A 60,948-nucleotide genomic window follows, 5' to 3' on the forward strand; every position below is an offset into this window, starting at 1 on the left:
TAAGAAACAAAGTGTAAGAATGTAAGTTAGAAATAAAAATAATAGAAAAAAAGAAAAATACCTCGAGACCGAAAGAACCAAGGAAACGAACCTCGAGCCTATAATTAAAGTAATCATGTGGCCAATCTGGGCAATCAAAAATATTAAATCTGCCGCGTGATCGACCCAGGCGATGTTTTAAAATTCCCAATATAATTTATATCATTCTAATATTGTAATTATAATTTAATACATATTATTTTATTAATTTTTGTTAACTAATTATTACCTATATAAATTCCTAATTATAAACAAAAAAAACTCATTGGTTCCGGCTAGTATGATAAAGCTGCACAATTTATATTATATTAACCATAATAAAAAAAATTAGGGTAACATGCGTGGTAATTGGTATCGTATTCTTACTATAATATCGTTATTCGTTTTCTCTAACTAATGACTTAAAATTTGAACGAACATTTTTTAACCATAAATGTCTTTTTGGCTTATTACATGACTCTTCTTTTAAATATGAGTTTATAAAAAAGTTATAGTGAAGAGTTGATTATTTATCTAATTGATTAAACTTACATGCTTGTCCAAATTTAGTCTATAAATATATATTTATTATTAGTCAGTCCAATGATTTTATTTGAATCATATCATTGCTGACTACTAGAATATGTTAAATATTCATGTAAACAACTAAATATACGTGATTTAAAAAAGTTGCCGATAAAAACGTTAATGTGAAAAATAATTCATGCACATCATATGATTATTATCCTTCTACTACATTTTTATTTTTATTATAAAGACAAGCACAGAGGTGTAATTCTTGATGAATGGTGATTTTTCATGTTTTTACTCCAGAAAAATTCAGTTGCCATCCAGTTGTAGTAGGAATTTTTGTAACGCTAACGGTAAAGTTATCATTTTGGGACGCTGCTATAAAAAGATTTTTTTAACCAAAATTAAATTTTTTTTTTGTTCTCTTCAGTTTTGTTTTAACCCGTATTTTTTAAAAAAAATTTTCTCTTCCTTTTATTTTTTAAGACCGGAGGATCTTTTTAATAATATTTTAGTTTGACGCTGCAATGTATGGTGAGTGCCTTATTTTTTCATTTTATTCTCTTTTATTTTTCTTTCTTTTTTTTTTGCTTTACCTTTTAGGTTTGAATCAGTGAATCGAAATAAATTCATTTTGGAATAAATAATAAAACTAAAAATTAATTAATATTTTTTAAATAATTTAATTAATTATTTTTTATTTATTTTTGGTTTTTTTAGCTCAATACCTATTTTTATAATCATTTTTTTTTTTTATTTTTTTTTCGGCTCAAACCCAAAAACAAAATTAGTTTTTTTTTTATCATATTATATATTTGTTGAATAGCGCTAATAATAAAAATGACTTTTTTTGCTACTATTTTTTTTTTTTTACAGACTCGTATTACTTTTAAATATTTTATTTTATATAATTAAAATTTACTACAGCTTATACAGCTTATGTTAGAGGATGGAGATAACAAAAAAAATTAAAAAAATGATCAATAACAAAAAAAAGGAAAAGCTCATTTTATAGAGCAACATATTAATATAAATTAATCTGTTGCAACGCAACAAGTTACAGCTAGTAGACTATCTAAATTAAAAAAAAATAAGAGTAAATTCTAAAGTAAAATAAATGTTATTAAATTGTTCTATAGTTAATATGATAACGAACCACATGAGATCCATCCAAATAATTGACGTTGCGAAGATAGCCCATACGGGCACGTGTTAAGGATCACGTGTAGCCATTACACTTAACGCTAAGCTTTGCTACAAATACTTTTGGTGTGGTTATTACCAATAGTTAAATCGTAAACTATGATAAGCTATAAGAAATAAAATTAACATAGCTAAATAAAAGAATTAAGCATATTTGGTTAGAAATAATTTAATATTGCTAGAGTTGCCATTCGAACAGGTACACAATGAGTGTGTCAGAAGATTAGGTGAACCGAGCTCACCATCAACATCACAAGAGACGTCTTCAACTTCTTCTTCAAAGCAACCTGAGCATCCCTCTGGAGAATTATTTTCAAAAGTCGCCATAAAATCCAAGTAAATGCCGAGACCGGCAACGCCATCAACTGTCGAATCTCCTACTATCTCTAGGAAAGTCACACTTACCCTCCCCTATTTTTTCGAAAAGTGTTAATATCATTAATATGACTATCAATAATATTTACGGCGGAGGATCAGATGAGTAAGATGATTAGGATTTTTTTGTTTCATTAATATATTATGAAATCGATGATGCTAATACAAACCTAACTATTATTTTTTTTCATCTCTGTAAAATGCTAAAATATATCTCGCGTATTATTCATTAATATAACTTATAAATACACACGTTTAAAAAATTCAAAATAAAATTCTTTATCAATATGGTATATTTTACAATTACTCTTTTATCAATTCACCGACTTTAATTACATAATATTAGATATTTTTATTTCACTTTCTCCCCTTTTATAACCTTGGTGATCCGGTGATGTTCCCAGAGCATCCCCATTTCTTAGTTACTCTTTCCACAAAGGTGTCACCGCCCCTGTAGTGGTTTGTTTTCAGTTTTAGAATTATTTTCGGTTTTAATGTTAGAATCTACGTAATTTGTACTGTAACCTAGTTCGCTTTGTGAAATAAAAATAAAATTGAATGTCACCGGTAGGGAGATGGTGACAAAACGATTTGTTCTTAAAGCCGCATAATTTGTCGTGTTTTTCGTTTCATACAGAGTCGGTATGGTTGAATTTTAGCCATTCTTCGGTGGAGATTTTTGCGGTGGATCTTATGTCGACCGAGAATTTCTTAAACTTAGTGAATCGACTATAAATCTACTTAGAGAAAATAATTATGGTCTAATGCAAATACATGATACAACAATTCTGTAATTTCATTTTACAGGAGATCAAAATGATTTTGATTCTTTTGAATTTAATATTGAAGAAATTTTTCCCGTTTTAAATCAATATTGCAAAGATGAAATTAAAGAAAAAATGGAAAAATGGATTATTGACATAAATTTTGAAGATTTAAAATCTATGTTTGACCTAAATATTCTTGTTGGAGGACTTAGTGAATCAAAATATTTTTTCTCACGATCAACCCGTTTTACGCCAAAAAATTTATCAATTACTGCGCTTTATATAGACTAAATCATTCATATGCTCCAGATCTACAAGTCTTTGATCATCCCCGACTCTAAATATTTTTGGCTATCTTAGAAGGAAAATTGTAAAAATATCATAAAAAAATATAATAATAAAATGACGTAGTCAAATCACATGTCCAGACCATAAATCAATTACGTGCCTATATACTGCGGTATAATTTTCTGAAAAAAGACACGCGCTTCGCACGTCTATTCTTTCAGCTGAATATCAACTGCACCAGGTGATCTATCTCACATGACGAAATTTTCCTCTATGCTTTACCGATACCATCCTGAATAGCATTTCGATCTCGTAATAGTCACCGTGACCCATTCACCTTTTATAGTGTTCCTTATAGTTTTTTTCTTTATGTTCATGATTGCACATAGGATAGAGTACGGAATTATTAAAATTAAATCCGTCACCACGTTCATAACTATTCCTTAAAGATAGATAAGTCCAATGATATATTTTCATTTTTCTTCAGTAAGTTAGAAATCGAAAGTCTGGATTTGCAATCACCTCTGGTATCTGTACTCATCTTTACATCAGTTAATAAAAAATGACAGAATATTTGAAAACTTTTTAACATTTTCTATAAATGAACATCTGTACCACTAAAAATGGACGTTAAAACTAACGGTTTATTAACATAAAATGACGTTCAAACTGCGGAGGGTATGCTAATAAATGATTATTGAAAGGACGAAAATAAAGAAAAAAAATCTTCGAGCGTAAAAGAGTTTGATAGATATAAACAAAAAAATTTTTAAATATTATTTTGATTTTCATACACAGTATATAAGTAAGATAAAAAAATTGAAATTTAATACTAAATACAGTATATCATTAATAAGTAATGTAATTAACGAAAAGATTTAATACTAAAATATGTATCATTAGAAATAATGCTGTAGTTTTTATAATATTTGTGTAATTTCAATAACCTGTATAACAGTTGTATAGTGCTAATAATCGTCGGCGAAACGTTTATTGCGAAATAATCCTGTAAGTGAAACGTTTATCGATGAGATAATTGTCGGAGAAATGAACCATTATAATTATTATTTATTCTATTTTGAAAGAATTAAATTTTTTACTCGCAATCGAAATCACTTTACTCGATCGGCAGGTTTAACTTTTCTACAAATTTCGCGTATATTTATTATTCCGGATGATCCCACCAAAATTAATATGGTACGATGATCCAACTGATCCGTGAAAAATTGACAATTCAGCCGATTTTATGCAAATGAACTGTGACACAAATTCATTAAAATTAATTAGAATGAATAAAATGAATAAAAAAAATATAAAAATATCAGATATGACTTTGAAATTATATTAATAATTAAAATGACAATTACAAGAATAATTAGGATAATTTACTTTTCAATATTAATCATAATTGAATCAATTATTTATTTTATACCTATAATTACAATATGTCTAATATCAAATTTTTTTATCACGTTAATTTGGTACTTGCCGTCAATATATCAATTATATTCATTTATTTTTACTAAAAAGAAGGTTGATTTAAGAATAAAAATTTATTTATTTTTATTATCACCTTTAATTATAATATTATATATTCCATTTTGTACCATAATTTTTATTGGATATATTGTTAATATTACATTAACACGTCGATTAATAACAATTTTTTTGAGACCAGAATATACAATTTATTCATTTTCTTTAACAGCATCATTAATTCACTTGTTTTATCAATACTTACATGAAAATGATTCTTCTAATAATTTAAAAGATTCTTTAATAATTGAAATATTCTTAGAAATTATACAATTTATAAAAGATTATTGGAATTTTAATTCAATTAAAATTTCAAAAAAAATTCAAAAATGTGAAATAAATATTTTTAAAATTATCTTTTATAAAATAATCAATTTTTTCGATTTTATCATAATTTTTTTATTTCTTATTATAATAATTATATTTTGGATAATAATTTCATTAATAATAATAATTATATATTGTTGTATCTCTTTAACATCTCAAACTTTTCATAAACAACATGATGAATTTTTAAAGAATCGTGAATGTAATTCACTTAAAATTTTTATAAAAGTTTTAATAATTTTAATATTTTTACCAATATTTTATTTAATTGGTGTTATTTATGCTTCATTTATTATTATCATTACTTATATATTATTATGGGTTATTACTATTATTGAAGTATTTATTACTGTAATTAAAATGTATAATGAAAATGGTTTTCATAATGTTATGAATTATTTTAGAATAATTATTATTAAATTAATCTTATATTTAGAGAATGTAATTGGAGTAGAATTTGAATCATTAATTTATTCTTGGTTTGAAATTTATATTGATGATTTTGATGAATATTTATTACAAAAAGCAAATGCTATTATGAAGGTTTTTGAATTTGGTCTAATACTTAATATTTGTTTTATGAAATATCCTTAAATGTTATTTAGGCATTTACAATTATTTTAATTATTTCAATTAAAGTAGTTAAAGTTGAATAATAAAAATTATTATTACTATCTCTTATGATACAATTGAGAGGTCACGTAAATAGTTTAAATTGCCATCAAGTTTACAATTGGTCAGCGATTGCAGCTCTACACCTGCATATTCTAAAGCTAATGAATATTTTGTTACTAAATACAAAAAAAATAAAAAAAATAAAAAAAATAAGAAAAATAAAATGAAAATAAAATGAAAGTGTTTAAGAAATAGAAGTTTGTTTGATAATATAAAGCATGCCAATACATATTACAAGTAACCAACATAATCATTAGTCCCTTGAAAGTGATCTGCAAATATAGTTTTCATAGAAGTATGTATATACTTGTTGAGCAAATGTGGTTTTTCCTTTTCTACAGCAGTGGATCTCCATTTTGAGTTCCAATTTCCAAATATTGTTTTAAAATTTTTGACAAGATAATGCAAATCTTCAATATTCTTCATCAACTGCTTCATTTAACTTATAGAGTTTTTGATGATTCAATTGTAATGAGAAAATGGGTTGTCCATATATAGTCTATACGTGAAGCTATGTTGACATTATTTTGTTTTGCACTGAAGGTAGATTGAGGATTCGTGTCAGTAATATCATACAATAAATTAGTAGTATCAAACATCATTGCATTTTCCAAGTATTCAAAGAGACGATGTTTAGGCTTTGCCTTGTAATCTCTTCTTCACAGTTCACAAACTTTAATAGAATTCTGAATGACCTTGGTTCACCAATACTTTGCAGAAACTTTTAAAATCGAAACCACATCGTAACTATATCAAAACTTTATCATAGAACTTATCGTAAAGATTTAATACCATATTGTGACCAAATCTTGATTATAAGTTTATGCGGATCGTACAGTATGTATAAAGTTGATGCAAATTAAGGAAATCGTCACCTGATTTAACCGGCTCGTGCAAAAATAGTATTGAAATCGAAAACATATAGTAAATGTATATTTAAATTATATTAAATGCATGTTTAAGTTATAGTAAACAAATATTAAAGTTGCAGTAAAGTTATAGTTTATTTATTTTAAAATTGATGTACTATAATAAACTTTATTTTAGAAATATTAAATTGTTCTATCCTAAATCTAATCATACGAATTATTCTAATCTATAAATAAAACTAAATTGTTCAATAAACATAGATATAAATTTCATATATATAACGTTAAATGTCCTCTTAACTCTATTAAAAACATTTTTTTCAAAATTTTTTTTTTTAAAAAAAATAAAGGTTATTACTTATTAAAATGCTTTTTAAAAAGAAAGTCTTTGAAAGTATTCTGAAACACACCTCTGGGGTTCCGGTAATAAAGGCGGGCTGGTGTCTTATGAAAAGATGAACAAAAATGTTATTAAAACATCTTTTTAAATTTAGTTTCGAAATTATTTTGAAACTCACATTTATCCTTTATAATTCTATCGTGAAGTTTTAAGATTTTCGCTTCTCATTCTATTAATTTTTTGCGAAACAAAGTGATTTCTGACATTGTATTACAAGGCCCTAGTCGTTGGTGAAATGATTATCAAGGAAGTAGCCGTTCTCCTTTTTTAATAAAGATAAGTGGTGGACATTTCCTATAATAACAATTAATTATTGGATCCCCATATTCCCATAAAGGAGGTGTTAGTTTTATTTGATTTCTTTTAACTTCGGAAGGTATTTTAACGAATCCTTAACGAATCCTTACTAAGTTTCGTAATGAACTCAATCTTCCAGTAGTCAGGACTTGAATCCTACAAAAAGAAAATAGAGGAACGTCAACAATACGTTTTCTTTTTTTAAGAAATCAAAAAAAGTAAAGTTTATGTTGAAACTTACTCTGTCTTTTCCGATGACCTAGTTTGCCTGAGTATATAAAAAAGAAAGTTTAAAAATTTTGAAACACTAAACATATGAGCCAGAACCTATATAATAGGAAAAAAACGTTAATAAAATGTTTTTAAGGTCTGCATCTGGAAATAATTTTGAAAACTTCCCGATTCTTCTGTGTCCAATCTTACGAAAAAAGAAAAAAAAAGACAAAATCCATTTTTTTAAAGGTTCAAATTTTTTTTTTCGAAACTTATCTGTCCTACACGTCTAAAGAAAAAAGTTGCAATGCTAATGAATGTTTCGTTAAAATAGTTAGCTCAAAGAAAACCTACTCACCAAATTCTCACATGTTTAAAGTAATCCGAAGAAATGGCTACTATCTAAAAAAAGGAAACAACCCATTAGAAAACATTTCGTTAAGAGGAACAAATTAACTGATTTTTCACCAAGAATTTACGCGTCCAATGTCTAACTATCACCCAAGTCATACTTGAAATATCGAAAGATAGATTATTGAATTCAGTCTTCAATAGTACAAAAGTATCGTATGGAGGGTACTCATCTTTAATCTAATCAACAGGGACTTTGGTTTAATTCAACTCTCACGATACCCTACGAATCCCTAAGCTTAGAAAAGGTATCTCATCGATATCTAAAAAAAAAAAGAAAAACAAAATCATTTAAAAAAAAACCTCCCATTGAAATCTCATCCCCCATCTAGAAAAGTCACCTAAAACAAAAGAATTAAATTCAAAATCATATACCCTGATTTTCTTTCCCATGTGTCCAGCCCATCTAAAAAAAAAGATAAAATTGAAGTTAATGTACAGTACATTTCGTTAGAATAAATAAACTAAAACAGAGAAAAAACTTATTAAAAACGCGTCCAAAGAAACCCGAAAAACTACCTGAAAAGAAATGAACTGTTAGTGACCGTTTGTTAAAATAAATTAAAGAAAAAAAATTTTTTTCTAAAACTTACGAAATGTCACATAGGAGACCGAGGAGCCGCCTAAAGAAAAAGAAAAAATTGAAATGTTATAACATTTCATTATCATTATAGAATTTGATTTTTTTTTTCTGGATTCTCTTCAACTTTTTTTTAAATAAAATACGGGAGAAGAAGGAAAGGATGAGGGATGAAAACGAAATTTTTATAAAAAAAAATTTAAAAATATGGTGGTTAAACAACCGTAAAAAATATATTTTTTTTTTTAAGCAAATTATAAAACAGTTTTTTTAGTAAAAAAAATTTTTTTTTTAAAAAAAAAGATATAAACAATGAAGGGAAGAAGGAATGAAGAGAAAAATGAAGGAAAGAAATGTGGGGAAATGAAAGGTAAAGGGCGAAAGGAAAGATTTTCGTTGGAAAAAAAATTTAAAAGTTAAAAATAGTTTATTTTTATATTAATGATCGCTAAGTTAAAAAAAGTTTAGATCAAACTATTAATTATTTTATAATGTCCCGTGTATCACATGATACATAAGGCTTTTCCCGATGTTAAAAATTATCATACAGAATAAAATTTATATAAAAAATATGAATAAAATAAATTGGCAGATTCATCGCTATTGATGTTATTTACCACCTATTCACCACCTATTCACCACCTATTTAATAGCATTTTACAACTTCATAAAAATATGTTATTGACAATTTCACGAGATAATTTGATACCATGTCGCCACATGTTGGATAATAGATCGTTATGATTTGATGGCGATTTCTTAACTGCATGGTAACAAATCACAGGTTTCTGCAAAGTATATGTTTAACAGTTAGGTATCTTGAGGCACAAATGTGAATGAGAACACAGTTATGAAAATAATAAAACAGTGTTAATTTCCAATAATCTTCTAACTCTTGCCACTTTGTTTAATATTGTGGAAATGGTAGTGTTCTTTATCCATAGACTATAGTGGATCTCGTCTTGACAGTTTTGATAACCTTACAATCATCATCATTGCTTGAGACTTGATTGTCTGTCCATTTTTCATCCCTTATTGAGATCATGAGATCACAATATATCTCAAGCTTTTCATGATATTCTAAAAATAATACAAAGTGACAAAATTGCTATCACCTTAAGATTTCATCAATTACTTGGTTTTTTAATGAAATATCTTACATATTTAGTAAAATGTTTGTTAATACTGTACAAGCCATTTTCTTTTTGTCTTCAAACTCATTTACAGGCAATTTATTAAGCAATAAGCTGGGATTATTACTTAGTTATGATCCTACAAGAATATGATATTTTCTTATAATTTGATATAGTATTATTCAAAATGTAAAAACTTATATCTGGGTAAAATAAAAATAAATTCTTTGTAAATATCTAATTAATAATAACATTCCATCTAATTTTTTACATTAAGAGTTGTGAACAAAGTATACAAGAACATTCTAAATCCATTCCTGCATTTTGAGCTAGCTGATAAAATTATTATAAATTATTTGTAAAATCTTATGATAATAAGAATATTTATACTGGTTATATATCAATCTCTTTAAGAATTCTAATAAAATCTGTAATTATTATTATTTATTTGAAAGTTTAAAAAATTTATATAGATTTTACTTTTATGACTTATATATAAATTTTTTAAAATTAATAATTTTTTGCAATTTTAAACATAAATAAATAAATTAATTAAGGCCCCCTATTATTATTAATTTATATCAAATATTGTATTACTTTATATTATTATCAAAACAATAATATGTTTTGAAAAATTGTAGTTTAAGATATATCTGCTCATGTAGAAGAGGTTTGTTGATTGTAAATTTTGGTTGCCAAATCCCTTTTGATCAGTCAGTTGCTTTTCTAATTGAATTAAATTTTTTATCAGGACTAGTCTGATTATCATATGGTGGAGGATACTGAATGGCATCTTTGGATTGGTCTCATAGAGGAAAATTAATGAATAATGATCTTTACTAATAACACATAAAAACCATTTCATCATTTACTTAGTTCCAAATATATCAACTATCTTTATAAGATATTATAAGTGTTACTGTCTCCATCTTTTTGGACCTTAGATGATATTATCTTCATTCCATTTTTTGTAATTAGTATTGGGTTGATGTCTTCATTGTTCATTATTATTGCCTCCTTTAGCTGCATCTGTGTAAGAGGAAGGCTTATTTTTCTTGAACTGATTTAAGGCTTGAGTTCTATTCAAATATTTAGGTTTGACTTGTCATTCTTTATCGCAGTCTTTAGTGATGTGAGCAGGTGAACCATATGCATGGCAGGCATTTTCATCTAAGCTTAACCAAAAAAGTTCATTGCCTTAATATTCATTTCTAAATTTGCTAATGTATACGCTCTGACCTTTTATTTGATTTACAAATTAAAGATTGATGACTATCTGACACCCAACAGTCTACACACAACTCCCTATATTCCTTAGGAATATTTGGACAATAAATTATCCAATGACTATCTGAGCAATAAATACAACGTATTTTGCTATGCAAGTCAAATAAGATATTTAGAAATTATTTGTCTATTTGGTATAATATAGGACTCTAAATAATACATACACATGACACTTGATTATCTACTATATGAACCTCAAACTCTTTTTTTTTTAAAAAAATTAAACTTATTTAGCCATATATTTGAGGCATTCTTGAGTTCAAGCTTGACTTTCTTATCCAAAAACTTATCCAGCTCAAATGATCCCATTCCATAATCTACATCTGTATATTCTTTTTTTTTTTTACTTCACTGCAACTCTTCCTTCTCCTTTAGTAAATTATTCTTTGCAATGACAATTTAACTGTAACCTTTCTCAGCTCTTTATTCCACTTATTAAATTGGTAAAGATCCAAATATAAAAATTTTTATGCTCATAAATATATTATATTATCATTCTCCATAATAATTATCAGCTTTCCTGAAAATTTCCCTACAACAATTTCCTAATTTTTTTTCATAATAATTTGCCAAATTATATTTAAATCAACTTTATGTCCCATTTTTTTTCTTTATTCTATAATTAAAGAAATTAAAATCTCATGATTTTATTGAAAAATCTGTATATTAAGTCACATAATTTAAATATATGGATAGATATTTAGCTTGAATTTGTTACTATCTAAGGTTGCTTCTTGGTTGGATAGTATATTAAGAGATTTGACTCCAAGACTTTTCATATTTCTATTAATATCCAAAACAAATTTGATAAGGTTTGATTCTTTAACAGAAAGAATTGAAACAGATATAAACATCAATATTATTTACAAAATTTTTTTGAAAAAAATTTAGTAAAGGATAACTATGTATATTAAAAATGACTTTGAAGTAATAGGAGTATTAGTAATATTAGCTACTAATTTTTATATACTTTCTACATAATTATCTATATTACAGTATCCAATTTTAAAGATTGTCTCATAATTGTTCTTGTCATGAAACTATATATACTTTATTTACTAATTCTATGTTATTCTTTAATATTCACTGTTAACAATGCTCTTGATTTTTGTTTTCTTGCTGTAGCACCTGAAGTTGTTGTGGATTGTGATTGAGAAGATTTTCTGTCCATTGTTAAACCTTCTTATTGCTTGTTGTTTATTTTTTAGTCTCTTTTTCTGTTAGCTAATATTTAAATTTCATGTTCAGTAAGAAATTGTTAATTTTAAATTGATATATTAGAAAAAACTTTCTTTTGTTATTCTGTTGAAGGATATGAGTTTGAAAGATATGTGATTAAATAACAATTTCCTTTTGATAAAGAGTAGTAATTAATAACAGGAGTATAAGAATTCTGATATCCATCTATAAGATTAAGTTCATATTATTGGAGATAAAATTATAATTTATTCTATATAGTTCAATAATCAATTGTAAAGGAAATTTTGCCAGAAATATTTGTATTTTTTTCTTTATCAGTTATAATAACCTTTACATATTAGCATTGGATCTAAAGTTGAGGACTCAGATCTGTTAATCAAATGCAAGGGATGCTCATCTTCAAAGTGTGCCATTTTCTAGAGCTGAATTTATACAATACTAGACTTGCCAAACTTATTTAGAACTAAAGTTAAAAGAAAGTCTATTAGTATGCTAGCCTCCAGAACTTGCTTCCAGTTATCTTGTATAAAGTTCCATATATTTTTCCAGATGGCAAAGTGTCATGATCTTTTAGTTTTTTGAGATACAAGTAAACTTCTTTTGCACCAGTTCTATAATTTCAGTAGGATGTAATGAATAAGTGTGTAATTAATAAAATAAGGTTCTTCAACAATTGTAAATGGATATTTTAAATAAAGTGAGTCCAGATATAAAAACTATTGCATTAATTTTTTGAAAGGCACTTAATGACAATTTAATTCTACAATAAGTTTCTAATTTAAACTCTGCAAAAAATTATATGCTCTTTTCAATTCAAACTAACTTTTTTCTAAAGCTATCTTCATTTGCATTAATGATTTTTGTGATTCTAATGTAATCCATAATTTGTGTTATTCTGAATCATATGCATCATTAAATTCATAATATGGTCCCACCTTTTACTTAGTATAAAATGAAATTATATTTAAATATAAGTTTATAAACTATTTTTAGAGATTTCAAATGGTTAATGTCAACTGTTTCATTAATCCAATTTTTGGAATCTTAACCAAATTTCTTATTTTGCAATTATAATAGAAAAAAATATCCCTTGTTTTTTAAATTGTAAAAATGGTAATGTATAAAATATATTATAGAATGCTTGAAAAGGTTGTTGATGAAGGTGTATCAATAATAATGATAATGAATAGCTTTTATCTATACAATTAATAAATTACTTTAATAAATTATTGGGTTATTATAATAATAGAAGCCTAATAATCTATATACCTTTTAACATGAAGTTAATAAAGGTTAAAGCAGTGTTAAAGCAGTGGATATTTATAATAAATGGGATATTTTTCAGAAATGTTTTTCTGTGCATTTGTGATTGCTATCACATTATCAGTGATGAAAGGTTTTTGCTAATGCTAGTATAACATAAAAATGACACCAAACTATTTTTGAAAAATTTTGTACATGAGTGGTTATTGTTTGTTATAAATCTTTTTTCAATTTTTAATATTGCCAATTGATACATAAATAGAATGTAACTGACTTTTTCCTAATGTGTCAACATTTGTAGCATCTGAGTATAATATTATAGATAAAAGCTTGCAGCCATTTGGAATGAATTTTTCTGCATTTTCCCACCAAATTCCAGTATTTTTCTCACTAAAAAAATATTCTAATGTTAGTACATGAAAGATTTCCATGTACTAATAAATTTGTTTTCCTTTAGCCAAGCAATCAGATCTTAATTGCCTCCATAAAAATTTGGAAATTCAGCAACCCATCCTTAATATCAAAAAGGATTGTTAATCACTTGCATATTTCCAGCTAGATTATTATTGGTATTTGGTAATGTTTGTGTTAATGTATCAATAGCTGCTCTTAATTGTTAAAAGTCATTGTTAATTGGGTTGCACCATATTATTATTTGTGATAAGAAGTGCTGGAGTAGGATTATTTAATGTATTATATATAGGGATAATGGTATATAATATTGCTGTAAATCCTCTTCAGAAGTTTCTGATGAAATAGGTTTTCAGATTCTGAAAGTGGTGGTTTTGCTAACAAAATTATTTAAAATTAATGAAAATTCAAGCTTCTTATTGTTTACATTGTACAAAATAATGAACTATAGACATTTTTTAAATTAAGAGGCTTATAGTCTCTCCTTGGTATGCCATTTTAGAATTATTAAGTTTGTAAATTATTTCATCTAATACAATTTTAAAACATATTCACATCATTTTTCCAATGAATCACTTATAACTTTAATAATTTACCTCTGTTGGGTAATACTTTAACTTTTGTTGTAAAATATGCTTGTACTTAAATGTTATATAATGTGTAAAAAAATAAAACAAAATAATAAGTCTTCTAATAATTTGAATGTCAAGCTCATTATCTGTTCTGGAAAGAATTCAAAAATGTTATAAGCTTTCTCTGCTATGATTGCATAATGAGATGTCAATCTTTATAAGAAAGTCATGTACCAATTTTTTATTTGTTTAATATTTTGATAATAAAGCAATTGAGAACTCTATGCCTATATTTGATCCATGGAAATGTGTTTATAAAATCTTTTTTAAAACTCATAGCTAAAAAAAATATGCCTATGCCAATTAAAGTTGGTGTACCAACTATAATAATTCCTATATATTGTGGGGAGTAAATAGTTCTTTGACATTCATTCTGACTATAAGATTTAATAATAGTGCCAAATAACTGATAATATCGATTCCCATCAATATGCCATAGGGCATTAGGACCTGCTACTTTATATTTTTGCTTTGGAATTGTCTAGTGATAATTCATAATGCATCAATGCATTGTATTTATTCATGTAAACCATTATGTAAAATTAATAGAGCATCATCAGATACATAGATGATTTCATCTGTGAATATTATGATAATCATCAATATTAAGTATAAACATATTCTCAATATTTTGTTACAGTATCTTGATGATTTTCTGAAATCAAGTTTTTTTTGATGATTTACTGTCTTTCTTATATTTGCTAATGTATCAATAGAAGACGATGATGCTCCAGAAGTTTGTAAATATGATTGTCCATGGCAATTAGGAAGATCATGGCTACAAAGAAGTGTATGTCGCTTCCCTAGATAGTTTTTATAGTCATTCAGTTTGATGACAAATCTGTCAAGATTTTTAATGTCTTGAAGAATAAATTTTATAAGCAAAAGTTTTAAATATTAATTATTGAAATAAATCTTTAATATTGTGGTAGGCTTGTGAATTTCAATTAGGATTGCCAATAATAGCTTCTACCTTCTTAAATATTCATAAACTTTTTTTTTCTTCAGGAATCTTAAAGCTTAAATAGTTATAATACTACTTTTGTTATACAAATTAGACATTCATTTTTCACCTCAATAGGTACAACTATAATAAAAGCTAATTAAGTCTGGTTCAAGTCAATTGGTGCACTATTATTTCTCCTAAAAATTTAACTTTTTGCACCTGAAAATCATTTGTAATAAAAGTACCAGTAGATAGGTTGCTTACTTTCTTTACTAAAGTCACTCATATTGTGATTATAGTTTTATAATGGTTAGGGTTTTTGTTAGATTATTAGTATATTTGTATACCTTTTTCAATAAAAAGTAAATATAAAACAGATTATTTTTTTTTTCAATAATGTTGATAATAATCTTCATCTATTTCATTTTTTAAACTGTTTATATCTATTAAACTTGTGAATTATTTCTTCTTCCTGATAGTTTTTTTAAAAATTTAATTTACTAATTATATATTATACAGTACAAGACATTTTTAAATATATATTTAATTTTGAAAAAAAAAATTCGTAAAATATCAAATTTTAAAAAGATAGTTGTATTTAAACTTATAATATGAATATGTAAGAAAGAGTTTAAAATAATTCAGAAGGTATAAATACTGTATGCCAATGGTTTTGATATTTGTATATAATTTTGGTGATTCATAATGTAGTTTTTGGAATATTTTGGTGTTGATATGTTATTATTACAGTCATGTACTATACTATATATATTATACAATATTTAAATAATATCTAGTTCTTGTTCTAAAATATATTCCCATCTTGTCACTGCTATTGACAAAAGATGAATATAGGTTTATGCATTAGTAGTACTTCTATCAAGAGTAAAATCGTCCACTTCTTAGTAGACTCTATTGGCCTATCAAGAGTAGCTTTCGCCACTTCTTATTAGTCTCAATTGGCCTATCGAGAATAGCTTTCACCACTTCTTAGTAGTACTCTATTAGCAGGCCATGCTTTTATATCTGTTGATTTTTTTGGTCATGAGGAACTTTCTTATGGACGACAATAACATCCTGCAATTCATCTAATCCATCATTAGATTTTTTTGATTTTTTTGTAGATTTTTTATATTTTGAAATTCTTTTTGATGACAATGTGAATGGAAATACAGCACTCTTGATTGAATTTTAACTTCTTGCATTTGGACTTCTCATAAATTTCTTTTGTTTGTAGTCTACTATAATTTTGAAGGAAAGTATGAAAATTTCAACTTCTAAGCTTTTCATTTGGTCATTGCACCAATTTGATAATTTGTGATATTATTAAAATAGATCAGGTAAAATGTCTTGTAAACAAGTAAATAATTTAACAAGATATTTAAAAATTCCATCATTGCTAAAACTTGGCTTGGTGAAGCAATTAAAGAATAATAACCCACATTGATCTCATATCCACTAAACCAATATAGACTTCCAAACCCATGGTTTATAGAGTAATATTTTGTAGTATGAACAATCAGGTCAGTTTCTACATCTTTTAGGTAGTTTTAGCTTTTTGTTAGTGTTAGGGTCAGAACATTTATTTCCTGTACCTTTGTATTTTTTTCGTGTATTAAAAAGCAAGTCTTATAGTTGATCATATCTGAAAAGACTTAAACCCTTCACAGGATGGGCTATTGCATCCAATAGTGCATTGTGTTCTAATATGCCGAATGCTTCTGACTAAGAAAAGGCGTGAAACAATCCATTTTTTTGTTTGTTCAGATAAATTAGGAAGGCGCTGGATAAATAACCTAAGAAGGATATTACGATGACGAGCCAATACTAGAACCTTCAGCAGCAGAAAGATGTTAAACAGTAGCCAGAGCAGTTCTTTTTCTACTAATATGTAAAAGGATGAAGACTATTATCAATTTAATATTATACTGTAGTTTTTACCCATATCTTTTTTAATGTAATGTGCAGGAACTTTTGCCAGTTTTTCTTGTGCAAAATATAGACTTGATTCTCCTTCACCATATATTTTCAATATATTATTGAAAGCATGATCATCTTAAATTATGCTTATGTTTAATATATACTGCAAAGTGTTTACAGCACTTAATTGTTGGCTAAGGACTTTCATCATTGTTGCTTCTTGATGAAAAATTCCATAAAAAATTAAAAATTCAAATAACATTATATTATATTCAATGAATTCAATAAAAAATATGAAGAATAATTAAAATCTTGATAAATGATTTTAAAATTTAAACAAAATTTTTTAGTATTGACATATTAGGAAAATGTAGGATTTGGAAAAAATTAATAAGAGATATCCTGAATAGAGATTCTCATTGGTACTTAAAAGATGCAGGATTAAATAGATATGAAATTATATGTTAATCATATATTTTAAGTAAAAAATATACATTGAAGGATTTCAAAGACATTATTGTTGATTTTTAAAAATTAAGATAATTTACAGATAATTTTAATAGATAATTTTAGTAGATATAATAATTTAATGTAGGATAATTAGTATATTAATATTAATTAATTTTTATATATAATTTAAATAAAAAAAAAAATATTTTAATAAAGTGAGAAAAGGGGAAAGGGATAAGTGAACAATTGTGAGAAAAGCTCTATAAATAAGTGTAAACGAGAAAAGCAAAGCCACGTAAAAAAAAATTGTCTTGCAACAATTGGTTAAATTTTTTCGTCTCAGCCCCGAAAAGCCCAAAATCTCGTGTACATTTGAAAAAAAGATTATCAGAAATTATTTTATTTCTCGTAACACGACGTGTGTAAAATAACGAATTTATTTAATTTCGTTTGTGATTAGCATTTTTTTTAACAATTTGAAATAATGTCTTTCACATAAAATTAGCACATTTCAATTTATATTTCTACAGTGGGTTTATCCTACTATCTTTTTTATATAAAATGTTTACAACTTAATTTTAATAAAAGCGTTCCATATAGGAAAAATTATATTACTAATTAGATTAAAGAAATTAATAAAAGGCGACTCTACAATTTTCATTCGCCTAAGTAGATGTTTCATCTCTAAGAGTAGCAGTTGCATAATGATCATCATCGAATATAATTACAACATTAGTTAGAGGATTATCATCACGTAAGCCATTCTATAAGAAGTGAAAAAAAAAATTAATCTTTTTTAGGGAAGGAATTATCAATAATAAATTTCTTAAAAACTTACATCAACTTTTTTCAATCTGGGAGGCGTAGGATAAGTATTAAATATATCATTGATGCATTTGTGAACAGCATATACATCACTTTCCATAATTCCCCACAAAGTTGGACCTAATAACGGGTTTTCATTTACAGGCAATCCAATATATTTATGAGATATATAAAGAACAGAACTTGCAATCTCTTTTGAAGTATAATAAAGACAAAACGGATGATTATAAGTTTGACTAATTATTAGGCTTGCCATTCTTATTAAAATAATTTTTTTCTTTTCAGTGATAATAATATCGGATGAATTCTCAAGAAAGTCCACCACATGAATATGTGGTAAATCAACATCGAAATCGAAACATATTTTTTCCGCTAGAACTTTTTCTTTATTAATGATAATTTTAATCCACTTTGTAAATTCATCAGCATCATAAAAATTATTATCACGTCGTATTACACGGGCGCAAGCAACGGCAACATAATCAATTATACGAGGATGTTCTGTAGTTTTTGTCGCCAAAAAAGTAGCAGCGGCCCCAATGTCATGTTGTGTATAATCTTTAAAACTACAACGCATAAAAAATCTATGAAAATAAGTCGTCGCAGTTGCAATCGTTTGATGTTTCAAGCGAAGCCAAACGCTAATATTTTTAATAAATTGAATACCATCACTCCTCAATTTATTTTCTTCTTCCATAGAAATTCCATCGCAACGAGATGGTGTGAATTTGCCATATTGATTTTTGTCAAATTTCCATTGAGATTTAGAAATGTCGTTCATACTTTTTTTTTGGAATAAAGAGTTCATGAAAAAAATTTTTTTTTTTTTGTTTATATTCGAATTAATAAAAGATTAGTTTTAAGTTGTTTAAATATTAAAAAGAGATTTTATTAAGTAATTTTTATTTTTAGAAATTATGTTTCGATTATTATTTTTTTTTTCATATAAAATGGTTTTTTTTTATATTATAGGTGCTGATCAAGAAAAATAAAAAAGAAAGAATTTTAGTAAAAACTTACGTTTAACTTTTATATTGGATGTTTGATACTATTCCTTTGATCTTTATTAAGGACATAAATTTCCCGATAAGTAAATCATACAGTGTCAAACTCCGCGAATTATATATAACATGAGGCAGAAATATGTACGAACCGCAGGAAATTATGAGTCAGTTAACCAATCATTTGAAATATAATGATAAACTTTTACCGTTTTCAAACATTTTACCGTTTTTAAACATTTTTCTTTTGTTTAAAGTCAAATTCAAAGTAATACACATGATGTAATTATAAGATTTTCTTTGCATTTGTTGCTTTTGTTGCAAAATGTATTCGGTATTGCCGAACAAACAATTTATTAATTTCCATTTGTGTAACAACATGACTTGTTCCGAAATATAAAATTTATTAGCTTTTCACCAATAAAAAAATATTATAAATATTGTCATATAAAGTTCATATATAATAAAACAATGGGATTTTGTATTACAATATTTTAACGGAGTTTGAAACATAATAATTTGAGCTTGTATAAATATTAATATAACTCATGTACCGTAGATATTATAATAACGTCATCAAGCCTAAAAATGTACGATATTGATCCCGACAATGTGAGTAAAGATGTGTACATCATATGACAATTAGGAGAAAGTATAACAATAATTTATATTGGATAGTACAGAAAAAAAATAAAAGGAAAAGCCGACGCATATCACTCACGTGATAATACTTCTTCGTTATGAAATTGGTTCTTCTTTAAGGAAATATATTTTTGCCAACTCATTTATTTATTTTTTTTTCTCTTTCTTTATTAAACATTTTTGTAATATCGTTAATACATATTATTTTTCTTTCTATATAATATATAATGAATTAATTAATTGGTAGAAGAATAAAGAATTTTTCAGCCCCTTTCAGTGCGGTAATAATTACGGGACTAACTGCATGTTGTTCCAAATCTGGTTAAATTACTTACTCAATGAAGTAAATCATAAATAATATATAATAAAAAAAAATGTCGATCAAATTTTATATTTTTAGTATTTATAGCGTATATAAATAGTACGTGTATAACCCACCCTTTTTTAAAAATAAATTTAAATAAATCAGTTTTCCTTCTCCCTTTCCTTGTAAAATTTAAAAATTATGTCACCAAAGTATCGTAAATTATTTGAACAGAATTATAAAAAAATATTTTTAGAGTATGCAAGAACTGGAAGAAATTTTCAAGATGAACATTTTCCAACTAATGATGTTTCGTTATATAAAACTCCAAATAAAAAACATGATCATCATATTGAATGGAAAAGATGTAAAGATTTAACAAATAATCCTCATTTATTTGTATTTGATAATGAAGGTAAAGGTAAAATTAATACTGATGTAGTTCAAGGTGCTGTTGGAAATTGTTGGTTGGTTAGTGCTATAGGTGTACTAGCTGCGCATCCAAAATTATTACATAAAGTTATACCAAAAGCTTCGGATCAAGATTGGAATCATAGTGACGAACCTGGTAAAAAGACGGGAGTTTATCATTTTCGTGATACTGGTCGTCATCCTGGTGTATTTAGGTTTAGATTTTATAGGTTTGGTGAATGGGTTGAAGTCGTGGTTGATGATTATTTACCTACTAGGGATGGTAAATTAATTTACGCTCATTCAAGAAATCCTGATGAAATGTGGGTCTCATTACTTGAAAAAGCTTATGCTAAATTATGTAGATGTTATGAAGCATTAGAAGCTGGTACTGCTTCTGACGCTTTGGTCGATTTAACTGGAACAATTCCTGATACAATCGAATTACCTAATACTACCCATTTTGATGATATACCAAATACTCCTTCTAGTCATTGTAGTTCCATGACCGTAACCGCTAATAAGAATGTAGTAGAACAAATGGGTTTAAAGAATTTTATAATGATGATTATAATAGCAAATAAAAAGGGTGCATTAATGAGTTGTAATATTAATCCTTTAGAAGGTGAAGCTCAACAAGAACGTTTACCAAATGGTTTGGTAATAGGTCATGCTTATGGTATAACTGATATACAACAAATCCAAGAACCATTTTGGAAAAAAAATCGTAAAAATACTATTTTAATACGTTTACATAATCCTTGGGGTGAGATTGAATGGAATGGGGCTTGGAGTGATAAATCCGAGGAATGGCAAAATATTAGTAAATCTAAACGTAAAAAAATGGGTTTTAAGATTGCTGATGATGGAGATTTTTGGATGTCTTTTGATGATTGGATGTTAAATTTTTCAATTTTAATCATTTGTAGACATTTAAATACTTCAATATTTTCATTTGAAAAAAGATGGCATGGTATAACATTTAGGGGGGAATGGTCAATAGAAAAATCATTAGCGGGCGGTTGTGTTAATAATAAAAAAACTTTTTATCAAAATCCACAATATCGTATAGTAACTCATAAACCAACTACTTTAATTATTGGATTAATGCAAGAAGATAAACGTGCTAATATCACGCGTGAAAATCTTACTATAGGTTTCGTTGTATTAAAAGTTGAAGAGAATAGAAAATATCGTATTCATAAATCAACTTTTGACGTGGCTGGTCGTGTTACTTATATTAATACCAGAGAAGTTACTGCGAGAATTGCATTAAAAAGTGGTAATTACATTCTCATACCAAGCACTTTTAATTATGGTGATGAAGGACATTATTTTATGAGAATGTTTTCTGGCAATAGGATTAGCATTAAGAGATTAGAAAAAGATAAGCCCAAGAAAAAATGGTGGTATCCATTGATTTATTGGGGAAAGAGTTACTTTGTTGGTACGATAAGAATAAAATTATTAAGTGTTAATCTAAAAAGATATATAGGAAAAGCGTACATAAAAATCACTTTTGCTGATTTAAATGGTAGAATTAAACAGAGAATAGTTTCTCCTAAATTTATTACTAATGATGATGATGATGATGGTGGCGTAACTGATATTCTGACGGAATATACATTTTTTACGAGAGATCCTTCTACTGCTGGTTTGTTATTTCAATTATATCAAAAGAATACTTTTTCTAAAGACAAATTATTGGGCGAAATGCGTTTATTAACTGATTCTTATTCAAAAGAAGAAAAAGTAAGTAAAATGTGGGAAATAACTAAAACTTTTACAAAGACTGTCAAAATACCTAAAAGTTATTTAACGAGTAATACAACTACGACGGAAACTGAAGGTGAAGTCTCACTGGACGAATGTGATGACGTTGATAAAAAATCGGAAAAAACTGTTACAAGAATTAGCGCCAAAATGAATGGTGATCGTAGCGTTAAAAAAAGTTCACGAAATGATAATAAACGACGAAAGAGAAATGGAAATGGACATAAGAAAGGTTTAAAAAGTAAAGATTTCGTACCTCAACTTATTGATGCAAATATTGGTGAATTAAAAGTAAGAATAATTTATTATCCAGATCTTAATTCTTGAAATTTTTAATAGGACAATAATTTTCAATAGGACAATAAGACACTATTTATTTATAACTTTACTGTTTTATATTTTGTATATTATAATTTTTTTTTTATTTAATTTGTGTATACTGTATATATAAGTTAAATTATGATATATAATAATTTAATATTTATTTAAATTTGGGAGAAATATTTTTTTAAAAAAAATCTAAAATTTCACGTAATATTTTATTTTGTCGAATGTAATTTAAGTTATTACTAATATTATTATATTGCTCATTAGTCCCAGAGTCCCGGAGCGTGAACGTACCAGCATAGTTATTTCACGGGGAACTGTGGATATCAATGATTTTCACGGCGCAGTCGTGAAAATCATGATATTCCAGTGACTCCGTGAAATAACTGATTTATCCCACGGTTCCTAGTTAAAATTTGTTTTTTTTTCTTGATATTCTCACGGGTGATGTTTATTTAAAGATAGGTAAAAAGTCTATCATTATTAGTCAAAATAATTATATTAAAGGGCTTTATGGTATGGATCCCATGTGATAAATAAATTTAACTAAATTTATATTTTCTTTTCACCAATTAATCGTCATATTCGAATATCCGATGTACAACATAAGAATTATAATATTGAATAAATTCAGTAATGTCTTCCTTACTCGCAATTAATTAGTTTCATATTGTATACTTTCATGTTGTATGCAGCATTGTAAGGTTTAAGAATTTGATCGCCATGTGTTTGAAAATCCTTTTTGCCAATAACGGTACAACGTTTATTCCATTCTACCACAGTCGAAAAATTCTTATCCGAATCTTTTACTAATCTGTTAAATAACCGTGGAAATTAGAATTTTTTCTCGAAAAAATCCTGTGAAGCACGTATTATTTCTCTTATACTAAATATATAAACGTCATTATTAGCATCTTTATTTTAATTCCGATAAACTAAATTTAAGGTTGTACGTTGCACATGTTATGTAGGATCTTAAGGATCAATTCAATTTTTTTTAAAATAAAAGATTGTCACTCCGAAAATATCATTTATATTATATAAGACTTATGTAAATAATTTATTTTTTTAAAAAAAAAGAGGAAGAAAATATATTTATACATTTAACAAATTGAAAAATTAAGAAGCACAATCTTTACATTCTTCAGTTGTCTTATTATCACTGTTATTATCGTTATTATTCGCGGTATTAGTAGTAGTTGCTTTAGCACCATCCTTTTTATTTGCATCACTATGACCAAGTTCCATATCAGGAGCAATTTTATTTCTAATAAGTGTTTTCTATAAAAAAAAAAAAATAATTAATTAATTAATTAAATTAATTAAAAATTATTAAAACTTTCCGACGTAAAGACGATAAATCCATATCTTAATATCTTACCAATTCTTTCATTTCAGGAAATCTTCCTGCTTGTTTACGATCCCAAATAAGTTCTAATTGTAAAAAATAATTTTAGGTTGAATTAAATTATTTAGACATACATAATTAAATTATTATTTCATTACCTCCATCGACATGAACTTTGAAAACAGCGCTAGAACCAGGAATTAAAGCTACTTCACCAAGAAGTGTACTAAAAGTAATTAATAATTCTTGTGCCATCCATCCTGCACGTAATACCCTAACAATAGAAAATCTTTGATTTATACACAAATATGATATTTATACGAAAAACTTTTTTAGACATACCAACGGCACTGAACACAATATTCGATTGAAACACGCGGTAAACGAGGTTTAGCTGCATCTTGTTCAACGGTTTGAGTAGATTGTGTTGATGACATTCTTAAAATTTTTAAGATAAAATTATTATTCTTTATTTTAAAAGGAAAGGGAGTTACAAAAAGGAGCCTTCAAATTTATATTTAATTAAGTGATACATGTACAACAAAACTAGTATAAAAGATAAGAGATAATCTCCGGTTTTTCCGCTAGTATAATTTATCTATTTATAGATCAAGGTCCTGCAATTTTGACTCCTCGTAATATCTCATCAGTTTTTGTTTTGATAGATACATTCAACATTACACATTCGTTATCATAATCGAAATACCTCTTCCATCTAAACCCATAATTGTTAAATCTTTCGATAAAATGTGATTCACATCTTTCGTTGATTTTCCTATTTTGAAGCAAATTATACCCAACTTCATTAAAATTATCAAACATTCTATGATCCAATTCACAAGGGATCTCGTGGATAATATATCCTTTTCGGACAGGGGAAGAATGTTTATAAAAAGTAATGGAAATTTTTGGTGACCGTTCTAGTGTTTGAATGGATTTAATAAGAATATAATGAATCGTCATGATAAAAGCATCAATTGCTTGAATTGCCTCAGATTGTGCCATTGTTGGCGAGACTGAAGAAAAAAAAAAGAAAAGAAAAAAAAATTATTTCAGAATCATTAATAAATGTCATAAATAAAATTCTAGTTTTGTTTTTATACCTCGCCAATAATCTTCAAGCTATTTTTTTAAAAAAAAATAAAAAAAATGAGAAAATAAAAAAGTTAGAAATAACACGAAGGATAAATCGTTTTTTTAAACAAACGATAACTTACGTTAGTTTGAATATTATCAAACATAGAGAATTTGGGAGTCAAACTAATAAATCCAGGTTCTTCTTGAGCGATTGAATTTAGGTCATACGACCAATCTTCACTATTAGAATAGTATATATCTGACATTAATTTTTTTTTTCGTGAAAAAAAAAAATTTTTACAATAAAAAAAAAAGGATAAAGGTTACATATATAGACATGAAAAATATTTTAATTGTTTAATTAATCTTTTATATGCAGAGTTTATTTTAACTGATAAAATCCTTAAATTTCATTACACAATTACTTAAATATTTTATTTGCATTGTTTGATTACTGATTAAATTATGATATTTGTGTGTAAAAAAAAAATTGTCATATTTTATTTATCTGTTCAAGGATAATTCAATTGAGTTAGTCCAGTGAATACTCCACTCAGACATTAATGATTGATTATTTTTTTCATTACAAATACAATGAACTAATTCATCCGGTATTTTTAGAATATTCTTTTGTATAATTATTCTTATATTACGTACTCTTTCGTCGAAATTTATTTCTCCGACTTTATTATTATTCTCTTGTTGTTCTAGTTGTTCTATAAAATTATCAGAATATGGACATTGTTGCCAATTCTCCATTATAAATTTCCATACTTCGAATAAAATTTTGTATATATCTTTTGTATTCAAATACGGTAAAACTTTTCCAACTTCTGTCATAGGATGTCGAATATCCCCGGCCTATCATTAAAAAGACGTATTAATAACAAGAAAATAAAATACGTAAGAAATTAAGTTTAAACTTACTTTACGCATTGAATCTATTAATCTTATGGAAGCATCTAATTCTAAACTACATTTTCGTGGATCTGATTTTTGAGTTAAATACCAAAACTGTATATTTTCTGCAAAAAGTGGCCGAATCAAAACGTCATGAAATTCTCTATATTTTTCGTGTTTCACTGCAATACAATAAATGAAAATTATTATTTTTCTTTTCTAATAATAAAGAAAAAGTTATAATAAAAGAAAATGACGTACCATTAGACAAATAATCAAGTAAAATCCAATACTGAGGATGAGATTTGAAGACTTCATTTAATATCCAATCACTTTAATTTTCAAAAAAAAAAAAAAAAAAAAAAAAAAAAATTGATAATTATGATTTTACAATGGCAGAACAGGAAATGAAGCAGACGTAATATTATTTACCGAGATTTTACTAATCTAGTTCCCTTTGGTATAATTGCATGTGTTTCCACCGAAGTTGGTGGTTCTATAGTTGTAAGTTTGTCTGTGAGTAGCTGGATCAACTCGTTGGCTCTCTCATTATCGAATGCCAATAAATCTAAAATAAATTTTTAGTTTATGTGAATATTTTTTAATCCAAATCTATAAAATTTATAAACAACCTATCACCTGATCTCATACAACACATCTTAATTAATGTTCCCGTATTTATTGCATTTGATATATAACGTTTTTCTAAAGGACTTAAAAACAAATTGACAAGAGTTTCTTTTTATTTTTTTTAAAATAAAAATAAATAAACAAACAATTACCTTGTTTCACTGTTTGCAAAGTTAAATTGCCATGAATTCTTATTTCTCAGTTCATTTGTTACTTGTTTCTTGAATGTCCAATTTTTACGATAAAGTTTAAGTCTTGGTCGATAAACTACTTTACGATCTACGAACGATTTGTTTTTATCAACAATCAATTCAGTTGTCTTCAGCACTGACAATTCCCTTTGTATATTCATTTTCAATTCTGAAATAATTTTCGGGGATGATTTTGCCGGATCCCAGAAACGTTCTCTTTCAGGATTGGTCCAAATCTCATTCATAATTAAATTTGATATAGATAAAAACGCATCTGAATCTTTTGATAAAGTAGCGAATATAACTTGCAAATAAGATATAATCTTGTCCCATTGAATATTTTGTCGATTATTATTGACTTGTTTCTCCATCACAAGGAACCAAATGTTGACCAATTCATCAAGACACTTCGCTAAATTGCCCGCTTTCGTTTTTCGTGCAAACTGTGAACTGTATAATAAAAGTGATAGAACCCACTGTATATCCGTTTCTAAATTATCACCATTATATGAATTTAAGATATAATGCAAATTTTCTAGCATGATATGAAATGATTGTCCAAGAGTATCCAATATGGTCTTAGAAAGATCGCTTGTTACAAGTGAAGATTGAATAAATTCTGTTAATTGAAGATTTGAAGTTTCCGAATCCAAAATAATAATATAAACTATAGATTGACACATTTTCGTGAATCTTGTATCATTCTCATTAGTAATTTTGGTCTTTTTCATTGCATTTTCCAAAGATGTTCTAAATGGTAATGAATAAATAAATAATTCGATGGATTGTAAGAATTTTTTTTTATTAACTCCACACTTACTTTATTATGTCATTCCATTTATTATGGAAAGACGTTAAAATTTCGCGTATCTGATCAATTCGTTTAATCACAGAATCATCAAACATAGGAATTTTTGAAAAATCCATTCTAATAAATAATTGCTCTATCTTTTCGATTGCATTTTGCTTTCCCTGAAGTTCCATCATTATTTCTAAAGATAGAAAGAAAGTAACAAAGAAATTTATAATAATGTCGATGTGAATTAAACGGTGGAAGCAAGAAGTACAAATCCCATGTAAATCACAAATATTTATAGAAAATTAAGATAATCACGTGAAAATGTCAAATGCATATTAAACTAGGATAATTTGTCACATATGCGCATAACATAAATAGCCTTTTAAGAGTAAATCAAAGTGACAAATTATGCGGTGATATTCATAAAAATTTTTTGGCTGTTAAAAATATATAAACTGAGAATCCCATTTTTGCCGTGGAGAAAAAATTTTTCTGCTCCTCCGTTGTTAATGAATTAGCTTGAAGTTGAAGGGCTACAAATTTTGGCTACAGCTTTTTTATGTTCAGTTTGATCGTATTTGATTGATTTTGATCTTGTATAAGTCAAGAAACGTAGTAACTTAGAAGTTGACCGAAAATCTAGTTTTTTAGTAAGTTGTTAATAAAGCTTTGCATTTGGTTTGTTAGTAGTATATTATACAAACCTTTCACTTGATAATTCTTTTGTAGTTCTTTTAGTAGGGTATTAAACTTAAATTTAAACCAAAATTAAAGTGAGAACTTCTGAAATAATAGGTTTCGAAAGGCGCAGTTTTTTTAATTTTTTTTAAAAAAAGATTTTATCAAAATTAATTTGATGACATGATTTTATATTTTCAGATCAGAAACTTTTTGAGTGGGATACTGTAAATTCACAGGTGATTATAGATTTAAGGACGTTATTTTTTTGGAAAGAATATTTATTATTTCATTTATTAAATAACTGCGGTAGTTACGTTGATTTAATTTCATATTGTTATTTTTGATCTTTAAAAACTATATTTTATTAATATTATCCGATATCTTTGGGTTCGATCAAATTTTTTTTCAATGTATTTAATAGTGTTAATTTACGCGGGTTTCAAGTGTATTTATGATCTTCGATATTTGATTAAAGATCAGGTACGGTATCGACTTAAAAAGAAATGGATAGGAGATCTTGGCGAAGAAGCAGCACTCATTCATCATCATCGTCATCAAGATCATCAGAGTACGATATCTTTTTACTACATTATTATGTCTCTAAGATAAGTGTCTTATAAGCGAATATTTTTCATTTTTATACATATATACAACTTTAGCGTACAACGACGTATTACTAGGTCTCTCGCTAATTCAAGTCAACAAGCAAACCAAGAAATAGGTGAAAACGTGCCCGATCATTTAAGATACTTTTACCGAAGTAGACATATAAGTATGAGTAATGCCATCGAAAATGCCATCGAAAATGCCATCGATAATTACGAGGCTATGGATATTGATGAACCAGAACAAATGGAAATATCTTCAGAAGTTATGAGTAGAGATAATGCGGATACTGGTGAGTTAATTATTTTATTATTTAATATTGAAGGATGATTAGATTCGACGAAAATCATATCGAATTTTTTCAATGAATAATTTGTGTGAATGGAATAGATTAAAATATTTGAATAATAATTTCCTATAATTGTATGTAAAATCATTACATTTTGTAACATATAATTTTAACATAATTTATATTTCATAGAATCCAATATAATGAGTATAGATCAACCTCTTGATGTGGAATTTAATTCAGATGGAAATGAAATTGAGCAAGATATCCATTATGATGGAGAAGAGAATGATAGTGATACTGGAGATGAAAATATTCATGACCATAGCGAAGCAACACACGAAAATGAGCCACAAATTATAAATCCAAATGTTTTCTTACCTCCTGACATCAAAGAACTTTTAAAATCAATATCTCGAACAGAATGTAACAGTGAGCAATTGGGCAGGCTCGCAGGTTTTTTCCTAATACTTGATAGATCCGTACTTAATAATTGGAATCTTGATTTACTGGTTCAAAAATTGTTAGCTATAGTTCAAAAAACTGCAAATAGTGATTCTATGCCTTCAATTGAAGCCTTAATGTTGCAGCAATTTGAGCCAGAAGTTTTACGCCAATTTTTGGAGCGTGATATGTATCAAGGTGGTACAGGAAGTGATCCGAATGTTATAACGATGGCAAGTCGATGTTTAGGAAATTTGGTGTTAACCTTGGGTGATAGCTCTGAGCGTATGGTTGGGCGTGCTATCAGAGAGGAAGCTATTCCTGTGTTATGTAATATTTTAACAGAAGGGCCGCGTACTTATGATTCAGAATATTTAAAAGATATAATAATGGTATGTTAATTAAAGTAATAATAAACGATCAAAAATGAGCATTTTCAATTTAATTATATTCGAATCATCATTTATTTATTTATTGGAATTAGGCATTGTATAATTTTTCCAAACCTACTTTTATCGATTGTACAGAAAGTATTGTCAAGAAAGATGTTTTCAAAAATATAATGGAAAGTATCCTTCCTTTCTTAATCGATGAGGATCGTGTTTTACCATTGAAACTACTAGCAAATTGTACTAGTAAAGCTCCTCGACGTTATATTAAAAAGTTATTATCCGAAGTTTTCAACACAATGGACTTTCAGGCATTATTTGCCGATCATGAAATGCCTGAAGTTACTAAATGGTGCTGTGTTAGTTTAAGTTCTTTAATAAGTCGACACAATGAAGATGTTGAATCTTTATTGGTGTTATCAAGTCCAGAAGTAATTAAGAATATTACTTATCGTATGAAACAATTTGAGTAAGTAACGATTTATTCTTTTAAAAATTTTCCTTAATTTTTAATTTTATAATGTACAATTTTTATAAACAATTTTTCTTTTCAATACCATTAAGTGAATATAATCAGTTGAGAATGTGGAAAATGTTCAGTATTTTAATAAATAAATCACGTAGAATAACAAATACACTTATTGAAAATGGAATAGTTAAGGCCTTATTCGATGTGTTATCGAGGAAAAGTATAAATAATCCCGAGAAGGATCAAAATGAAAATGAATTTGTTAATAATGTTAATCCTAATCCCAATGCCAACAATGTTAATACCAATGGTAACCCAAATGGAAATGATAATGGTAATGGCAATGGTACAGAACGACGTAGAAACGTAGAAGATCTTTATTCTGAATTGCCGATTGATAGTAAAACTAAGGAAATAGTGACTGAAGTTAATGCAAAACTACGCTATAGATATGTAAATATGGAACCAATCAAGCTTTATATGCAAGTTTGCCAATTTATTTTGTCATTATTTCCTGATGTACCGGATCCAGGAAAGTTATATCTCATGTTTCCGGATGGTAAAATTAGCCATCAATGGTCATCCGAAGGTTAATATTATTTATTATTTTAAGTAGCTAATTTAACAATGTTTTTGTCGAATTATTTTTAAATTTTATTAAATTTTTATTAGATTGGTTAGACTTAGCGATGACGGTTGATCCTGGCAATACGACTACGACTTCACAGCCAATATTGAACAAACAAGCAAGACTTTTTGCAATTGTGATAATACCAACATTATTTAAAGCGTATCGTGCTTCAGAAAGTTGGGAATTACGTAAATTAATTATGATGTGTATATTAGCATTTTTGATTTATTATCCCGAAGATCTATTATGCAATATTTTTGAGGTTTGTACTCGTACTCATTATTTAATTCAAAAATTATTGAAAATTTTATTTATTAATATATGTATTTATATATTTATTTAGTATTCACATATCGAGAAGTTCCTTTCAAATATTTTCTTTACTAGTTCTAGCGTAAAACAAGAACATGAAGAAAGTGAAGAGGACAAAGATAGTACTTACATTCATGATGTACGTACGTATGCCGAAGACTTACTCATACAAATTATCCTTAGGTGGAATGATACTTTCACAGCAGCTTTTGAGAAGGAATGTATTTATGAGGTGTATGAAGCAATTCTTGAGAAATATCAACAAGAATTGAATATTAAAGAACAAAATGATGATGCAGCTAATTTAACGAATGGTATTGTCGAATAATTTGTTAAGTGTAAGTAAATATTATGGGACTCTTTAATTAAGATAAGTAAAAAAAAAGATTCTATTTTTGAACATTAAAGAAAAGAGTATAAAAAAAAGAAAAAGGCCATATTTGTTAGGATTTTTTTGTTCTTTGTAAATAATTTTTTTTTTTTACTTTTTCACAAGAAAGGTTGAGAAGAGAAGAAAAGAGTATTTTATTAATTTACTAACTTCAAATTATTTATTAAATTTGATGAAAATGTATTCATGAAACACGGAAAGATAACGTACATAATGTATAATTCTATGTTATTAAAAATAAATAAAAAATCATATTGATAAATTTCACGTGAAACTAGTAATCACATGTTATATATTAATCTTGTGACTTGTGAGTCATGTGATTGATTCAAGTGTGGGATGAGCGGTTACACCATTTTATAAATTGAATAGTCTTCTTCGTCAAAGTCGATGTAATTCATAACTTTGAACAACTTCCTATTATTTACATTTCAAATTCCGATAAAAATATTCCAAATAAATCTCACTTTCTTGTAACTCCTTTTTTTTAATAAAAAAAAAAGCGAATTGCCAACTCAATTTCTAATATTGAATATTTGAATCAAAGTCATTGAGTTTTAAAGATTCGGATTTTAATAGGATAATACGTGTAATGAATTTATTCACTGTTGGTCGAAATTTATTATGTTTAATTTGTCCAAACATTTTAATTTCTTACAAGTTATGGTCATCTATAAAACAAATGCATTCCAACAAAGGAAAGATATGCATTGTCCTAGACGAAGATAGATAATCCGATAATTACAAAAGGAAGGCATAATTGAAAGAAACTTTATATAATCTATGATGATAACATAGATGCAGCCATTCAACATAATTATGTTAAAGAGGCATAACGGCTCACGATTGAGGTAATACGGATGCGCCTCATCACTGATTGGTGAAAGGTAGATATATACTCATAAAGGAAATGTTGAAATATAATATATGTGTGTTGAAAAGAGTAAGAAACAAAGACGTGGTCGATAATAGAAAATAATATAAAGTTAAAAATAATAATGAGAGACGGTAGTTGTGACAAATACTATATTACATTAAGATCGTCAACGCACGCAAATTTACCATAAATAAAAAAACCCCAAAACTGTTATAATAACGGTTGACAAATAATGTTATTATAATATATAAATGAAAAACCTTAAATGGAAAAATTATGTGTTTTAGAGTATAAATAACATTTTTTAAATAAATGAATTTTATGAATTTTAAAATTAAAGTTTATTATTACATCATATTGATTATCCTAAATTACTTTTTGTGTCGATCGTAATGAGAAAAAAACGCCATCATGCATATTGGAAGACCACGTTAATTATTAATGTCTAATAACGCCTTTTTCATGCAATAAGGAATTTCTGATTTAGGCATCATTTCAATGTTAATTTTAACTCAATGTCCTTATTTATGGTTATTATATGTTACGCTGTCGTTAATCGTTGCATTGTTAACGTTTCCTATTAAAATTGGATGTTATACAGATAACCTAATTTTGTAGATAATTACCTGGCTGAATCATTCTGCATCGAAAAAAAAACAAAAAATCGAATTTAATTAATTTTGAATTACTAGTGAATTAAATTACTAATCACAAAAAAGGACTCCTTCAATTCCTTTTGTAACAATCGGATTACTTTCATTTACTATTCTTTAACGGAATATACGGAATGAATCATAAAAAAAAAAGAGATACCAGATATGATGCTTTTATTACCTACTTTCAATTAATTACTTAAATAGTTTTAGAGTAACTTTATTTGTGATGACTAATATTCATATATTCTCTTTAATTCTTTTCTTTAATTGTAGTTTTTATAATACGACATTCATCGAAATTTTACGATAAGATTCTTTAAGTATTTTCCATTTCTTATGTGCAACGCGTTCAATATAGGAATAATTAGAATGAATGTCGGTCATTGATATTTTGTGTATGAAAGGAAAACATTCATTGCAAAGTAAATATTTGTGCCATAATCGTTTATAATGGATTGAAATAATTTATAAATTGGATTGTGATTCATGAACCTTTTTTTTCTGTCCAAAACATCGATAAAAAAAAAAAAATTTAGAATATATTTTCAAGATGCGTCCATCAACATTCCAACATGATGAAAAAAAGAAGTTCCAAATTAAAATTAGTCAAGATGGTGAATTCGCTATGACTTTTGATGCAGGTAAAGACATTGCAGCCTCTAATTTTTGTTAACATTCCTTTAAATATTGTACTTAATAAATCAATTATTATTTTTCAGAAAATCTTCGTATCAAAATTTATAGGAATACCGATTTTCGTCAGTTCACATATTCAAAGTACTCCAATAAAAACCCCAACAATATTCCTGATAGTGATATAATTGATGAAGTAATAGTTAATTTCGTAATAAGTAATGATTTAAATATTATTAAGATTTACAACGACCCGCGTTATGAAGAACCACAAGATAATCACGAAAACAATCGAAACGGATCAAATGAATCCAATCAATATAGGTGGTCATTCGATATATCAAGTTTACAAATTTGTGATGGTAACAAATATATCTTTGTAGCAATATCCTACATAGATCTTGAAAATGATATGAAAGGTAAAGAAAGAATAAATATTAATGAAACAATTAGAGATACTAAAAATGAATATAAGAACAATAATGTGATAAATAAGGAATTAATTAAAAAAGCTAAAGCCTCATCTTATATTGAATATAATGTAAATAACAATGTTGTTATTAATGCTGATGGCATGGATGATTCAAATTCTTCTCGGAGAAAAACCATCATTTATTGTTTTAAGTTGAACAAAAATTATAGTTTAGATAATGATTATATCCCGACTTGTTGCTCTTGTAATTATGTTTCAGGTATTCCAAAATTCATCAATAATGAAAAGATTGATCATTCAGAAATTTCAAATGATCAAGACCGTATCTTAAAAAGATTTATATTATTAAATTTTAATGGAATATATAATTTTGAGTATAATCATCAAGATAGAAGTTTTGATTTAAATGAGAGATTTGATTATCCGAAAAGTTTCGAGGATGAATTGAATAATTGGCATACAAATAAGTTAACGGATTGTATGAATCGACTTTTATCATGTCTTACCAATAAGAATTTTTTGGTCGAAAAATATAAAGATAAAGTACAAGTAATTGAAGGTAAATATTGATTATAAACTTTTTTTGTTAAAAAATCTTTTGTACAATAATATTAATTATTATGTATTACTTCAAAACTTACAGTTTATGATTTGGCAGAAATGAAATTAGAAACTGCTGCAAAAATAGTTAAAAATAAGGATAGGCGTATGAAAAAATACGATAATAAAAATGATTTTACAATAAGTAAAAACAAATTACAATTATGTTACACTCGAGGTTTTCATTCTATTAAGTAAGTAATAATATAAGGAATCTTTTGTAAGTTATATATATATATATACTTACTATATTTATAACTTATACTCGCTAACTTTTTGAAATTTCATTTCACAGATTATATTTAGTTGAAAACGGTTTGCAAATTGCGGCAAAAAATTTTGAAGATAAAATAGAAAAAATAAACTTATTAGAATTCATTAATAATGATGAAACATTACTTATAATTGGAAATGATAAAGAAAAAAACCCGAAAGCTATAACTTGGGATTTATTTAATACTGGTAAAGTTGATTCAATATCGTTAAAAGATCTTGGCATCTGTTGTCTAGCTAGAACTTCGGGAAATGTTTTACATGTTGATAATAAAGGAAAAGTAAGATCGATTCTTAATATTATTGAAAAAAGGAAACCGCGTAAAGATATCGGAACAGAGGGAAAAATAAGGACAATAACTGAGGATAAATTAGAAGAATATGATGAACATTTTGAACAGTCAATAGTCGATGGCAAAGTACCTTGGGTAAAGAATAGTTGTAAACCTTATCCTTTTTGCCTTTATGATAATGAAGAAGGAACACATTTCAAAGAGCCAATAGTCTGTGGTAAAGAACCTTGGGTAATGGATAGTTATAAAACTTATTCTTTTTGCCTTTATGATAATGAAGGAGAAACTATAGAACTAATAGTTGGCAGATCTACTGTTCAAATTTGGCATCAAATTCGTCCTAATTCGGGCTTTAATGAGGATGATTGTCCTAACAAAGGGAACCCATTTCTTGAATATATTTGGACAAATGGTGTTCCATTAGATCAAGAATATGATACTCAGTTTGACACGAGATTACATATTAAAAAGATTGATTATGGTTGCAAATATTTTAACCTGGAAGTTTACTGGGAAGAGAAAGGACTAACGAAACCTAAGAGCAGAACGATCCAATGGAACGATATTGTTGAAAAAGTAAATGCAGTAAGATCTGCGTGTAAAGCATTGGAGCACCTGAATAAACGTAAAAGATATCTTTCAAATTTTCCTCAAAAGCATTGTGTAAGTTGACTTAAATTATATATGTATTCATTTCTACTTTAAAATTAAACATTTATTTTTAATATTTTTTAAAGTATGAAGAGATGGTTAATTACATTAATCATATAATATGGAGATTTATTGATCATGACCCTGATCAATATAGATTGTTGGACGTCAGGCATAATGTTATGAAAAATCTAATTCTTGGCGATTGTGATCATTTGATTAAGTACATTTTATTTGGAAACGATGAGGATAATTGCCCCGTTTGTGATCAATGTTGTAACAGAGGGAAAATGAAACAAAAAGAGAAGTTTGTAATCAAACATGTACCAAGAAGTATAATATGGAAAAAGGATCAATGCTTTGTAAACGATGATGATCTTGATCCTTTTGATAGAGATAATAACTCCAAATCTAGGAAAACGGTACCTACTAATGATCTGGAATTAGCAATTTATCATTGTAAAGGTACGCACACTTTATTAATATAACATCAAGTTAATGTATAATTCTAATTCATAATTACCTCATACTGTAGGGCGTGAACTCAAAGATACGATGATTGTAGCGTATCTTTTAGAATATTATACGAGCCATGCAATAGAATATGCAGGTTGGATGACTACTGTTTCTAAGGCTCTTCCCTTTTTATATAAGTATAATTACGGTTAGTTTTATTTTATTTGATAACAAACTTTATAAAAGAATGATTTCCAAATATAATGAATCTTTTCTCTATAACAGATGATTATGTTAGAAAATTATTTCGTAAAGAATGTTTTGCAGACCAAGATCATTTTTCGGCACAAGATCCTTATGAAATTATTCCAAGAGGATTTACATCGGGACATTTTCGTGAAAAGAATTTTATGGCATTTAGACCTAAGGACAGATTGCAGTCAGATAAAGATAATGCTTTTACTCTAAAAACGAACAAATTTATTAGAACGATGAAAAAGTTACTCAAGTTCTTCGAGAATGATCGTGTGAGAAAGATACTTGAATTCTTTAGTAATGATCACGAGAAACCACCAATAGCCTTGCGTGTAGTACCCCTTCCCGGATTCACTGTACATGAAATCAACAAAAGATTTAAAAACAAAAGCAAAATAGAAATTAAAATAGAAAGTAAAAAAACTGCTGCAGATTATGATATCTGGAAAACTTTGTTGTATATTCTCTGGTTTACATTCGTTCCCCGGTGGTACAAAATTGGTAAATCTGAACACCACTTATTAAGTCCCTTTTCACGGGTTACTAAGTATGAGGATAATGATGACATGTATGATAATCCAGCTACAGAAGCTGTTATCGATTTTCGTTGGCGAAATACAAGAACCTTTTTTATACTTCTCTTTCTTCGATTTATTATTTTTGCTGTTTGTTTTATATTTGTTAGTTGGGCATATATAACTCATCAAGCTACGGAACCAAAATTTCAAACTTTTTTGCTGGTCCTAATTATTTTATTCTATTATTTAGCACTTTATTTATTAGTAACCGAAATTATTCAATTTTTTCATCATGGTTATAAAGAATATCTTGGTACAATTTTTAATTATTTCGATTTGTTTTCAATTATTCTTCCAGCAATTGTAATGTATTATATGCTTGCCCATTTTAAATTTTCTGATGGATTTGGAAGTATTGGTGAAGTTGATCGTGGATTAATTGTTGGGATATCTATGTCAATTTTTATAATGTGGATCGAATTTGTGAGTACTAAAAATTTTATACATAATTCGCTTATTAATTTACTTATTAACATTTATTCTATATAATTTTAGATTTTATACCTTCGCTTAATTTCATGTAAGAATATCTTTAAAGATTTTCACTCATTTACAGTATAATAACTAATATTAATTTATATTATAATTAATTAGATATTGCCATCTACATTTACTATGTTATGATTATCGTCAAAACTGTATTTCCATTTATTTTGTTTTTCATGATTGTTATAGTTGCGTTTGCACACACCATGTATGTAAAAAATATTTTTCTTTTCTATTTTAACCATATAAAATAATAATATTAATATGATTATTTATTATAATTAAAAAATTATTACAGGTTCATTTTGCTTAAAAATCGAGAAATTATTGAGTTTAAAGCAAGCACATTTAGCGGAAATGTTACAAATAATGTAACACATGAAAATATCAATATCAAAATTAAATCTGAATTCGATGATAAGGATAATCCATTTTCTGAATTTTTAACTTCTATAGAAGCCGCATACTTTTGGACCGCTGGTAATTGGGTTCAAAGAGATATGTTTGACTTTTGGGCGGTAGATTTATTTAGTATAATCGCTAGCATTCTATTTGTGACCATTTTACAAAATATGTTTATTGCTTTAATGAGGTAAGTAAAAAAAAATTTCAAAAACTTATTGTAAAATTAAAATTTTAACCCATTTTCTTTTCCTCTTTTTTTAGTGGTGTATATGAAAGAGCAGCAAACAAAGGTAGACAAGCTTTATTAAGATTTAGAGCGAGACAAATAGCGGATTATGAAGCATTACATCATATTCATATTTGGCCTCGCGAACCGGATCCAAAATATATTTATTATATTGGTAAATCAAAAAATTTTGAAGAATGGAGTAATAAAAGAGAACAATGTGTTATTTATAAAGATTTTGAAGAAAAATCTACGTATATAAAACATAATTTTCAAGAAACTGATTATGATGGTAATTCTATATGGAAGTACAATAAGTCCAATACTAAAAAAATGTTATAACAGATAATATATAGTTTTTAATTTAGTATATAAATTTATTAATCTATTTGTAATTTTATTATTATTTTTCAAAATTTTAATTTTAAAATACATTTATAACTATTTTACGTCGATTATAGGTTTAATTATAAATAAATATTAAAATCATTTTTTATATATGTATTTTCATAATCCTTTCATATCGAATTGATTTACTGCCGACTTTTACTGCACGTAGTAAAAATTCTAGATAATTTTTTTTGAGATTCGTGTAAGTTATTTTGCTATTATCTCGTGATCTCGTGATCTCGTGATTCAATTTCGAACTAACTTTTTATTGTTTTATAGCTCTACAAAATAAAAAGATCACCGAAATTAGACCAATAGATCGTGAATGATGACTGATATTTCGAATCTGATATGTTCCGAAAAAAATCGTTTTTACGATTATCTCACGGTCTATTGGTCCAATTTTGGCGATCTTTTTTTTATTTATTTATTTATTTTATTACTTCTTTTTTTTTATTTTGTAGAGCTTATACGACAAAAAAAGTTAATCGAAATTGAATCACGGGATCACGAGATAATCGCAAAGCTGATTTTTTATTTGCCCTAGTGATTATAGTGATTTGTCGAATCACGAATTAATTGTAATAATATTTATTTTCAAAAAAAAAAATCTAATATAATCATGTTTTAAACAGCATTCAAGTAACTTATCTCATTAGCCATTCTAATCTTTTTCTTGCTATCATTGACTGTATTTGTGAAAAATGCTTTGCAATATAGAATAAGTTACATGATTAAGAGTAAGTGTGAGGTGCAAACAACTCTCCTAAATTATATTCATTAATAATTTTGAATTATTTCTTACTTTAGATTTGGGAATAGGGATGGAAAAGGACCCCGAGCTATACATAAAAAGGTAGGGTAAGGTTTGCGTAGAATTGACCAAAATAATCATGTAGATCTTTCCTTTTATAGATGATTCCGGCCGGAATTTATTTCCTTTTTTAGACGCTGACTGGTATTATCATAATCCGGCCCTGAAAAATGTGTAGAGCTAATAGTAATTTTTTTTTGGCTGCACCTTACCTCTGTATATATAGCTCGGGGTCCTGATGGAAATGACTCGCTCGGTCTGCCGGTTCCGAACCGATACTATTACAGCAAATTTCAAAATATACGGGACACTTGAGAAATTTGATTGTCGGGTTGTCGGGTAGCCGGGTTACTCAGCAGTAAGTTGTTTATTAGAAAAGTATAAATAACACGTGACGAGTATAATGAATAGTAGTATATCAGATTATATAATAACCTACTGCCGGCTACCCGACAACCCGACAATCAAATTTCTCAAGTGTCCCGTATATTTTAAAATTTGCTGTAAAAAACCGAGTCGAGCCGACTTGGTCACTTGGACGGTTAGACCCTGAAAAACTCATAATCGGTTTTTGTCAGTTCAGTCTGGATCTGAGTCAGTACATATGAAATTCATCAAACCGATTTGGGACCGAAGTACCAAACGGACCGACTCAAGCCGCTCAACCGGAACTTTTCCCCATCCCTATTTGGGAAACCTCAAAAATGTTTGCGATGAGTTTCATCAGCTTTTCGTGTTGAACGTGCGACAACGTGACTTTTTATAAAATAAATTATAATTTTAGATCTCACCATTAATCCACCCTATAAAAAAAGAATATCCGAAAATACCCGGAAAATGTCCAAGAGGGCTCTCCAGAAAGTGTCCGGATATTACAATTTTCCAGACATTTTCCGGACACCTGGACATTTCCGGACATCCTTTTTTTTATAAGGGGATTATAGGACGGAGTTAAGTTACTTGTTACAGCTGTTTTCATAAGACCTGGGACAAACTAAATTTTTGAACCCGATCCGCCGATCCGGTATTTTTAGCTGGGCACGTGATCCTGATTTGATAGTTTGATTTGTAAAATAAATAACAACTGAACCGGATCAGTGGGTTCGGCGGTCGGGTTCAAAAATTTATTTTGTCCCAGGTCTTATGAAAATAGCTGTAATAACACCAATAACACCGCCGTCAGAATTACTCCTCGCTATCCAAGGACTGGTAAGGCATTCAATCAATCAACTCTTAAATTAAGGATGAAATATTTTTATACATACCGATATATTATTTATTTATTTTGTATAATAATAGCAGCAATAATGTATTGCACGAATAAAAAATCAATCTTTTTTGCATGCATTTCGTTTCGCCAAGTTTATAACAATACTAATAATTTTGATTCAAGATTTGTGTAACAAATATTTCAGATCAGATGGATTTTCCCTTTTGGTATTTTAGATACGTACTTTACTTTTATAATCCATTATTACACACGCGGTAGTAACTTTGCGTATAACGCTAAATTTATTTTTATTTCCCTTTAAAACGATTATATTAAATTAAACGTAGAAATAAATAACGAGACAATTAGCAAAACCAAGTGAATGTTAAATAAAGACGCATTAAATAATGTATTATTAGCAATGAAAAATACGCTATTAAAATTTTTTTTTTCTTTTATTTTTTTTTTATATAAAAAAAAATCATTTAAAATTCTAATCAATTTAAAATTTTTTGACCGGTACAAATGATGTTTATAAAATTGTGGAAGATACATTTTTTAATTTAAAATATAATGTTTTTGAATTTTATCGGTTTTTTAGGCTTTGTAGTAGTAAGAGGAAGTAACCCTGACCTGTCCGGAAACTGAAATGAATATTCAGGCATATTTTATTTTCAAACTTAATTACTTTAAACATAATAATCTACAATTGTACTTTATTTAAGCTTGAAAAGTTTAACTCATTATTTCTCACGTAATTTCGTAATTTTGTTAAAAATAAATCTGTCATAAAATCCAATATAATAAATTACTGATATAATGGTGTAGTTAGCCGAAAAATAATTATTATCGTTATAGAAAATACAAGATATAATAGTGAGTAATATTTGGAGTAAAAAGAAAAGAAAAAGTATTAGAGCTCGAGTGCTATCTTTCTATTGATTATGTAATATATTATGAAGTTTCCATTTTAAATTTTTCCGGCCATCGGAATTAATTTTACAAAATTTAGAATTAGGGATGGTAAATTACTGTAATTTATGAAATTTATTGTTACGTTACGGTGATTTTCTATAAGTTACGTTACGTTACACTATTTTATTGTAACATTCAATTTGATATAAATTAAAGATGATCAAAGATAATCAATTTTTAAAAAAATGCTGAAACAAAGATATTCTTTCTGGTCAGAGTTTGAAGAAACAATAGATTCCAATGAAAAAAATGATATAAATGCATATATTGTAATTCTAAATGGGCAAAAAACGCGACAAGATTACAAGAACATCTTAATACTTGTCTTGCAAGGAAAATTACAATGGAATCCATCGTATCTGAACCTGAACCTACTGTAAACCAAACTAATAAACGTAAACAAGCTACTTTAAATCACTATATACCTTCTTTTACAAAACAAGATCAGGAAGAATTAGAATCATTATTAGTTCGTGCATTTTGCAGTACTGGAATTCCTTTTAATGTAATAGAAAATGTTGATTTTCAAGCATTTTTACAAAAGCATGTTTTTCATTTCACATTCCATCACATCACACATTATCTGGTAATTTACTAAATAAAGAATATAAAGATTTGAAAAAATTAGTCCGAAATTTTTTTAATGAAACACCATATTTTTGTATAACTAGTGATGGATGGTCAAATGTAAATAAAGCTCCAATAGTTAATTTCATGATAACCACTCAAAAACCTATTTTTTATAAATCAGTATATACAAAAGAAGAGCATCATACTGGGGAAAATATAGCCAAAGGTATAGAAGAATGTGTGATATCAATTGGAATTGACAAATTTACGGCTGTAATAACTGATAATGCTAATAATATGAAATCAGCATGGAGAATACTTAAAGAAAAGTATGCTGATAAGATTTTTCTTGGATGTTGGGCACATGGAATTAATTTGTGGGTAAAAGATATAATGAAACACAAATGGGCTAATGATATCTTAGAAAAAGCGAAACGATTGGCTTTATATTTTCGTAATCACCAAATTCCATTAGCTACACTTCGGAGAATACAAAAAGAAAAGTATGGATATTAAGTTGCTTTAACATTAACTGTTGAAACAAGATGGATGTCAGTGTTTGAGTGTTTAGATCATATTTTGAAAACAAAAATTGCAATGAGAGCATTGTTGGCGGAAGAAAATATTATTTTAAATCAAGAAATTAAAAATTACATTATTGATGATTGTTTTTGGGAAGAACATAAAAATCTTCGTGATTTTTTGGAACTGTTTATAAATTTTATACGAAAATTAGAAGGAAACGAACCTTATCTTTCATCAGCTTTTGTTACATTACGAGATATTGAAATTATATATATATATTATAATCCTTTTATAATGTATTACATTAAACATATGATTACATTTAACATCTATACGATAACATTTTATTAAATAATAAAATTCCAAATGATTTAGTTGAATATTCAATAGATAGAGCTAAATATCGGTGGGACAACTTTTTATATAATCCTGCGGTTATTATTGCATATAGATTAGATCCTAGATTTAATGGAGAACTAGTAAATAGTGGTAATTGGCATGATATTATAGAAGAAGAAATTATACGTATTGCCGGAAAAGAGAATGAAGTTGGGTATTAATTGAATTAAGTGAATATATAGGAAGACACGGAGGATTTGCTAAAAAAATTTGTGGAGTGGTTTAAATCAAATGCCAATTAATTGGTGGAATTTATTAAAGTCAAGATACCCACTACTTAGTTCGGTTGCAATTAAAGTTTTATCAATTCCGGCTTCTTCAGCAGCAAGTGAAAGAAATTGGTCTACATATAATTTTAAATAGAATGGTTATTGATCGAGCAGAAAAATTAGTATATATATATTGGAATATTAGAATTCTTCGAGAATTGGAAGTGCCACTTACGGTCAAAGAATTAATTAAAAGTGGCGTGAAAATGAGTGATTTAGAATCAGATGACGAAAAGTTAGGTGAAGAATCAGATAAAGAACTGGAAGGTGACATTGATAGCAATTTCGAAACTTTAACAGAATATGAAGAAAATGAGTTTGATTTAGATTTAGATGATTGATATGTATTTCTTACGATTTAAAAATAAATGATTATGCAATCAGCGGTTCGTTGCCATTTCTATAAATTTAAAGAAAAACGTTAGTACTGTTTTATAGTACTGTTTTATTAAGTAAATGCTGACGTTCCCTCATACTCACTCATTTTGCCTTTTAAACAGTTTCCCAAAGCTCTGTTTTCCTACGAATAGAAGAAGAATATTACTAATGGTTCATTAAGTAAATGCTGACGTTCTTCCTCATACTACTAACCCATTTCGTCTTTTAATTAGTTTTCTAAAACTCCGTTTCCAACAAAATTTAAAAAATATTAGAACTGTTTCAGCTCTTTAAGTAAATTCTAGTGTTCCTTCTTGGTCTTACAAATAGTTTCTCTATTCCGATCCCATTAAAAAAAAAAAAATTTTTATTAATCGGTCACACCAAAAAAATAATTATGTAATTAAACTGCGCCCAATTTTTTTTTTATGCAAATCTTTCATATAAATTATATAACTCGGCCAAAATTAGTTTTTAACTGAGTAATGCTGGCCGAATCAGCTTAATTCTGGTAAACATATAGATGTAATGTTACATCAAGTCTATGTAACTTACAACGTAAGTTAAATAATGTAATGTAACGTAACGTAACATTTAGCATCCCTATTTAGAATACGGAAATGATGATCAAACGAATGTGTATCATTCTTCGCTATTGTAACTCCGAAAATGGCGTAAATGCATATCATTTACATTTTAGTATAAATTTATTTCCAGTAATTAGTTTATCTAATAAATTTAGATACTGAATATATATTCAGTATAGTTAGAAAATTATTTTGTAGGTAATTAAATTCTACTTATATATTAAATATGACTAAAAATTTAAAAATGACGGAAAATACCAATTTACGTACTTTAAATGAATGTGAACAAGAAGTAGTACCTGAACGACATTATGGTTTTTGCACTGATTGTAAACAACCAAAAACCTATTATGATTGGTGCAAAAATTGCAGTAGGAGAGGATTTGAACATGATTTTAATAAATGGACTAGTGGAAATAAATATATTGACAAGTTTATTCAAGAGACTCAGCAAAAAGCAAGATGTGAACCTGAAGTTATAGAATGGATTCCTTATAATAAATTAAGAAATATTAAATATCTTACTAAAGGTGGTTTTAGTACTATTTATAGAGCTATTTGGTTGGATGCAATAGACAAACCAGGGTGGGGTAATGAATTCCAAATATGTAATCAAGATTCCGGTCATCTTCATCGTCTTAATGAAAATGATTATGAAATTGCAAAAGAAAAAGACGTCAAGTCACCTCTTAATAAAAATGAAGTGAAAGGACGTCGTGTAATATTAAAAAGTCTAAATGATTCTTCAAATATTAATGATGATTTCTTAAATGAAGTAAGTTATTTTAAAACATTACGCATTTGTTCATATAAACAACATTACTATTTGTATTTCTTTCAAATTTTAGTGGAGAAATTGTTTACGGTGTATCAATTCAGCTTATGAAAGTGACACTTATCTAATTACACGCATATTTGGAATAACTCAAGATCCAGAAACATCGAATTACATGATAGTAATGAAATCAATAAATAGAGGAAATCTAAGATCTAATTTACTAGTAAAAAAATATAACCAATTTGAAAAATATAGAAATTTAATGGGTATTGCGATATCACTTTTAACTTTACACAAGTGTAATTTAGTTCATGGTGATTTTCATAGTGGAAACATACTTTTAAATAGTAGGGATACCAATTATTTAAGTGATTTTGGATTAAGCAGACCAGTAAATCAAACTATTAATTCAAATGAAATTTTTGGAGTAATTCCTTACATGGCTCCAGAAATTTTACGTGGAAAACCATATACTAAAGCCGCCGACATTTATTCTTTCGGAATCATTATGTGGGAATTTACATCAGGGATTCCTGCTTTTAATGATAGATCTCATGATTTTGACCTTTCTTTAGATATTTGTAGAGGATTGAGACCGAAAATTGTTGAAGGTACATTGCCGGTGTACGTAAGACTAATGAAGAGATGTTGGGATTCTGATCCTAATAAAAGACCAACAACTGATGAATTAGTTGAAATCCTTTCTTGTTGGTATGATTATTATCCAAAACCTGGGCTTCATGATAGGATACCTGTTCCTAGTAAGTTAAAAAAATTTCAAACAATTCATATAATTTTTACTTTTATTGCAAGTAGTTTATTATATCTAATTTTATATATTTAAATTTTTTAGTCAATGAACCTACTACTAAAAGTCATCCATCATCTTGTTATACAAGCAGAAAAATTGATTATTCTGCAAAGCTAGACGGAATTTTAAATCAAGAAGAATTAAGCTCTAAGTTTGTGATAGACGAAGAAAGAAATTATAATAATGAACCTATATTAAGTGAAAGTCTAGGTATAAAACTTGTAACTAATTTTCTTGTTTTATTTACAAGCATAAATTTAATTTATTTGTTTGTTAGAAAACTGTAAGATTTGATGCTTTGAATTTGAGTTGGAACCAACTGTTACGCAGTAAATGTTAGTCCCGTTTTTTGAGATTTTGAGCATACAGTCCTACGATATGTTGACTTGTGAGATAAACTAAACTTGATGCTTTGGATAACTTACGCCTGACCGTTTGGAAGATAGTTCGTTGGTTGTTTGATTGTTTTGTCTTTTATTGAACACCTTACGGATATATTGCAGATTGCCGGATGAAGCAACATTATTCTTTATTTTCCTTTATTTTCCTTTATTTTCTTTTATTTATATTTGTTATTATTTTATGATATTTATTTATTATTATATTCAATTTTCTTTATTTAATAAATCATACGTTCATACCATTGCTGTTTACATAAAACTGTACATTTTTCTTACGGTAGCTGGGAGGTGGGAGGATATTAAGTTCGCGAATCGAGAATTTGATTAAATGTACCGTACCAGTTTTCAAAATCGTAAAGTACTGAATATAGGGTTTAGATACTGGTTCTGATTCAAAATAGTTCGAAACAATTGCTCATTTTGGAGATCATTTTTTCTTTATTGACAATTTATTGAATTTTTCAAGTAAGTAAAGTTTCTTATTAGAGTAAAGTAATTCGACTCATCGGCTTGTTCAAATATAGTCTTTTATTAAAGAACAGGCGTAAACAAGCTGATTATCATTATCTTATCAAGCATAGATATGATTTGACAGTTTCAAAAATTGTTCAAATTGCTTCCGAATTACCTAACATCCCTGGTCACTGCTACTCATAAATTGTAAGCGGATTATTAAAATAATTTATTAAGATTTCTTGACTAAAATCAAAATAGCCGAATAAAGTGCAGTACAGGCTTATTATGCTTGTATAAATAATTTCTAAAAATTTTAGAAATTTAACATTTACATGTTTCACATTTTCATTAATTAGCTAACGAAATAAAGTAACTGGAATGCAAACTTCTACTGCACACCTATCAATTATATTCTTCTTTGGAAAAGTTCGCTACTTAATTATTAGAAAATGCATTATTATGAAATTTTTTTTGTAAAAAACATATTTTTAAAAACTTTAAAACTTATTTATAACGTTTAGTTTTTGATTTATTTAGCGGAGGTGATTCTTTTTCAACGAATATAGGCGCCGTCGGAATTGACGAGTTGAAATTACGGCATCGCATAACAAATCATCGAGACCAGCATTATAGGTTTACAGATTGCAAATTATCTGCGGCATAACCAGAAAAAAATATTTACTTACTTTGTGTAATTTTTGTATTTTTTACATTAAATAATTACGGAATTACGGCGATTTAATATATTACGGTATAAGCTTCATATGCCGTAATTAATTCCGACGGCAAGTACAGTATACCAACGAATAATAAAATGCGTTATAGTAATTTTTTAAAAAATTTATTAAAATTTTTTACGAAATTATCTTCTTTCAAAGCTAGTAGTAAATTTTATTATTGAATAAATTGGTACCAAATATATAGGTTACGAAAATATTTTCTTAACAAAGTTATTTTAATATAAGATTAAATGAAACTTATAAAATTTAAGACAAAAATATTAACATTCATGGAGTATACTGTATAATGTATATATATACAGAAGTATGAATCTCATAATATAATATAAAAAAGATTATCTCACCTACTAGTTCTATTTTAATTAGTTATAATCTGTCAAAGTTAATAAAAAGAAAATTTGAACAATCAATAAATCATTTGTTTGATGATTCGATGCGTCTTAATGTGTCCGCTCCATTATTAATGGGGTATTTAACATCTGTTTTCTCTACCGTTTATATATTTTCGAGAGAAGATAACTCCAACCTGATTTATACATATAAATTTACCATTCAAGCGCATAAATTTAACTTCAGTATATGAATAACTGTGATTCTAATTTATTATTGATCGTACCATTCGTACGTTATGTAATAAAATTGACTTTCAATAAAAAAAATCATAATATTTTAAAAATATTATGACAACAAACTTATTTATTGAATTACAGGCCAAAAACTTAAATAATTATTATTTCCAAAGAGAATACATTTAGTGGAAATAATGCAACAAATTTTTATGACCATTTTACAAATATTGTACGTTTATTATTTTTGTGAAATAAATGAAAAAATATTTTTCTAATAAAAGCTAAAATCATTTTTTTTTTATTAGTTGTGTACTTGTGTGATGAAAAGGTCATCCGTTCCAGTAAAAATATCCGGTATATCGAGATTTCTGATGTCAAATTTCGATATACTGGATTTCATATAAAATCAGGTAAAAATTCCGTTATATCAAGTTTTTATTTTGTGCGCGACGTGCACGAAAATTTAGGTTATTTTATTTTCAGAAAGTTTTATATATTAAAACTAACTGATGCTTAAGAAAATCATCTATTCTACCTACTTTTTTAATAAAACATTTCAAAAATATTATCGGTATCACGTGAAATCAATTTTATTGGTTTGAAAATGTATATCATCACGTTCCGGTAAATCAATTGTTCCGTTATAGCGATCGAGATTTTACTAATATATTCCGTTGTATCAAAACTATTTTTAATATATATGATTTTGTTCCAGAAAAAAGTTCCATTATAAGGCCAGTTCCGGTTTATCGGGTTTCCGTTATATCGAATTTCACTGTGTATTAATAACGTAAAATTTGACATGTATTTAATTGTAATAATATCACAACGCCATAATTAATACGATTAAATTAAAAATCGAAAATCCTAAAAATTGTATTCTATAGTATACCTTATAACTCCTTATAACTCCTTATAACTTAATACCGCTAGCATACATGCAATATTATGCATATGATACTGTAACATTTAACAATTTATTAAAAAAAAAGTTTGAAACTTTATTGTTTTTTTTCCTATTATTTTCTTTCCATCTCTTCATACATTCAGTCTCTTTTCATCTTGTGTAATGGCTCGTGATTAACAAGAACAGTCATGTGGACTTTATTTATAATAAATGTTTTACAAAAATATAATTTAAGAAATAAAGAGATCGACATGTGAAACTAAAAAACGGAGAAAACCGATTATGCACTCGCATCAGGAGGATAAAATAAATATCAGGATCCATTTACATTTCTTTTACCGTCTATGTCTATGTATCATATGAAGTATAAAACTTAAAAAAGTTCAAACCATTTCTTTGATATATTATAAAAATCTTACCTAAAATTTTTAAATCTAAATTAAAAATAGTTAATTAGATTAATATTGTTTGGTGTTTTCGATCACGAGAATCTGCTTATTCTACTTCAGGAATTTTTTATTTAACATCATCGCGGGAGAGCGGGAGAAGTCTACGTATATTTCCGAACAATGAAAATCTTGTTATTTCCACGGTTTTTCTCACAATAAAAAAGAATATTCTTTTTTTTATATATATATATTAGATTTTTTAAATAATGGGCATGTTTGATGTTTTTCTGAATTTCATCCCAAAAAAAAAAAACTACTTTCGACCATAATTTGACACTTAAAAATTTTTTTTTTTTCGATTAGTAATAAATTATTAAACATGGAAAGACCATCTAGTACACATGTATTTGAATACTTTTTTTCGTGCTTTTTATTTTTTAATTTTTTGTAATAATTTTTTTTAAAAATTTATATGTGTATTTATTATATTTTTTTTTATTAAACGTTGTTTATAGCTAGTTATACAATTTTCCCCGTTAATCTTTCTGCTCTTTTTCACGCTATTTTTAATTCTACTTATAAAAAAAGCATTACAGGGAATAAAACACGTGATTAACGGTAAATGCAAAGTATATAACTTTTCTAAATAAAACGCAACAAAAATATTGAATATTTTTTTATTATACAGGTATAAAAAGATTTTTGGGAAGATCTCGAAGGTGAGCTCTTCTCTTTGGATAATTAACCACGCACGTGAATTTTTATACATAATCACGTGATAGTAACACCTTAAATATCTTCATAGAACCACCAGAACCACTGATCCCAGGCATACAATCGATTTCCTTTTGAATAGGGATTATAGAATGGATATAAGTTATATATTAAATAACGCCATCATCACAATTAATCCTCGTGATCCAAGGCACTCAATCAATTATCTCTTAAATGATGATTACAGATGAGTGGGACTCTAAGTGATAATTTGAAATTTGTTATTTCATTTCCGATGATTCCGATTTATTTGTATTTTATTTATTTAATGTTTTTATTTATTTTGAGAGACAATAAACATAGAAATGTTCCTGTGACTTTTTCATGACTATTACGTAACGATTTACATAAAATTTGCTCAATAAAGTTTAGTGGTAAATTTAGACATACTGCGCATAATTGCGGAAAATGTTTGTTTTTAAGAGTAACTACGTGTAACATTAAATTTACTATCAAATTTCAGCACGAACAATACTAAGTGATAAACTATAATTACTAATTTGGTAAATAATCATGGTTATCACCTTTGTTAGCCTTCTTACTTTGGTTAACCTATTTTTAGTGAATGAAAACGTCGTCTATTCAATCTATTCATGTTATTAATAAGCAACGTCCTAAAAATGTTTTCATTTGTAGTTTTTATGGTTTTATTAACTTACAGGTAAAAATATAAATATATTATTATTATATGACATAATTATTTGCTGATCGACTTGAAAAAATACGCAACCTTTAAATTTCCAATGCAAAATTAAAATCTAATTGATACTAATTCACTTATTAAGTGCGATCATATTCTAAAATACAACAAATCGGATAAAATAAAGTTTTTACTTGCCTATTAGGGATGGCAACGGTTATAATCATAACCGTTTAACCGACCGTTTAACCACATTTAACTGACCGTTTGACCGACCATTTAAACATTTGACCGACCATTTTTAACCGTTTAACCGACCATTTGACTAATTATTTAAGTAAAATAGTATAACCGACCGTTTAACCGACCGTTTAACCGATTTTTAACCGACCATAACCGACTGTTTAAATTTCTATAACTGATTATAACCGACCATAACCGACCATAACCGACCGTTGCCATCCCTATTGCCTATAATCCGAAACGTATTATTTTTAAGGGATGACTTTTTTCGAATCTACAAAAAAAAAAAAAAAAAAAAATATTTTATTTATTAGATAAATAAAAGATAAGAAGAATGCCCAAAGATTGTACTTTGAATCAAAACGTCTGATATAAAATATGCATAATGATTATTAACGGATTGCAGAATTCTGTAATCATATGATTATTTGATTATTTCCTTTTTAGTCCGTTCAGCTGATCAAAATAATCGTAATTTTGATGAATGAAAAAAATGACTTACTCAAAATTTTTAATTTACACCTGTACACGCTTATTTGAAAAACTAACGTTCATAGTCGTAGTCGCTCTTTTTTATATAACAAAATAAAGTGATAACAAAATAAAGTGTAAATTTACTTGACTTCCAAAAACAACCGCGGAACCAACGCTGTGTAAATATGAAATAAATTATAGTTATTGGATAAGGTAACACCCGTATGCATTTAACTCAAAATCATACCTAATTTTAATATGGTATAATAAAAACTTCATGGAATTATACAATATTATAAATTTTATCATCTTATACTAAGTAACGGAGACCGTTGGAGCGTCCGAAGCGTCGATGAAGATTTTTAAAATAGTAACATAGTAACGCAGTAGGCTGTTCAACGGTCCTGTTCATGTCTAAAATGTTAAATGTTACACATTCTTAAAATTTCATTATTGTTATTGTTGTTAGTTTCTACACACCTGATCTTAAATTTTCATTGGTTATACACGCGGCGTGACAGACGGACATTGCATGGGTCTCGAGTCAGTCCCACGCTATGCTTCGGACAATTATTAATTTAATAGTGTTAGTATAAATTAGAATTACTTACTATTTACGTCACCATCGACCTTACGTCTAGTACCCTTCCCGGATTTACTGTACATGGAATTAAACAAAAGATTTAAAAAGGAAAGCAAAATACCTGTTTTACAAGGAATTAAAAAGAAAGTAAAAAATCTGCGGATTATGATATCTGAAAAACTTAATTATATATTCTCTGGTCCCACTTATTAAGTCCTTTTGCAAGGGTTGCTAAGTATGAGAATATGATGCCATGCATGATAATTTCAGCTATAGAAGCTGTTATCGATTTTCGTTGGCGAAATACAATAATTTTTACACTTCTCTAATCTCTATCATTTTTGCTGTTTGTTTTTTTTTGCTAGTTGAGAATTACGGAACCAAAATTTCAAACTTTTTTATTGATCCTAATTATTTTGTTCTATTATAGTACTATAATATGTTTTAACGGTTAATATATAGTTTTTAATTTAGTATATTAATTTTTATAAGTTTAATAATAAAATACATTTATTATAGTAACTATTTTACATCGACTATAGGTTTAGTTATAAAATCATTTTTACATATGTATTTTCATAACCCTTCCGTATCAAATTTTTAATTTTTCGTTCTTTTTGTTTTAATTTCAATTGTAATAATATTTATTTTCAAAAAAAAAAAACTATGTTTTTAGTAAAATTTAACTTATCCCAGTAGCCATTATGATCTTTCCATGCTAGCTTTGATTGTATTTGCAAAAAAATCCTTTGCAAAATACATGATCAATATTAAGTAATGTTTTAAGAGAAACCGAGACGGGCGAAATCTCCGAAATTTCCGTAACTACGTAACTTAAAAAGAAATTTATTGGCTGATTTTCCATATCACAACTTGCGGCACAGTATGGATATATATAACAATGTGGAATAAATATTGGAAAATAGGAAATTTGAGCAATATTAAATTTAGATGTAGAGGCGTTCAATAAAATTATTGTGGCTATATAAATTTTATGATTATTGGCTAGGTTTTATGTATATTTTCGGAAGTTTGAGCAAGTTTCGGAATTTGACGAAATGTTTAGTCAATCACAAAATAGTTTCTCCCACAATATTAGTAAGTGCGAACGTGCAAACAACTCTTCTAAATTATGTTCATTCAATTAATAACTTTGAATTATTTCGATATAAATGATTTGGAATCTCAAAAAATATTTCGGTGAGAGATCATCGCTCAATCAATTTCCTTTTTTATGAAGTTAATTACCTAATGTTTTTAGATCAAATCATCACGATAGACTCCGCGTACCTTCTTGAATACAAAAAAATTAAAGAACAACTCCAAAACAAGAAAGGTAGAATGCCTAGATGGTATAAATTCTTACAAGATCATATTACGCTTACCAACGATGGTCGACTTAACTTCATCATCAACACGCCTTTAATACAAAACCCCATGATTACGTGACCTGCTTTACCACGTTAATCATGAACCGCAACATATGAAAGGAAAACCTAAATGGGTTACCGCTTGGGTTCCTAATATTACCGATATAGTGTATGGAAAAATATTGAGTATCACACATTATCCTAATTATTCTACACCAGTCTCTTATCCAGAACATTGGAAATATCAAAATGTTTCCTCGAATCCTCAACCAAGAACACCTTGTTCCCAAACTATAACCATCGTTCCATGCCAAGGTTGTTCCCAGCATTTTAGTTACTATGTTGGAAATCTAAAACCAAAATGTATTATTCAAATCAAGCACCTTGACTTAATCGTTGTAGACACGCTCACTAAAAAGAAAAACAACTGGCAGTCCCTGCTCCTACACAGAGACATAATACTGTACCTTTAATGTACTCAAATATAGTCATCCACATCATCGTCTTTTAGCGTATATTGATCATCTTATCCAACATGGTCATATTCCTTCGATGAATTTTACACCATGCGCTCCTCCTTCTTTGGATACTCGTATACCACCTAACCATAAATTGGTTTCTCAACTTGTCGATAATGACAATGTAGTGAAAGATTTACAGAATTTATCTAACGTTCTGGCTCCTTTTATAGAATTAGAAATTTATACTGATGGAGCTTATGATTGCGAATTTGCTCAAAATGAATTTCCTATGGGCTATGGTTGGACTACAGCTAACCTCACTAATATGAACATTGCATACAATGGTTCATTAGAATACTTCTCCTCGTCAACTAAAGCGGAAACTATGGCAATTTTAACGGCCTTAATTGTTTGTCCACCTAATGGAGTGATCAATATATACACAGATTCACAGGCTGCTATTGATTCCGTCTTTCTACAAATCTAAATACCTCAATTCTATTTCTCCTAGAAGATTCAATAAAATCAACAACAACATTTTATGGTCGTCTATTCACCATACATCAAAACCTTATCCTTTGAACATCAGATTACATACCTTCAATGATATCAGCAAAAGTAGGTCATTTACACCTTCGTTTACACCTGTATTCAACTAAGATTAAACATGAACATCTTCCAACGCAAACGCTCACATTATTATGGAACGTGGAGATACCTTTAGACAAGGACGTGCGAAAGTGTATTGGCACGATCTCAAATTACAAACCATATCAACCACCCTTCGTTATTGGAAATAAAAAATGCAACAAAAAATAATTTAATAAATTGGTTGTTTACCTCCAAATGGTTTAATTTTAACAGGCGCGAAGATACAACTAGTCCTCAACATACCAAAGACACCAAATGGAAAATTTGATGCTCAACTTTAACTCTTCCTACTTTGGATATAATGAACCGTAACTACCCAGCCCTTTGAATAATAACGTTCAATGTTTACTTTGTAACAAGCAAGCAGAAACAAATAATCATTTTTAGTTATGTCCTGACCTCAAAGAAACTATAAAAGACGTCTTCATACGACTTGGAAATCAACTTATTAATTTGATACGACAACATACTGATAAACATTCACTCATTATATCAGATTCCGTTAAATACTCACCAACATTTCGTTGGGCATTCCGAAATGAACCTAGCTATACACCCGGTGGCAGATCATATATTACTAATGATCTTGTCAGCATCTGTAACCATTTTAATACCATCAAAACTATATTAAAAAGACTCCTCCCCTTCGTCCATGATTGTAGCAATACCTTTAAGACAGAAATTTGGAAAAAATGTAACGACAAATGGAAAATCATGCGTTCTGATATGGGCCTTTCAAAAAGGAGTTTCAAAAACTACCATAAAGACTTCCCTCGTTCCAATAATAACTAGAATATGCGATTTGCTGGGGGACTTCGTCCCCCAAATATAACATTTATAATTAAAAAAATTCTTTGATATAAATAAATTGAATTGTTACTGAATAATAAAATTTTATTATAATTAGACCCTATAAAAAATCATGTTTTAATAAGATTTATACAATTTTTTCTTAAAAATAATGTATCTAAACTATATATAAGGATATAGGAAAATGCACAATTCCATATCACAAAAATGCACCATTTGTATGATTGACCATAATTTATACTGAATTTATATTGATTTGATCAAAGAAATTACATAATTTGAGCATAGAATTTACAAGAATTGGTCAATGAATTTACTGCTTAAATTATAATTATTAATATTAGTTGCATTTATATGAATTTAATTTTAAATAATAATATTTTATTAAATTATTAAATCAAATAGTATCATGTGATTATAATTAGCCAATAATATAAATTAATTTTTATAATTTAAAATAATGACATAAGCTGTAATAAGTGTTCTAAAGTTAATACAGCTACAAAAAAATGAAATCTTATGAAAACTAATATTCAAGTAGTTTCAACTTGCCTGAACAACTTTCAATTAATAAATAAAGTTGATTTCATTTGCCCAAAGTGGAAATATTACGCTCTAAATTAAAAAAACAGAAAAGAGAGTTAATATCATCAAGAAAAATGCAATTTTCTCTAAGCACTATACCTATATTCATGAAAATTAATATTCAAGTGGTTTCAACCTGCCTGAACAACTTTCAATTAATAAATAAAGTTGATTTCATTTGTCTAAAGTGGAAATATTACGCTCTAAATTAAAAAAAAACAGAAAAGAGAGTTAATATCATCAAGAAAAATGCAATTTTCTCTAAGCACTACACCTACATTCATGAAAATTAATATTCAAATGGTTTCAACCTGCCTGAACAACTTTCAATTAATAAATAAAGTTGATTTCATTTGTCCAAAGTGGAAATATTACGCTCTAAGTTAAAAAACAGAAAAGAGAGTTAATATCATCAAGAAAATGCAATTTTCTCTAAGCACTACATCTACATTCATGAAAATTAATATTCAAGTTGTTTTAACCTGCCTGAACAACTTTCAATTAATAAATAAAGTTGATTTCATTTGTCTAAAGTGGAAATATTACGCTCTAAATTAAAAAAAAACAGAAAAGAGAGTTAATATCATCAAGAAAAATGCAATTTTCTCTAAGCACTACATCTACATTCATGAAAATTAATATTGAAGTGGTTTCAATCTACCTGAACAACTTTCAATTAATAAATAAAGTTGATTTCATTTGCCCAGAGTGGAAATATTACGCTATAAATTAAAAAACAGAAAAGAGAGTTAATATCATCAAGAAAAATGCAATTTTCTCTGAGTACTACACCTACATTCATGAAAATTAATATTCAAGTGGTTTCAACCTGCCTAAACAACTTTCATTTAATAAATAAAGTTGATTTCATTTGCCCAAAGTGGAAATATTACGCTATAAATTAAAAAACAGAAAAGAGAGTTAATATCATCAAGAAAAATGCAATTTTCTCTAAGCACTACACCTACATTCATGAAAATTAATATTCAAGTGGTTTCAACCTGCCTGAACAACTTTTAATTAATAAATAAAGTTGATTTCATTTGTCTAAACATCACGATGTTGGACCAACTGAAACCTTATGTTTACTGAATAGCAATATTTAATAAGCATTAAAATTTTATATTTATTAAGCAATAAATGCTTAATATATTAAATAAGTACTAAATTTTAATATTTATTAATCATTTAATTTATTAAGCATTTTATTAGTATTTTAAGTAAATACTCAAATGCATTTTACCAACATACCTTATATTTTATAAGTGCTAATAATAAATATTAATAAATTACTTTAACCAACATCGTGATGAAGTGGAAATATTACGCTCTAAATTAAAAAAACAGAAAAGAGAGTTAATATCATCAAGAAAAATGCAATTTTCTCTAAGCACTACACCTACATTCATGAAAATTAATATTCAAGTTGTTTTAACCTGCCTGAACAACTTTCAATTAATAAATAAAGTTGATTTCATTTGTCTAAAGTGGAAATATTACGCTCTAAATTAAAAAAACAGAAAAGAGAGTTAATATCATCAAGAAAAATGCAATTTTCTCTAAGCACTACACCTACATTCATGAAAATTAATATTCAAGTAGTTTCAACCTGCCTGAACAACCTTCAATTAATAAATAAAGTTGATTACATTTGTCTAAAGTGGAAATATTACGCTCTAAATTAAAACACAAAAAAGAGAGTTAATATCATCAAGAAAAATGCATTTTCTCTAAGCACTACACCTACATTCATGAAAATTAATGTTCAAATGGTTTCAACCTGCCTGAACAACTTTCAATTAATAAATAAAGTTGATTTCATTTGTCTAAAGTGGAAATATTACGCTCTAAATTTAAAAAACAGAAAAGAGAGTTAATATCATCAAGAAAAATGCAATTTTCTCTGAGCACTACACCTACATTCATGAAAGTTAATATTCAAGTAGTTTCAACCTGCCTGAACAACTTTCAATTAATAAATAAAGTTGATTTCATTTGTCTAGAGTGGAAATATTACGCTCTAAATTAAAACACAAAAAAGAGAGTTAATATCATCAAGAAAAATGCAATTTTCTCTAAGCACTACATCTACATTCATGAAAATTAATATTCAAATGGTTTCAACCTGCCTGAACAACTTTCAATTAATAAATAAAGTTGATTTCATTTGTCTAAAGTGGAAATATTACGCTCTAAGTTAAAAAACAGAAAAGAGAGTTAATATCATCAAGAAAAATGCAATTTTCTATGAGCACTACACCTACATTCATGAAAATTAATATTCAAGTAGTTTCAACCTGCCTGAACAACTTTCATTTAATAAATAAAGTTGATTTCATTTGCCTAAAGTGGAAATATTACGCTCTAAATTAAAAAACAGAAAAGAGAGTTAATATCATCAAGAAATGCAATTTTCTCTAAGCACTATACCTATATTCATGAAAATTAATATTCAAGTGGTTTCAACATGCCTGAACAACTTTTAATTAATAAATGAAGTTGATTTCATTTGGCCAAAGTGGAGATTATAGTATATTTGGAAAAAGAAGTTTAATTTAAAAAAATTTTATATAAAAAATAAATGTAATATAAAAATTAAGAACTGAGATGATAAAAATTTGAAAATGACCTGACATAAATTTTTAATTAATTTTTTCATTAATTATAAATTCAAGTAGTTTAAAAATAAAAATAGTAAGAAAAAATATTTTTTATGAAATATCACATTATTTTCTAAAAAAAATACACTTAAATACACTTATAAATTTAATTTGTGATTATGTAATATCCAAATATTTAATCTTACAAATAGAAAAAAATGTAAAAAAATTTATAAAAAAAGAAAAATTTTTGAAAAAAATTTTCGTCTAACACTTTTTTATTTTGATTATCACAAGATCTACATGATCATCTACACGTTTCAATTTTTTTAACGAAAAAGAAATATATTTGAATCTATTTTTATTGAAAATCAATAAAGATCAACAAAATCAAATACAAATATAAAACTTATTGTTTGATGCCTCAAGTTAATATGTAGCGAAAGTGGCACAAAAATGAATATTTTGTAATTTTATTCTAATGATATCAAAGAAGCAATATTGCAATAACAACGTCTATAGCTATATAGCTATTGCAATTGCAATAGCAATAGCAATAGCAATAGCAATAGCAATTGCAATTGCAATTAGCAATATATATAGCTATATAAAAAATTGAATCAAAAAAGTTCACATTGAGCATTTCCGAAATTATGAAAAAATGCATGTAGATCGTATGACAAACTACAAATTAAGCGAAAAAGTGAATAAATTTGGAAGATGATCGTCAGAAATTTATCATCCAAAAGCATACTATCGCTAAAAAAGCATACTATCGCTAATCAAGCAGGTATAATAGATAGTACTATCCATACGCGGCGTAATTATGAAAATATTTATGTTAATCCTTATAATGATTTTAGAAATTTTAAACTTCATAAAGATTTTTTATATATTTTATTTTCCTCATCTAATTTTTTACATAGTGGTCCTTTTATAAACATTTAGAATCTAATAACGTTATTAATTATACTTCACCTATATGTATAGACGATAATTTTATTTACAATGTTTAAGTTCTCTATAACTTTAATTGTATAGCTCCTGTTTCATTAGTTTAGTCTTTCTTTCCAGTTCAATTTTAGTATCCTCTGTTGGTCGTAATATGGGATAGGTCTAGGGGTACATATAATTAGAAGTAAAGGGTCTGGCTTGGCTTTGGCCTTGTTGGATGACAGGTTCTAAGTTAAACTGTTTCTTTCTTTGTATCGAACATGTTTTTATTGACAATCTTGCCAACTTCACATAAAATAAAATAAAATAAATAAAATAAATCTGATAGTTTAATACGAATTCTAATTGTCAGAAAAGTGGAGAAAATCGTTATTACCTCATTATTTTAAATATTTCAAATTATTTATTCAAAATTTTGATCCTATAATTTTAAGCTTGCATTATATAGAAAGGTTTAAGAGTCTGTCTCTAATATAATCAATTTTGAGATAAAGAGCGCTAATTAAACACGAAATACGATTACAATAACTGAATCTTTTAATTTATAGTCTTCTGAGTATTGCAAGTATAAAAAATGTATTACATAATAAAATATACCCGAATATTCATTTTCTGTTTTAGTTTCTGGGTGAGTTCACTGC

At 27.2% G+C, this 60,948-nt stretch overlaps 11 protein-coding genes across 11 annotated transcripts; 5 read left to right on the forward strand and 6 right to left on the reverse strand.

Annotated features, from left to right (window-relative positions):
- Positions 1 to 5,951: 5,951 nt before the first annotated feature.
- OCT59_027351 (uncharacterized protein) lies at positions 5,952 to 6,158 on the reverse strand (the record flags this gene model as incomplete). Its single annotated transcript, XM_066136897.1, has 1 exon — positions 5,952 to 6,158. One exon carries the CDS (start codon positions 6,156 to 6,158, stop codon positions 5,952 to 5,954), a length of 207 nt encoding a protein of 68 aa, XP_065993335.1.
- Positions 6,159 to 6,962: 804 nt separating this feature from the next.
- Positions 6,963 to 8,009, reverse strand: OCT59_027352 (uncharacterized protein; the record flags this gene model as incomplete). The annotated part of the gene is made up of 6 exons (XM_066136898.1): positions 6,963 to 7,033; positions 7,108 to 7,114; positions 7,397 to 7,442; positions 7,528 to 7,554; positions 7,858 to 7,901; positions 7,968 to 8,009. 6 exons carry the CDS (start codon positions 8,007 to 8,009, stop codon positions 6,963 to 6,965), a joined length of 237 nt encoding a protein of 78 aa, XP_065993336.1.
- A 10,388-nt stretch (positions 8,010 to 18,397) lies between these two features.
- OCT59_027353 (uncharacterized protein) lies at positions 18,398 to 19,497 on the reverse strand (the record flags this gene model as incomplete). Its single annotated transcript, XM_025323468.2, has 2 exons — positions 18,571 to 19,497; positions 18,398 to 18,496 (listed from the first exon to the last, which is right to left on the reverse strand). The coding sequence occupies exons 1-2, from the start codon at positions 19,363 to 19,365 to the stop codon at positions 18,398 to 18,400; spliced, it is 894 nt and encodes a 297-aa protein (XP_025180268.2). The 5' UTR covers positions 19,366 to 19,497.
- Positions 19,498 to 20,705: 1,208 nt separating this feature from the next.
- OCT59_027354 (uncharacterized protein) lies at positions 20,706 to 23,015 on the forward strand (the record flags this gene model as incomplete). The annotated part of the gene is made up of 1 exon (XM_025316587.2): positions 20,706 to 23,015. One exon carries the CDS (start codon positions 20,706 to 20,708, stop codon positions 23,013 to 23,015), a length of 2,310 nt encoding a protein of 769 aa, XP_025180267.1.
- A 1,030-nt stretch (positions 23,016 to 24,045) lies between these two features.
- OCT59_027355 (uncharacterized protein) lies at positions 24,046 to 24,842 on the reverse strand. The gene is made up of 4 exons (XM_025316586.2): positions 24,706 to 24,842; positions 24,522 to 24,637; positions 24,397 to 24,449; positions 24,046 to 24,296 (listed from the first exon to the last, which is right to left on the reverse strand). The coding sequence occupies exons 1-4, from the start codon at positions 24,798 to 24,800 to the stop codon at positions 24,135 to 24,137; spliced, it is 426 nt and encodes a 141-aa protein (XP_025180266.1). The 5' UTR covers positions 24,801 to 24,842; the 3' UTR covers positions 24,046 to 24,134.
- Positions 24,843 to 24,972: 130 nt separating this feature from the next.
- On the reverse strand, positions 24,973 to 25,706 carry OCT59_027356 (uncharacterized protein; the record flags this gene model as incomplete). The annotated part of the gene is made up of 3 exons (XM_066136900.1): positions 24,973 to 25,379; positions 25,467 to 25,485; positions 25,581 to 25,706. 3 exons carry the CDS (start codon positions 25,704 to 25,706, stop codon positions 24,973 to 24,975), a joined length of 552 nt encoding a protein of 183 aa, XP_065993337.1.
- A 199-nt stretch (positions 25,707 to 25,905) lies between these two features.
- OCT59_027357 (uncharacterized protein) lies at positions 25,906 to 28,148 on the reverse strand (the record flags this gene model as incomplete). The annotated part of the gene is made up of 7 exons (XM_066136901.1): positions 25,906 to 26,301; positions 26,368 to 26,522; positions 26,602 to 26,672; positions 26,773 to 26,908; positions 26,980 to 27,053; positions 27,123 to 27,911; positions 27,982 to 28,148. 7 exons carry the CDS (start codon positions 28,146 to 28,148, stop codon positions 25,945 to 25,947), a joined length of 1,749 nt encoding a protein of 582 aa, XP_065993338.1. The 3' UTR covers positions 25,906 to 25,944.
- A 996-nt stretch (positions 28,149 to 29,144) lies between these two features.
- OCT59_027358 (uncharacterized protein) lies at positions 29,145 to 32,332 on the forward strand (the record flags this gene model as incomplete). The annotated part of the gene is made up of 7 exons (XM_025316585.2): positions 29,145 to 29,209; positions 29,301 to 29,539; positions 29,729 to 30,372; positions 30,465 to 30,838; positions 30,934 to 31,427; positions 31,511 to 31,731; positions 31,813 to 32,332. The coding sequence occupies 7 exons, from the start codon at positions 29,145 to 29,147 to the stop codon at positions 32,107 to 32,109; spliced, it is 2,334 nt and encodes a 777-aa protein (XP_025180264.1). The 3' UTR covers positions 32,110 to 32,332.
- Positions 32,333 to 34,255: 1,923 nt separating this feature from the next.
- On the forward strand, positions 34,256 to 39,336 carry OCT59_027359 (uncharacterized protein; the record flags this gene model as incomplete). The annotated part of the gene is made up of 11 exons (XM_025316584.2): positions 34,256 to 34,346; positions 34,425 to 35,330; positions 35,415 to 35,565; positions 35,667 to 36,600; positions 36,675 to 37,053; positions 37,124 to 37,252; positions 37,330 to 38,300; positions 38,373 to 38,397; positions 38,472 to 38,571; positions 38,662 to 38,955; positions 39,030 to 39,336. The coding sequence occupies 11 exons, from the start codon at positions 34,256 to 34,258 to the stop codon at positions 39,334 to 39,336; spliced, it is 4,287 nt and encodes a 1,428-aa protein (XP_025180263.2).
- A 4,214-nt stretch (positions 39,337 to 43,550) lies between these two features.
- OCT59_027360 (uncharacterized protein) lies at positions 43,551 to 44,487 on the forward strand (the record flags this gene model as incomplete). The annotated part of the gene is made up of 3 exons (XM_066136902.1): positions 43,551 to 43,774; positions 43,873 to 44,031; positions 44,292 to 44,487. The coding sequence occupies 3 exons, from the start codon at positions 43,551 to 43,553 to the stop codon at positions 44,485 to 44,487; spliced, it is 579 nt and encodes a 192-aa protein (XP_065993339.1).
- Positions 44,488 to 45,355: 868 nt separating this feature from the next.
- OCT59_027361 (uncharacterized protein) lies at positions 45,356 to 46,994 on the forward strand (the record flags this gene model as incomplete). The annotated part of the gene is made up of 5 exons (XM_066136903.1): positions 45,356 to 45,886; positions 45,960 to 46,203; positions 46,465 to 46,650; positions 46,743 to 46,910; positions 46,978 to 46,994. The coding sequence occupies 5 exons, from the start codon at positions 45,356 to 45,358 to the stop codon at positions 46,992 to 46,994; spliced, it is 1,146 nt and encodes a 381-aa protein (XP_065993340.1).
- Between the last annotated feature and the right edge of the window lie 13,954 nt (positions 46,995 to 60,948).

Source organism: Rhizophagus irregularis, chromosome 7 (assembly GCF_026210795.1).
Source record: "Rhizophagus irregularis chromosome 7, complete sequence".
Lineage (NCBI taxonomy): Eukaryota > Fungi > Glomeromycota > Glomeromycetes > Glomerales > Glomeraceae > Rhizophagus > Rhizophagus irregularis.

Excerpts from the sequence above, each read along its gene's own strand:
- OCT59_027355 (XM_025316586.2), bottom strand. The coding sequence starts at position 24,800 with ATGTCATCAACACAATCTACTCAAACCGTTGAACAAGATGCAGCTAAA. Across the intron at positions 24,638-24,705 it reads TATTGTGTTCAGTGCCGTTG|GGTATTACGTGCAGGATGGA; the intron begins GTATGTCTAAAA and ends TTCTATTGTTAG. Across the intron at positions 24,297-24,396 it reads TTCCTGAAATGAAAGAATTG|AAAACACTTATTAGAAATAA; the intron begins GTAAGATATTAA and ends TTTTTTTTATAG.